At 37.0% G+C, this 69,014-nt stretch overlaps 11 protein-coding genes across 16 annotated transcripts; 6 read left to right on the top strand and 5 right to left on the bottom strand.

The window, feature by feature from the left end:
* Window positions 1-21,882: 21,882 nt before the first annotated feature.
* LOC105224237 (very-long-chain 3-oxoacyl-CoA reductase-B) lies at window positions 21,883-33,083 on the top strand. Its single transcript, XM_011202259.4, has 5 exons — window positions 21,883-22,464; window positions 22,839-22,885; window positions 30,770-30,845; window positions 32,224-32,564; window positions 32,618-33,083. Exons 1-5 carry the CDS (start codon window positions 22,299-22,301, stop codon window positions 32,948-32,950), a joined length of 963 nt encoding a protein of 320 aa, XP_011200561.2. The 5' UTR covers window positions 21,883-22,298; the 3' UTR covers window positions 32,951-33,083.
* A 1,552-nt stretch (window positions 33,084-34,635) lies between these two features.
* On the top strand, window positions 34,636-34,788 carry LOC105224240 (uncharacterized). The gene has a single exon (XM_049456843.1). It carries the CDS (start codon window positions 34,636-34,638, stop codon window positions 34,786-34,788), a length of 153 nt encoding a protein of 50 aa, XP_049312800.1.
* Window positions 34,789-34,815: 27 nt separating this feature from the next.
* LOC105224238 (NADH dehydrogenase [ubiquinone] 1 beta subcomplex subunit 1) lies at window positions 34,816-35,096 on the top strand. The gene has a single exon (XM_011202260.3). It carries the CDS (start codon window positions 34,816-34,818, stop codon window positions 34,981-34,983), a length of 168 nt encoding a protein of 55 aa, XP_011200562.1. The 3' UTR covers window positions 34,984-35,096.
* A 4,007-nt stretch (window positions 35,097-39,103) lies between these two features.
* On the bottom strand, window positions 39,104-42,727 carry LOC105224241 (rho-associated protein kinase 1). Its single transcript, XM_011202262.4, has one exon. It carries the CDS (start codon window positions 41,957-41,959, stop codon window positions 39,482-39,484), a length of 2,478 nt encoding a protein of 825 aa, XP_011200564.2. The 5' UTR covers window positions 41,960-42,727; the 3' UTR covers window positions 39,104-39,481.
* A 2,866-nt stretch (window positions 42,728-45,593) lies between these two features.
* On the bottom strand, window positions 45,594-46,715 carry LOC105224242 (INO80 complex subunit C). 2 transcript variants are annotated; one of them, XR_007422772.1, is made up of 3 exons: window positions 46,359-46,715; window positions 45,878-46,266; window positions 45,594-45,739 (listed from the first exon to the last, which is right to left on the bottom strand). XR_007422772.1 is itself a non-coding variant. In XM_011202263.4 (2 exons), exons 1-2 carry the CDS (start codon window positions 46,501-46,503, stop codon window positions 46,067-46,069), a joined length of 345 nt encoding a protein of 114 aa, XP_011200565.1. In that variant the 5' UTR covers window positions 46,504-46,715; the 3' UTR covers window positions 45,594-46,066. The 2 variants fall into 2 exon arrangements, 1 of the variants encoding a protein (XP_011200565.1); XM_011202263.4 differs by having other exon boundaries at window positions 45,594-46,266.
* Window positions 46,354-47,947, top strand: LOC105224243 (rhythmically expressed gene 2 protein). 2 transcript variants are annotated; one of them, XM_011202267.4, is made up of 3 exons: window positions 46,354-46,490; window positions 46,793-46,845; window positions 46,903-47,947. In XM_011202267.4, the coding sequence occupies exon 3, from the start codon at window positions 47,025-47,027 to the stop codon at window positions 47,787-47,789; it is 765 nt and encodes a 254-aa protein (XP_011200569.2). In that variant the 5' UTR covers window positions 46,354-46,490; window positions 46,793-46,845; window positions 46,903-47,024; the 3' UTR covers window positions 47,790-47,947. The 2 variants fall into 2 exon arrangements, with proteins under 2 accessions (XP_011200569.2, XP_049312797.1); XM_049456840.1 differs by lacking the exon at window positions 46,793-46,845 and having other exon boundaries at window positions 46,360-46,490.
* LOC105224247 (uncharacterized) lies at window positions 47,885-49,514 on the bottom strand. Of its 3 annotated transcripts, none has more exons than XM_049456838.1 (5): window positions 49,429-49,514; window positions 49,120-49,336; window positions 48,642-49,060; window positions 48,490-48,580; window positions 47,885-48,429 (listed from the first exon to the last, which is right to left on the bottom strand). In XM_049456838.1, exons 3-5 carry the CDS (start codon window positions 49,034-49,036, stop codon window positions 48,052-48,054), a joined length of 864 nt encoding a protein of 287 aa, XP_049312795.1. In that variant the 5' UTR covers window positions 49,037-49,060; window positions 49,120-49,336; window positions 49,429-49,514; the 3' UTR covers window positions 47,885-48,051. The 3 variants fall into 3 exon arrangements, with proteins under 3 accessions (XP_049312795.1, XP_049312796.1, XP_049312794.1); XM_049456839.1 differs by lacking the exon at window positions 49,429-49,514 and adding an exon at window positions 49,400-49,417; XM_049456837.1 differs by having other exon boundaries at window positions 49,120-49,461.
* A 111-nt stretch (window positions 49,515-49,625) lies between these two features.
* LOC105224236 (LSM12 homolog A) lies at window positions 49,626-51,868 on the top strand. The gene is made up of 5 exons (XM_011202258.4): window positions 49,626-50,393; window positions 51,071-51,204; window positions 51,274-51,390; window positions 51,447-51,578; window positions 51,645-51,868. Exons 1-5 carry the CDS (start codon window positions 50,273-50,275, stop codon window positions 51,810-51,812), a joined length of 672 nt encoding a protein of 223 aa, XP_011200560.1. The 5' UTR covers window positions 49,626-50,272; the 3' UTR covers window positions 51,813-51,868.
* Window positions 51,869-52,312: 444 nt separating this feature from the next.
* LOC105224235 (pleiotropic regulator 1) lies at window positions 52,313-54,172 on the top strand. Its single transcript, XM_011202257.4, has 3 exons — window positions 52,313-52,574; window positions 52,627-52,994; window positions 53,065-54,172. The coding sequence occupies exons 1-3, from the start codon at window positions 52,462-52,464 to the stop codon at window positions 54,003-54,005; spliced, it is 1,422 nt and encodes a 473-aa protein (XP_011200559.1). The 5' UTR covers window positions 52,313-52,461; the 3' UTR covers window positions 54,006-54,172.
* A 943-nt stretch (window positions 54,173-55,115) lies between these two features.
* LOC105224234 (ubiquitin carboxyl-terminal hydrolase 7) lies at window positions 55,116-63,017 on the bottom strand. Of its 2 annotated transcripts, XM_011202256.4 has the most exons (4): window positions 62,297-63,017; window positions 60,800-62,119; window positions 59,014-60,414; window positions 55,116-58,330 (listed from the first exon to the last, which is right to left on the bottom strand). In XM_011202256.4, the coding sequence occupies exons 2-4, from the start codon at window positions 61,982-61,984 to the stop codon at window positions 57,584-57,586; spliced, it is 3,333 nt and encodes a 1,110-aa protein (XP_011200558.2). In that variant the 5' UTR covers window positions 61,985-62,119; window positions 62,297-63,017; the 3' UTR covers window positions 55,116-57,583. The 2 variants fall into 2 exon arrangements, with proteins under 2 accessions (XP_011200558.2, XP_049312754.1); XM_049456797.1 differs by lacking the exon at window positions 62,297-63,017 and having other exon boundaries at window positions 60,800-62,267.
* Window positions 63,018-63,430: 413 nt separating this feature from the next.
* LOC105224233 (plasminogen receptor (KT)) lies at window positions 63,431-65,359 on the bottom strand. Its single transcript, XM_011202255.4, has 3 exons — window positions 64,723-65,359; window positions 64,407-64,647; window positions 63,431-64,316 (listed from the first exon to the last, which is right to left on the bottom strand). The coding sequence occupies exons 1-3, from the start codon at window positions 64,804-64,806 to the stop codon at window positions 64,183-64,185; spliced, it is 459 nt and encodes a 152-aa protein (XP_011200557.2). The 5' UTR covers window positions 64,807-65,359; the 3' UTR covers window positions 63,431-64,182.
* Between the last annotated feature and the right edge of the window lie 3,655 nt (window positions 65,360-69,014).

Here is a 69,014-nt window from a genome sequence, read left to right as displayed (position 1 = left end):
CTTTTGAGGCTCATCTAACCCGATTGGCGCTTGCTATGGCGGCCCGATGCGTGTGGCATTCCGCTGACTCCGTGTTTCATTTCGATTATCTGGAAAGAGATGAGCAAACGGACGCTTCGATTAGTGTTGGCAACGTCTATTGTTGCGTTACATTAGTAATAAGTAGCTCGGAGCTGGAGTTTAGTATTCGGTTGGCAACTGCTTTAGATCTTGCAGATGCACATGGATGGTACGCCCGCCTGGTGCGATAGGATTCACGAGTTCGACTGTGTTAGTCAACTTGAATTTTCTGACGATATATGGGCCAGAATATTTCGAAGCAAGCTTCTGTGCATAGTTGTTTACTGCGGAAGAGAGCGGATGATCTCTTTTGAGTACTTTCTCGCCGATAAGTGGCTTCCATGGTCGTCTGCGCAAATTGTAGTATTTCTTCTGGCGTTTTGCTGCAGTAGACAAGTTGCGAGAAATTTCTTGCCAAAGCTCGGTGAGTGTTGGCAGGGTGGTGGCTTCTTCGTCAGGCACATTCCCTTCTTTACGGTTTTGTTTCGGTGTGCCGGTGTGTACCCGAAGTTTATCTCAGCTGCTGATGTTTTTGTCGAGTCGTGTTGTGATGTATTTATTGCGAAAGCTATTTCGGCTAGTTGGTGGTCCCAGGTTCGATGATCAGCCTTTGCTTGTCGTGCAATCATAGTTTTTACGATTCTGTTTGTGTGTTCGGTTGAATTGATTACTTCTTGCATCGCTGGGTTGCGTGGATAATATCTCTGCTTTAGTGGACGGCCGTGTTTAAGGCGAATTATGTGTTCGGTGGCTGTGCTGGGGCCGGTGATCGTCGAGAATACTGCCGCGTTTTCAGTGAGGAGAGTATTCAATTGGTAATTTTCCTTTTCTGTAAGATGTTGCCTTTCGGTTAGCAGAGCAAGGTGATCGGTAAGTGCCTGTGTGCTTAGGCGTGTAGCAGTTAGGGGTTGACCATCGATGATGATAGTCAGGTCTCGCTTCCTTAAGAAATCCATGCCTAAGATGATATGTTCCGAAAGCGTCGGTAGAGCTGATACAAGTAGGTGCGTAGACTTGTTACCCAGCTCTATAGTAACAGGATACATTTTCGTGCTAGGTATATACGTTTGGTTAGCTATCTGAATGCGACTGGTCTAGCGTCTGGCTTTAATTTGGTGTTTATCTAGATGACGTTGAAGTTCTTTACCGATATATGTGAGCGTGGCTCCGGTGTCCACCAGAGCTTCTATCTGCATGCCTGAGACAGTAATGGACAAATAATATCGGCCTTCTTGTTTCCCTTCTGGGTACGGAATCGTTGCTTTGAGTGCTATTGTACTGGGTCTGAACGGAGTAGCTCGCACTGTCGCATGTGTAGGACAATTGCAGTCTCGCGACATGATTCCGTCGCGTCCACAGCGAGAGTAAAATATTCGCTGCTGGTTGCGACATTGGTGTCTTCGGTGTCCCGGCTGCTTACAGCGCCAACAAACTTTCTCGCGGCAATACTTAGTACTTACCGCCGTCAAAGAGTGATTGGTGTTTCTTGCTTGCCTGGTCTCCTCGCCTTTTAACAAGAGTTGTCGGCCCATAATTCTGGCCTCTTTTCCAAATAGCTTCATGTAAATAACGCATAACACTGATCCTTGTTGACAATTTGCCTAGTCGGAAGAAATTTGGAGCGCACCATACCTCGATAATCGAAGAAAACTGTCAACATAACCCTGATTTTTGACCTCGTTTGACGTGGTTTTCACGGCTTCAGTTCACCTTAGCCACGATATTCCACCGACTGATCGTCTATTTCTGGGTCGTAAGCATAATCTGCAGGAATAATACATTTCATGACAATCTGGTAGCCGGAAAGCATTGTTTCAAAAACCTTTCAAGTCTCTATAAAATCACCCTCTATACCTTGAAGCAATTCCTTAACCGGTAACCACTTTTCATTTGCATAGCAGACAGTTAACTCCTTTAAAGGAGACTATAAGCAACCGAGACTGCAGTACATCAAGAGCGCCAAGTACAGCAGAACCCATTTAACGGTTATAAACTACAAGGAACATCAAAGCGTCCACACAATACGACAATTGGCAAGCCAATTTCGAGTATTACACAAAATTAATGAGTGACGCCTTTGCGGCATTTTAGGCGCCAGAGCTGCTAATGGCCTCTATGCTCATATGATCAGCATCTGCTTTTCGCTTGCCAACTGTGATGAATAGCAAAACCAGCAGAAGGGCAGATGCGGGGAGTGGGGGTGCTTGAAATGTGAGTGGCAGTGAAAATTGGAAACTAACACGCGTTGAGCCTGAGACAAAACGCAAACGCAATGAAAGACAGATAAACAACTCTGTGAATCACAACAACTGTTGCGAGAGCACAACCACAACAAGAGCAACAACAACAGTGGCAGTAAATAGCGCTAGCAGCAGAGCTCACAAACGGACACAGTGAGGAAAGTGCGAAATTTATGATCCCTCTGGTGCGTTCAGCACATTCCCACTTTGAAACGCACGCAGATTTCAAACAGTCAGCCGCCGCCGCAGCCGCTGCCGCTGTCACCACCAGCGATGCGGCTGCCATTGCCGATGGGCTCAGCCTCACTTCCTGTCACTCCATTTCCGGCCATAGTGTCGTTTCCGCATGCCAAGCAATCGTGCTGTCGTGGTACGCTCACAATTGCCTGCTTTTAGGCACTATCTTTCGCAATGTCCTTTAGCGGTTTTTGCCTCACCCTGGCATTCATCCACCATGCGTCGCTATACAGATTTTGGTTTGCGTGCCAGTGAATTCGGAGCCAGACACGTGTGTGATTTCCACATATGTACTACTTATGTTGCATGTATGCGAATATGTGGGTGTGTGTGAATATGTCCAAAAATACAAGCCTCGCTAATGTAGCTGTCATGTCGACGCTGTTGTTATATGTGCTTTTGATATTCTGTACATATGTGTGTATGAATATATAAATTTCACATATTATTTTATATTTTTGCTGGCATTTTTGTTTGCTTCGTCGTTTGTGGCATCATAATAAGCCTCTAATCAAAATTGTCAACTAAGCCGCCGGGGAGTCGCAGCTTATATCTCTGCCGGCAGAGCACTTTTGAAAGCGGAAAGTGTGCCACTACCGCCATATTTGTCACATAAATATCAAATGCACGTACATTTGTTGGCAATGAAAGCGAGAATTCCCCACTGAGCTCGGTATTTTTGCGCTTAGAACAAAATACATTGGAAATCATTGATTCTACTGAAATATAAATAAGCGCGGGATTTAAATTTTAAATAAAATTTCATGAGGGACAAGCATTTTTTGTTTTTTGAAAAAAAAAAAAACAAAAGCAAGAGAATATGTGGAAATTCTGCACGCGCGGAAATAACACTGGAGAGATATTATTAACTAAGCTATTGCTGTCATGCTTAGAAGAACGCCTAACACGTCGCAATCAGGGATAGTTAAGCTACACTAAAAGCGATCTCAGCTTCTGAAATCGCTATTAATGGAGGAATGTATGGGGAAGCTGGACTGCTTATTAGTTTGTAACCGTGTACACCTCATCTGGGTTCCGGGGCCTAAAGGGGCAACCGGCAATGAGTTGGACAACGAACTAGCCCGCTCTAGGACAGTCTCCAGGATGATAAGGCCAGAACTAGGCAAGTAGTAGGGTCCCACGCTACAATGGAGTTGCTCGGCACGGAGAAGAGAGTGGGAAGATAACGGCAACAGGAATGCGCCACGCCACGTTAATATGAGGAGGTTACAACCTAGCAAGATTTAGATATATGATCAACATCCCCCGCAACAAATTCCGTCTGCTTGTCTCGTTTTATACTGGCCACTGCAGACTCCAGAAACACTTGTCCAACATGGGCATAGTCTCTTGTGCAAACTGCCGGTTTTGCGACATGGAACTGGAAACTCCAGAACACCAGATTCTAGATTTCCCAACAATTTTTAGGAGCAGAATTAAGACCCTTGGATCCATCTACGTGGACAGGGATTTTCAGAGTGCTGGAGTTTTGTAACCATGTGTTATATAAGCGAGGGAACAACAGATCATAGGTCGCAGTGCAAAACCTCAATTATGGTATTTGCTATCTATATATGCTATAGTGATCCGATTAAAACCATATCTTCCGAAATTGCATTATTGCCTTAGATGATAACTTCTACTGCTTTCCTACTACTCTAACTGGTTGGTTCTGATCTCCTTCTCTTCCATCTGCTGAAACCGATAGCGTTCAAAATCGGTCACAGAATAACCGAGCCGTATTCCACGTATCTTAAACGTACTAAGCCATTCAGAATGTTCAAAATCAGTCACAGCCAACCGTTTCTATATATAAAAATAATATAAGCTGTCCGACTTAATCGAAAAAGGAGAACAGACTCTAAGACTTCCATAAAACCTTCACCATCGAAAGATGCAACTAGATACTGGTAAGCTCAAGACCCACAAATCACCTGGCGCGGGCGGGAACCCAGCAGAAACCCTGAAAATAATCACTGCATAGCGATCGGCATTATTGAATGTGTAAAACGCCTGCCTCGAAGCCGGAATATTCCCTGAACCTTCGAAAAACCAACGGCTAGTGCTAATCAGTTCGCGAAAAGGAGGTCCATGCTTGATACAGCGGGAAATCTCTATGATAGCCCGAACTCTAATTGGCTATGAACGAAGCTGGAGGACTCTCACCTAGACAACAAGGTTTTAGACCTGGCAGATCAACTCTAGGAGTTATAAAATGCGTCATTGAAAGTGTAAAAGCCGCACAGCGTACATAGAGTAAATACAAAAGAATAGTGTTGCTGGCAACTTTACATGTCCGAAATACCTTCATCAGCGCTAGATGGTTGGATATGATCTCGATCTCTATAAAAGCTTTAAAATCCCTGACTACCTCAAAGCTGTGTTGTGGGCTAACATAATAACAATAACTGCTGTACCAAACTAGAAAGGGATCACGAGAGATAGCGGTCACGTCAGGAGCAGCACAAGGATCCATTCTAGGCCCACATTTGTGGAACATCTGCTACGATGCTATGCTAAAACTCGAAATGATCGACAAATCGTACTTAATTGGCTACGGGAGCAACACTGCGGCAGTAATTACAACAGGAGACACAGAAGTTGCGCGAAGAATACATAATCAGAAATACGGACGTAAGCATGGCTCGACTCACATAACCTCCAGCTCGCTCCGGAAAAAAACAGAGCTACTACTGATAACAAATAAGCACATACCTCTCGAAATAAGTATGCAGACGACTACGAATATTATTAGGACACAACCCAGACCCAGACTAACCTTCTGGGTAAAAATCCAGCGCGCAGCAGGAATTGCAGCATAGTACTCCTTTCTGCGTTGGGAGCTGAGATCTGGACAGATGTGCTTAAAAAGGAAAACCGGCGTAAGATAATGGACAGAATGCACCGCACCGCAGCCCTCAGAATTACTGCAGCCTACCGAACACTGTCAGGTGATACAATATTAGTTCTAAGCGCTAATGGTCCAATTGACCTTCTGGCATACGAAAAGAAAAAGCTGTGGGAGCTAAGGAAAACAACCGAAAATAATAAGAGCGCAATGAAAGAAATAAAGAAAGATACAATAACAAACTGACAACGAAGATTAAGAATGAGAACCGCGTCCAGACTAATAAAAGACCTAAACAAGCCGTAAATTCGGAGAAGTCGACTTTTACACAACTCAGCTGTAATCCACTTACGGATACTTCAGAAATTACCTCCATAGAATGGGAACGTCGTGCATCGTTCGATAATTTCATAATTCCAGCCACATGTAAATCCTATATTATTGATAAAATCGATTTCAACAAGCTTCTCTTGAAGCGAATCCAATTGGTGACTTATTTAAAATAAAAGAACTAAAATGTCCTTTATAGTAAAGGTATAGTGCTATTATTTTGTCCAGCAGTGTATACGCATATGTAAATGCGGACATACATATACATATGTAAGAGAAGATTTAACGCGCGTGAGTGCACAGCATGGCCTAATCCGCGCGCCATGTCTTGCAAATAACGGATTACATGGATATTACGCGCACACATGTGTGTATGTGTTATGTAAGTTTCTATGCATATGCAACAAACACGTCGTCCTTGATGTTTCCTCTGATTTTTTAGTTGCGCGTGGGGCTGCAGATTTGGGTTTAGTGGTCGTAAAGTGTTTACCAACGCAATAAATAAAATTAACAAAATAAAAGGCAATGAAGGCGCCGCTTTCCACTTCTCACTCCCCCTTACTCTGTTTTTGTTTCGCTTTTCACTAATACGCCCTATTCAACACCTCTGCTGACGACTATCCTTCGCACTTGTAATATCATCCGCTAACTTTTGTGCGACGCTAATTCTTGTTGAGCCCAAATTTTCCATGCTGAATGTGTATTTTAACACACTTGCAACATGAAGCACAGAGTATAAGAGTTTTCTTTGATCACCTAAAACTAATCGAGATAAATATATGTACATATATTTACTATATAACAAAATGGTCAGGGTGATCAAATCAAATGGTTTTCGGATATGTATGTGTTATATTCCTGGACTTAGTTTTAACTGGTCAGTTAGTACGGTAGGATTTTATAATAGGGGCTACAAAAGTAGACCGATAGGGACAGCAAGCGACGCCTCCCGCTCTTTTGACATTTCTCTTTAGTAAGGTTTGCTATTTTATGATGGATATATGATCGAACAATGAGTCGAAATTATTAATACTTCCCCTAAGAACAATAGGAGGATGGAGCCATGTCTAGAAGTTCACACAAGTGAGAAAAGTTCTCTGAGCGCCATTCGCTAGGCAGTGGCCAGAAATTATTCATTTACGTATGGCTGAAGCATCTCAAGACTTCTGGCTTTGGACCAAGTATCCTCTGGTTTTAATCATCCGTTTGTAAGCGAGCTAAAGTGAGAAGGAGAACGATTTCTCACCAGGATTGCGCGCTGGGTTAGGGACCCGTCACGTAAAAAACACTACCCATGAAAAGAAGAAAAAAACCTCGGATAAGAGAGATAAGGATTATTAAAACTTACTACCAAAATTCAAAGTCAGTGGCCTCTACTTTAAAAGCGCTTCGTTCAATTTATGGTCGTCATAATCGTCCTGTCAGATCAACAATTGAGCGTGTCGTGGAAAAATGTGAATCCATAGGCACTGTACAAAATGTTCCCGTGCCAGTGAAACAAAGAAGTGCCCGTAGTGTCGAGAATATTGTTGTAGCTGGTGCATCAATGGAGGAAGACCCAAATCAGTCTCTCACACGTCGTTCTCAAGCGTTGGGCATCTCTGTGTCGCTGTCACGAATTTTACGAAAAGATCTTGGCCTACATCTTTACAAGGTCAAATTGACAAAAGAACTAAAGAACTGAAGAGTTCGAATGTTCGTGAATTGAGCTGAACAACAATTCGAAAATGATCCGGATTTGAGACTGATTTCTGGCTGAATGGCTTCGTCAATAAGCAAAATATGCGTTATTGGTCAGTCAGCAATCCACACGTACTCCATGAGTCACCATTGCATCCCGAAAAAATTACAGTTTAGTGCGGTTTATGGGGCGGCGTAGTCATTAAACCGTTCTTCTTCCGTCATGATCAAGACCGACACGTTACTACGAGTATGAATGGAAAGCGTTATCGCTCAATGATAACCGATTATTTTTTGCCCGAATTGGATAATATGGACTTGGACAATATGTGGTTCCAACAGGAACCATGTTTGGTGAACTAGACTATTTCCTGTGGACAAAAAATTTTAAAAAGTGGGCGCGGCCCCGACATAACAAGTATGAGGCAACATTTTATTCAGAAAAGAAAAAGTTCTTAGCTTATGCCGTGCGCTTCAAACATTTCCGTTAACCTAAAATATTGCCAAATGCTGAACTCATATTCTGAAAGCTGGCAATATTTCGGGAGCCTTAAATTCTTTAAACTGATTCCTACCTTACTTCGTTTTTATTTTTTGTCTGCTTCGCTTCGCTGTTGATTTTGCTTTCATATCGGCGCTAGCAGCCAATTTGATGATTTTTTTGTTTTTGTTGTGTTTGCTTTTGTTTTTCATTTACTTTGGTCTTTGGATTTCGTAGTAGTTGTTGTGGCATGGTTCATATTTCACCGCCAAAATGTCAATATTTCAACTGTGGTTTTGTGTTTTTGTTCTTTGTTTGGTTATCGCGCGAAATTCACCGTTTGTGGCATTGCCTACGCAACTGATAATACCAATTTGTGGCAGATTGAAATAATTTTACAAATATTAATATAGCACATAAAAATGAAGACAAATGAGTTTATTGAGTGTGAAAATTACTTAATTAAAATGTAATGTTTTCATTTAACCGCGTGCAATATAACAGTAAATTTATGATATTGCATTGAAAATTACAATTGACGCCTGAAGTTGATTAAAACAATACGAATTTTTGAAATATCACTTTAGTTCAGTTAAAGGCATGCCAAAGGAGTATTTGGATATGGAATGGTATACAACCAAAATCTGCGTGCAAGTATCTAAGTTTAGCTCTTTCGTCTGCCTTATCGTATCACCAGGAAATGTATCCCAGAAAAAATTTTTTTTCCTGGCTCCCTAATGGCTCTATATACATCATTTTAAATAATAACATAAATCTGAGCAGCTATAGTCCCTTAGCACACAAGATTAGATAAGGTTAGAACAATTTGAAGCAACCTGTGATATTTGCAACCATTGCCTGAAATATCATTAATTTGGAAGCCGACTTCTGTTATCTTGTCTACTAATTAAATTGGCCTCAAAGGAGATTGAGAGCCAAGTTTTTCTTAAGAAAAAGCCTCGTAGAAACTCATTTGAAAAATAAGTAATCCTTAATGAAACAGAGGTTTAAAGAAGTTACTGAAAAGAAATCGGAATGGACTTACCTCACATTCCTATTTCACATAGGAAAGTAGAAATATCATAAATATTGGGTTGTCAAAAAAGTCTTGCGGTATTTTTATTGAATTTTTTTTTGAAATTGAAATGAATTTCTCATGCCCAGCTCTTGACCGATGCTACGGCTGCTACTATGCCGGTCTCTTTCGACCAATTCAGCGATTTTATCGCAATTTTCGACGACAGGCCTTCCGGAGCGTGGCGCATCTTCGACCACCTCTACACCAGAACGAAAACGTTGATGTTTGCGACGCTATAACTCACGAAACGACAATCAATCAAAGCGCGCCGCAAGACTTTTTTGACAACTCATATTTCTGGCGACACAATGTTGTTACTAGTCAGACAATGCTCTCTCTAACAAATCTAACACATCGCGATCAAACTACGCTACGATGGTTTATTACATGAGAGAGTAACTTCCCCAGTACCATAAATTCAACCGAATCTTCAAAACGACAATTCTAAGAAATATACTCAAAAGAAAGATAGTGATATGTTTCAATGTAACCATCACCTCGACAGAACAAATACACTACAAGAATTTGACCTACGAACACATTAGTGTCGTTTTCTCAGCACTCCGTGAAGTACGGCTCTCTAAGAGCAGTCCGCAATAAGACTGGATAGCTCTATGATGAATGGGAAGGGAAGTAGATTGAGACCCGAAGGCAGTGGAACAGTTTATTTAGCGTTATCCAGGATGCACCGCACGGAGGATACTCTAAAAAACCTGTGATCACAGTCTATAGTTCGGAAATAAATCAGATTGCTGTGATTGGTAGATCCGGAAGTCCTAGAAACAATAAACTATCCGTCCCTCCATATAACTAATGTTATAAGCCTCTCAGAATCGATAATGTAATCCGAACCCTCTGATAAGAAAACAACTAAGGAAGAACTAAGTTCAGGCATGGTCGAACATTTCATAATCTTGCTTCTTAGGGTCTAGGCCAAGTATTCACTCGATTTTATTCATTCTAAGCACAAATATGCACCGTTTTAAGAAAAGCATTCTCTCTCAATTTTAATAACATATCTCCCCGAAGTTCAAAATTCTTTATATTAGATATATAGAACTAAGGGGAGTATTGACCCGATTCAATCGATTTGTAACACACAGACATAACACTATCAGGAACGGCTTCTCTTCAAATTTATATTTTAGCAATTTTTTCATAACAAGTCAACTATAAGCACCGGGTTCAACATATTCGGCACCTTGAGACTTGAGCAGTTTTTGGTTCGATTAGGACGATTTTTGGTCATAAGGTACTTCAAAGTCTGGTGCCAAATTACAGGTTTATATCTTAATTTAGTGCTTAGTGATGGCACTTTATAAGTTTCCGTTTAATAGCGTTTTGTGGACGTGATAATAGTTCGATCACGCCCATCTACGAACTCGTCCTCACTTTTTTGCTAAGAAACTCTAGTACCAAGTTGCATCAAAATATCTTCATTTTTACTCAAATTATCTCTTGCACAGACGGACGGACAGACAGTCATTCAACTCGTCTCATCACTCTAATCTTTTATGTATATAACCCTACATCTAATCCGATATTTTGCGGTAGTACAAACAACCGTTTGATGAACAAAAGTATTATACTCTGTAGCAACATGGTACAAGAGTGGACAGGATGGCTTTACTAAACCATCTCGCAAAAACAAGCACTAATATTAACCGTTCTATCTAACCTTATCGTTCGGTCTGTGTTCTCTACGAATGTTAAAAATAACAATTAAACACATAAAAAAGGAAAAAATACTTTTCCAGCCTGAAACTAAGGGAAATTTAAAATTTTTTGGGCAGCAAGCATTATTTTACACTTAAAAGTCAATCGAGGAAAATAATTACAGCTTTATATAAATGTCATTACGCCCTCCTCTCAGCAATGTGTTTCCATCGCTCCTACTGACCATTCGAGTATATTTCAATGAAGTTAATTAATTATGCGCCTTCCTTTGAGTGAAACACTTTAATGGTGTGATTAATTGAAATTCTTGAAATAAGCATTAAAAGGCAAATTATGGCAAATGTGTACATACACATGTATATAGTACAGTATTTTTATATGTTTATGCATTTCTGTGGTCTGAGTGACTTATCACAGTGAGAAAAATCCCTTAATGTAAACGACATACAAACATATGTATACGTATATCTATCTATCTGCATACCCATGGACTTAAATAACTCCTCACCCACCTGCCGACATATTTACGAATGTTCACATGCACACCCACCCATATGCGATGGTTGCCAGTAATCGCCCACTATGTCGCCACTTTCTACAATTCGCCAAGGACCTTTTTGACACTTAAACGCGCTTTTGACGTGTAAATTGATTTCCGATCCTTTATACGGAAACACACACCGGCTTAAAGCAGATATGGAAATGTACATTTGTAAGTTTGCATGTTTATAAATACATATGGGCGTGTTCCCTGAGAGGGTAACCCCTTAATTGCACTTTAAACGGTGGCTTGAAAATGTATGGCACCCTCACGTAAATTGCCTGCTTTCCCTACGTAAATCAACTGTATATCCATACATGAAACCACTGGAAAAAGAATGAATTAGGGACATACATTTGACTGGTTGCAAACTAATCTTATTCTGGTAGGTTGAAACTAGACCTAATTCACCAAAGGTGCCTTATAATCAGAGTAAGCTTTCAACCAAGTCCTTTGAAAATAAAGTTATTTACTATCGTACTATTTATGAAAAAGGAGGCCGGAACATCGACAGTGACTCCGCAAAACTAAGTTGTTAATAAAAGTAAGAGGATATTCTAGTCTGGAGATATGTGTTTCAGGTAAAAAAAAAGTGAAAAACGTCAATACTTACCAGTTGATGAAATGTCAGGTGACCATACCCACAATTTCAACCTTAGGAATCTGGAACCACAAAAAATATTAATTTAGAATAGTGTCGCAAAGTCTGATTACACGGAAAAGTTGGAAAAATAATTATTTACTAAATTTAGACTGTCTGAAAACCAAACAGTTTTAGTACCGTTTTTTGTTTTTGACTGTTACGCATTAAATAAAGACAAAAAATAGTACAAATAGAGATATGTGGATATGGATAGTTTCAGATATAGACAAGTCTATAGAGAATAGTATCCAAAAGTTAAAAGTGAAAAGTAATATCTGAAATATTTCGCCTAAGAACAATACCAATTTCTGCTGTGGTGAATCCTTGTACCGAAAAGTCCCACGGATTCAAGAGACACACTTTTAAAATCAAGAAAGTTTGCAGGGAACCTCACTTTAGCAATGAAGGCCAAGCAGCCATAGATGTGTATTTCTAGTAAGTTATTTTACCTGGATGATATAAAGTGTCTTTACGTATTAGGTTTTTGTCAAGAGTTTTTTACATCAGATGTAATCCTTGGGTTTGTAAATTACAACCGCGGGTTGACAACTACGGGACATTTTGTCATACTGCTATGAGCAAAAAATTGTAAGACTTTGTTCATAATTTTAAAATTTTTTATTCAAATTCTTTAAATTTATGTCGTCCCTCTCAAAGTAATCCACCATGGCCCGAACACACTTGTGACAACGTTTTTTCCAATCCTCGCTGTTAAAGTTGTTAAAGTAAATTTCCGAAATAGCCTTCAATGCGCATAGTGATTCAAGTTTAATATCTTTAATTGACTCAAAACGGTTTCCCCGGAGCAGTCGTTTTGTTTGCTGAATAGCCAGAAGTCACACGGACCTAATTCATTTTTCGAAAAAGTTTAGTGATTTGGAACCAATCGTGCTTTCACTTTTCTTAGGGCTAAATGATCTTTCAAAATGGTTTTTATTCCTGATTCTTCCGATATTCCACGATGAAATCTTGCTGGATCTCTGACTGTTAATCGTCGATTCTCAAGCACCAATTCCTTTTTCTTATTGACGTGTTGATAATTAGTTGAAAAATGTGTACAAATCAAAAACACTTGCTCGCGACAAAAAAAACTACCCTAGACGCCTTTTCCTACATTCTGAACATTTCGGCACCAGAATTTTATACTCTGTTGAGCTGGTAATAAAGACCCGGCATATGATAAACTCAACCAAACAAACCTCATAGCCTCTGGATTTGAGTGAGAAATTCGCTATATTTTGAAATTTGTCTATAAAAAAAAGGAAGATTGCCACGCAAGCCACCAAGTTTACGGAGACGATGCTCGCTCGCTTCCGTTCTGGATATTTCGATGTGAAAGATGCACCTCGCTCCGGTAGACCTATCGTTGAAAAAGTCGATGAAATTATGAAAAAGATTGACCAGAACCGTCACATAAGCAGCCATGATGTTGCTAAGAAACTTAACATTCATCAGCAAATGGTTTTGAAGCATTTAAAAAAGGCTACAAAAAGAAGCTTGATGTTTGGGTACCACACGAATTGTCTGTGAAAAATTTTATGAACCGAATTAACATCGTGGAATTTTTGCTGAAACGAAATTAAAGCGAACCATTTCTGAAGCGAATGGTAAGAGTAGAAGAAAAGTGGATCAAATACGGTACTAATGAAAAACATAAGTAGTCGCAAAGCCAGGATTGACACCTCGAAAGGTTATGCTGAATGTTTGGTGGGATTGGAAAGAGATCATCCAGTTTGAACCGCTCCAGCCTGGTCGAACGTTTGATTCTACAATTTACTGTCAATAATTGATGCGATTGAAGCAATCAATCGAAAAAACGGCCAGAACTGATCAACAGAAAGGACTTCGTCTTTCATCAGGACAACGCTAGACCACACACATCTTTGATGACTCGACAAAAACTGGGAGAGCTTGGCTGGGAAGTTTTGAAGCATAAACCAAATTTGTTTCCGTCAATGCAGAACTCCCTTAATGGAGTGAAGTTGGCTTCAAGAGAAGCCTGTGAAAATTATTTGTCGCAGTTTCTCGCAAAGCAAAAAGACAAGTTTTACACTGATGGAATAATGTCTCTAGCGGAAAAATGGCAACTAGTGGTCGACCAAAATGGTACATATTCCGTTCATTAAAGTTCATTACAAATAAAAAAAAAAAAAATAAGTTAAAATTTGATTAGGAATACGAAAAGACTTTTTCGACTACCCAATATTTTCATTTTTCAGAGCTTTTCTTAATACTGCTGTTAAGATGGCAGTCTGGGTGTATTCCGGTTAGGTAGACCCGTTGTCAAGCTAGAAAAAATCAAGAAGACTGTGATGGTCATTGAAGCCAATATCCGAGCCATTCTAACATACAGACTATTTATACCTCGAAACTCATGACAATGGTACCAGTTCGAGGGCTGCCTATATGACTTCAAATTATTTTACAGGTTTTTTGTGTGATTTAAGTGTAACAGCTGCATTTCCCATTCAAACTAAAAAATATATAGGGGAAGAAATGTCAAGGCGCTAAGAAATGAACTGAAGTGGAATAAGTGAAAACGGCGGCGCGATTTATGTGCGTATGTGTGAGTGTTGTCAGAGGTGTATAGAATTATTTACTTAGCTAAATGCGCGCCTATGCAAGCCGTCAAAATAGTCCTCGACTCCAACGCCGACCCCCACTTGACAACGTCGACTTTGACAAGCGCCCATAGTGACATTTCCAACAATAACAAAAACACATAAACAACAAAAAGTCTAGTATAGGCACTAACAACCACAACACGGTAATAAATTTTGCAGAAAACATTTTCAAGGATGCTGAAAGCCAATGTTATCACACAGCCGACCAACAACAATTCAAGTGCTGAGGCAACAACAAAAAAATTTAGCGCAGAATATACATTTCAAAGGCAGGAAACTGTGGTCCAACAACCATGGTCCATGGCCTGAGGCCTGAGTTCATCTGCGGATTAGCCGCACCAACACACGTAACTTGTAAGCAGTCATACAGATACACATACATACGTATGAGCATATGTGAGCCGTGGTCCATATCATACCATATAGGCGCACATGCCAAAACAACAACTCGTCGAGTGCGTAGGTTTTGGATTGTGGAATTTCGTCTATGCAAAACGGCTAATCTGCATGCGTCCATTTGTTTGTGTGTGTGGGCGCGCGTGTCGGTATCTGTCCCGCTGTCAGCACAGCACAGCTGCCGATGGCATTTAGCTCATGTTAACAATTTTATAGGTGCACTTTATGTCGCTGTAGTCGTAATTTGATGTTAATGTTTTTTGAAATTATGATCTCGCATGTGAGTGGGATTGGTTGGTTGGACCCCACTTAGCTTTTTGTTATTTGCATTTTTAAAAATGCTCTGATAGAGGAAAAGCACTAATGCAGGAATAGAGGTTATATTCATGAAAATAAATAAAACATGTAAGGAAGGTTTGAGTTCGTGCAAAACTGAAAGCTAGAGGCACTAACTTGTTAAGTTGGCTATGTTTTCACTTGTGGGCCAAGCAAGCTCACTTAAACTTCCAACACGTCCAAAGATTAAAACAGTTTTCCATAAACTCGGAAATATTTGAGTTTTGCCAACAAGAAAGAGTCACAGTCATATATTTAAAGTTTAGACCCTTAAGAACATATCCTCCAAAGGATTTTTAAAAATTAAAATTATTTTAAGTGCTACAGTTACTTTAGTGACGCAGTACCTAGCCCCTACCTACCGGATAGGCTCACTTTTTTAAAAACGCGTTTTTCTCGAAACTACTTTTTCCACACCGTACCGGCATTATCTCAAGTTCTATACAACCGATTTACTTGAAATTTTGTGTGAACCTTCTTTATGTAATCCTTTATTTTTATATAATCCTTAATCTTTTGTTTTTAATATTTAAAAAAAATGCAGGAATTTCAAAAAAAAAGCGTAAAAATTATTTTTATTTTCAGACAGTCGCCATTTTTCAAAAAAAAAAAAATTCGTGTTCCCTGAGGTAGGGACTATTCCTGATTAAGAATTTCTTCTAATTTTTTTTTCAGACCATCAGGAGAGTCAGGATCAATGTCACCAGAATGCGCCATTTTTTTACACCTGTCTCCCCACTTCCCCTCTAATTATTTTAATTTTTATAATTTTTTTGGTAATTTTTTTTCTGTATTCTTAAGCTATCAATAAAAGCACCATAAAAAAATGGTAAAAATATTTTTTTTTTTTTTTAATAAAAATCAAAAAACTGCCCAAAATTTGATTTCTAGAGTAGAATACCTCCTTAATAAGATAACTGAACATTAGTATTTTGTTTCTTTTTTGCAGACTAAGCATCTCTTTTGAGCCATTCATTCCTCGTACAGTTATCATTAATAGAACAAAAGCTGAGAAACTAAAATCCCTCTCACAAAAACATAAAGATTCTCGGAAGCAATTTATCCACTTTTTCGGGAACAATACCGAAAGGAAATTATTTCCATTGTCAGGTGGTTCAATTGTTGACAGTACAGGCCCCAATTAAGACTTTGGCCGCAGAAAAGCAGCTCATAAGATTATTCCTCTCAATTTTGGCTCGGCCCACTTCAGTGCGACCACGACGGTTTTTACTTGACATTGTCATAATTCAGCCACTTCTCGTTACCAGTAACCATCCGTTTCTGAAATGAATCGATTTTTTTGTGACTCAGCAGCCATTCGTTCTGTTAAATATGGCGTTTTACTCTTTGCCGGTGCCGATTTATGACGCTTGCTAAAATTACAAGTATACTGCGTCGAACAATCACATAACTACCTAAAAAGTTTTTAGTACCAAATCTTATATTTATATTTATACAACATATTATTATAATGTTAAAATAATGGATTTCCTTTTGATAGAACTTATACTACCGTGGACAAAAAAATAGTAAGGCTTTTTAATTAAAATTTCGCGATGTAGTTAAGCCGTTATTCTACCGAAAATTTGCCTGGAAGTTAAAGAAGGATCCGCCTCACTAACTCATGACATAATCGTCCCCTTAAGAGGTTTTTCTCGGTCGTTCCTTTCTTATTTTATACCCAGTACTTCCGGTACTCCCTTAATGAATCAAAGCAATGTAATCCATTGATTTTGAATTTAAAAGACCCATCGCTATGGCTTTAAAGGACTATTTTGCCTTCAAATATTTTTTACTAATTATTTTCCGCACTTTTGGAGTCTTTTCAATACCCCTGTCTAGAAGTTTTGTTATTTTAAATTGAAGATTTAATTGATACACAAAAGGTTTACAAAATTTATTGCAAGTTTTTGTGTTAAAATATCAAGAAGTGAATCCCTAGACTAAAATGTTTATTCTTCTTTATTTAACTCTTTATTTCGTTCTTAATTGTGGTCACAGTATATAAACGTATTTCTATTATATACATACATACTACGGGTATTCGCTTGCTCTTGCAAAACCCTTGCACGGTGCAAGAATTGCATATGTATATAGGGTGGGCCATATAAAATTTTAAATTTTGAAGATAGGGCATAAAAGATTTAGTGTAGCGTTTGCTGTATGGCACGTAGCGCCGTCTTGCTGGAACCAAATGTTGTCCAAGTCTTCCTTTCTTCGGTTAACATTGCGCGATATCGCTCACCGTTGATGGTTACGGTTCCTTCTTCATTTTCGAAGAAAAATGGGCCGATGATTCACCAGACCAAAATCCGCACCATACAGTGATTCGTACTGGGTGTATTGACTTGTCAACGATTACCTGGTTTTTTCTGTGCCCCAAATGCGACAATTCTGTTTGTTAACGTAATCATCGAGTTGGAAATGAGCCTCGTCCGAAAAGATGATTTTTCGGTCAAAATTTACCATCCTCGGTCAAACGATCTTTTGCCCAATCTGCGAACTGTAGAATAGTGAACCATTTCGTAAATTTTAGACTTTTTACTGAATATCTGTCACTTTCCGAATGATATTTTCAATGTCGAAACACGTATAGATAATTCAAATTTAGATGGCCCATCCGTTATTTCCTCTTGATGCACCGGCACAACAACAAACACACGCAGAAAATTATTTGCAATGGCTGTAAAATATGTCAAACCAAAACCCATGAATATTTGGGTGCAATGTCACGCAAAAATATAATTGCAACCCTGTTTTAGCCGCCATTTTACATAAAGACATATTACATTGTAAAATTGTTGAGGAAGGTAAGTTTTAAATAGATTTTATAATTTCTATTTAAATTATAAAGATTTATTACAGTTTTTTTGTTAAAGGTGTATGCAGAAGGTGCGCCAATTCACAATAGCCATGCATAATAGTCATTCACAATAAATTGACCGAATCAGTCGTTCATATATCACTAGATTCTGCAATGGGTGCTCTCGTGCCCTTGTATATTTCGGTATAGTATTTTTGCAATCTGCAATCTTACAAGCGCAAGCGAATACCCCTACTATATATTCATAAATATGCCATCACTGTATGACTTATGGTATGAAAATGAGCTAAGCCAAGTTTCAAACCAATTTCTTTTCACGGCAGCGTCACTGAGCGGCTACAGCGCACGTCAAACTGCCTTATGTTATTTAAGCAGAGAACGTTTAACAGCAAACGTTTGTTGGATTTAATTTAAAAAAAATCAGCTTAATAACGGGTGATTTTTTTGAGGTTAGGATTTTCATGCATTAGTATTTGACAGATCACGTGGGATTTCAGACATGGTGTCAAAGAGAAAGATGCTCAGTATGCTTTGACATTTCATCATGAATAGACTTACTAACGAGCAACGCTTGCAAATCATTGAATTTTATTACCAAAATCAGTTGGCAGAAAATCCGCTTTTTTATCGACAAATTTTGTTCAGCGATGAGGCTCATTTCTGGTTGAATGGCTACGTAAATAAGCAAAATTGCCGCATTTGGGTGAAGAGCAACCAGAAGCCGTTCAAGAACTGCCCATGCATCCCGAAAAATGCACTGTTTGGTGTGGTTTGTACGCTGGTGGAATCATTGGACCGTATTTTTTCAAAGATGCTGTTGGACGCAACGTTACGGTGAATGGCGATCGCTATCGTTCGATGCTAACAAACTTTTTGTTGCCAAAAATGGAAGAACTGAACTTGGTTGACATGTGGTTTCAACAAGATGGCGCTACATGCCACACAGCTCGCGATTCTATGGCCATTTTGAGGGAAAACTTCGGACAACAATTCATCTCAAGAAATGGACCCGTAAGTTGGCCACCAAGATCATGCGATTTAACGCCTTTAGACTATTTTTTGTGGGGCTACGTCAAGTCTAAAGTCTACAGAAATAAGCCAGCAACTATTCCAGCTTTGGAAGACAACATTTCCGAAGAAATTCGGGCTATTCCGGCCGAAATGCTCGAAAAAGTTGCCCAAAATTGGACTTTCCGAATGGACCACCTAAGACGCAGCCGCGGTCAACATTTAAATGAAATTATCTTCAAAAAGTAAATGTCATGAACCAATCTAACGTTTCAAATAAAGAACCGATGAGATTTTGCAAATTTTATGCGTTTTTTTTTTTTAAAAAGTTATCAGCTCTTAAAAAATTACCCTATATAATATTTAATCTTTGGATGAATAAATCGTTCTTTACACTAAAATTATCTCAATTGTACCTATTTTTAAACCACTTATAGCAATATAAATAAATGTATACAATTTTATTTTAAACTCCATGAGTTTGAAGCATATAATCGTCATATTTCTCCGATGTTAATTTAATTAGAAATATGCAAGTATGTGTGTTTAAAAACGTGTTTAGAATTTAGTTTGTGATATTATTAAACAATATAAAATAATTAAAAAAAATAGAATAAATAAACAAATTCATAAAAAAAATTATGTTGATGCCACTTACCGTACTCCACGAAAATCCTCGAAACTGTATATGAAGTATTTTAACCTAAATGATGAAAAAGCAAAAATTTTATAGAAGATTTATAGGTTTAATTTCATCAATTAGCGAATATAAAAAGTATTAATAATTTGAAAGCACTTAAGTACTCCTCTTCTATTCATTTTTTGGCAATAAAAAAAGCGATTCAATTCAAAAGGATCAAAAGGAATTTCATGTGTTTATGAAGCATTGCTTTTTGGGGAAAATAAAATGGTGAAGCCAAGGTTTGTTTGAGTTGTGAATGAATATTTGGGTATGCGAAAGCTCTGTGCAAAATGAGTGAAGTACGAGCTCACAATCCATTAAAAACAAACACTGATGACTCCGAGTAGTGTTTGAAGCTGTTCAATCGTAATTAAACCGAATTGTTTCGTCGACATGTGACAATTGATGAAATCTGGCTCCAAACTTTCACACAGGAATGCAATCGAATATCAACCGATTGGAATTTTGGGCTCTTCTTGAGGCTTATGACAAAGTTTCTCTGTTTCGACCCATTTTGTCGTTAATTTTACGTCACTAACCTGACAGTTGTGCATGTAAGTGAAATATGGTGTGAAAAAGTGCGAAAGTTCTTGTTAAAGTTAAAGCATTTAACGCGTTTTCTCGAAACCGATCTTAATGAAATTTTGCACAGGTCTTCAAGATATAATATACAAGGTCTTGTTCAATTACAAACATTAAAAAAAAATTTCGAGAAATTTTCACCAAGAATTGAATTTTTACGACAATTAACGAGACCATACTGGCATCGTTGGAGTGTAGGAAGGATCAGGGAAAACCATTTTGAAAGATCATTTAGGCCTAAGAAAAGTGAAAGCACGATTGGTTCCAAAATCACTTAATATTTTCGAAACAATGCTTTCCGACTATCAGGATGTCATAAAATGTATAATTACTGGCGAGGAGTTATGGATCTATGCATATGATCCGGAAACAGACGATCAATCGGCCAAATATCGCGGCAAAAGTGAACCGAAGACGGAAAAAGCATGTCAAAGCAGGTCAAAAAATAAAGGTTATGTTGACAGTTTTCTTCGATTCTCGAGGTGTGGTACACTCCGAACTCCTTTCGACCAGCCCAACTGTCAACAAGGAATATTATTTGTGTTATTCGTCGTTTGCGCGAAGCTATTCGTAATCCTGGGCCTGCAACACTTGGTTTTCGCACCACGATAAAGCACCGTCGCATACTGCATTGGTTTTTCGCCAAATCTTTAACCAATATCGTGCCGCATCCATCGTATTCACCTGATTTAGGCCCGTGTGACTTCTGGCTATTCAGCAAACTCAAACGACCGCACCGGGAAAACCGTTTTCAGTCAGTTGAAGACATTAAATGGAGAGTAGTTACGCGCATTGAAGGCGATTCCGGAAAATGACTTCTAAAACTGTTTCGAGGATTGGAAAGAACGTTGGCATAAGTTGAGGCGGACGACATAGATTTTGAAGGATAAATTAAGAATTTAAAATTATGAACAAAGTATTACTATGTTTTGGAATATATGTATATCATAGTATTATTGAAATAATAAAAAGTTTGAACAACTATTTCATTTTTTATATGAAACAAAAAATTATTGAAAATAGGCCGTTTTTTACTGGAGCAAAGCCGGGGAACACCTTAAATCCCCTAAATTCAATGAATCTAATGAATCATCAAATTAAAACCAAAAAAGTTACAATAAAATTGCGTGAATATTCTTGTAACACACTGTACATGCATACATATGTAGATTAGTGCCAACGTGCGCGCCATATACATAAATATGTACGAATGAACTTATGCACGGCGACACACCATCCATGGGGTGGACTGAAAATATAAATCCATGCGCACACATGTACCTGCTTCTGCGTGTATATTAGTGTGATAGTGGTGCGATATGGATTTGCTGGCGAGCGCAGAGAATTTCCGCGACTCGCAAACGCCACATGAATGAAAGCGATTATGCACACACCCGGCGAAGGGACGACCAAATAGAGAGAACCAACGACGAAAAGCAGCTGAGGAGTACTCGCACAAAATAGTGCGCCAGCGATTTTCATACTAAACTCACATACAAATGTGGATATGTGTGTATGTACATAAGCATTTTGTACCTATGCTCCCGGCGAATCGCTAAGTTCAGCACTTTAGTTCAATTAAACAATATTAGCGACGAATGTTTACTATGGGTATTGAGTACGGCGGCAGAGCGCGCATGTGGTATATGCATAGAATTCTCAATTAGACTGCCTACAAAAGAACTTATTTTCGAAAAAAGTTGCGACAAATACGCGTTGCGTGCTTTTGACTTTTCGACGTCGCTCAATATCATCGATTTTTCAATATTTTCCCGAGCTACACAACCCATGCACGGCATTACGGAAACGCACATTGACGAAGGCGCACGTAGAATAGTGATTGCAGGAAAAGATTGAAAAAGTGAAAAGTGTCATTGCTTCATAGTGTTGAAAGAAAATCCTCTTTATTGCTGATCTGAGTACTACCGGAGCAATTGTGTAGAAATAAGTTTTAAATAAATAGCGCAAATTCATTGCTGAAGCACATCGCCTACCCGCTTAGCACAAAAAATAATTACTTCCGCAGCAAAAATGGTGTTGAATAATATTACTGCGTTCCAGTTTTTCGGCAGTGTAGCTCTTGGGCTTTTGTGCTTTAAAATCGTCAACAAATTCCTACCCTGGATTTACGTAAATATTATTGGACCCAAGTTTTTGGGGCCGAAATTGAACATACGCAGCATAGGCGGTTGGGCTGGTTAGTTTTGAGTCATATACACCATTCTGCCTTGCCTGATAAAGCATATACTGCAGATAAAGGCAAAGATACGCGCTAATACCATAAACTTTCGACAAGAAAGTCTTTGCTTAATTTCGAAAATTAGTTTCGTGAAATATTTTATCTAACCATATGCATGACTATCATACTGTTGAACGAAGAAATGATTACAGAATTTCTTTATCTACTTAACATCGTTTAATGATATCATTAAATAGTAAAAAAAGAAATTTCGATAAAGACTTATTTGTCAAAAGTACGCGTAACTACATTTTACTTAACTCTACTGCATGCTTCTTATCAGCTTTGGACTTTATATTAATCAGCTGTTTGTTTTTTGTTTCCCTTTACAGTGATCACCGGTTCAACTGACGGTATTGGAAGATCTTATGCGAAAGCGGTATGTCATACCTATTTACAAAAATCAAAAAACCAACAAAAAAATATTATACTCCGTAGCAACATGTGGCAAGACTGTAAAAAAACAGAAAACTTTTGCTGCAGCGAAGCTAGAATATCCTTTGCCTATATGCAGTTCGTAGGGCAGCTAGCTGACATATAACTTTATATCAAATAAAAAAGTGTTACACTAATTTAAGTGCACTTTGTATGGCACTATATGATCCATATCGTTCATGTTTCTTGATAGTAGATAAGGAAGTGTTATTCATGATTTCATAGTAATTTTAATATTTTGTACATCATATAAAATCTATAAAGCCTATACTTAACAGCCGAATCTATCGAAAAGTAGGGTATAATAAATGGTAGCGATTTTGCAACCTCCAAAATATTTATAAAATATATACATTATTTCCTATCAATTTGTTTTTTTAAAAATTTTTATTTATTCATGAATATCTATAGCTCCTATCATTTACGAGATATATACAAAAAATGCGAAATTCTTGGATAAATCGGGTCATTTATACGCCCTCCGATTACCGTCGAGAGGCGTAACGTCGTCGTTTCATGGGCTCTTCGAACTTTTGAACACAAGAAAAAAGTCCTGCCAGATCTGAAAAACGAATTTATCTATATTTTGTTTTTTCTATGGAAAACGATTAGCCTATCTGTAAGAATTTAAAGATAAAATTGTAGTGTATTTTCTATGGAAATTTTTACAGGCTTTGGTCCAGTTCTTAATGTTAATATTTTCAGGGAATTTTTTTAGGGTATTTCCAAGAAAATTCGTGACGACGGACTCAATAACATTAATAGTTCATAAAAAAACATCCTAATGTACATATGTATATAAAAAATCAGAGTTACTAGCTAAGTCGATTTAGGCATGTATCGATCTGAAAGTTCTTTTCTTACCAAGAATCTGCTCATTTGGCTAAACGGCAGATACAACGACCTGTCATATAAACTGAACGATGGGATTAGGTGCTTGTAAGAAAGCTTATTCATCTTACGAGATATCTTCACGAAGTTTGGTCTGGGTTATTGCCTAAGACAATCATTCAATCTCCAAAGAAATTACTGAGATCGGATCACTGTCATACAAACTGACCGATCAAAGTTCTTGTAAGGAGTATTTTGTAGTATTTGTGAAGGCTATTATAGCTTCGGAGCAACCGAAGTTAACGTTGTCTTCTTGCCTACAGATTTTTCAGAATAATTTTACTCTTTTTTTATTTATCAGAATTTTTACTTTTATTTACTAGAATTGCTTGATTTTTCATTACGAATAATGTGCTATATTTACTTTGACCAAAACTAAACGCTCAGATATATTACTATGGCCAAGTAATAGTAAGGCTTCGTTCTTAATTTTAAAATTCTTAAATAATCATAATTCCGGCCTCTTTATACGAATTCGCGCAAACGACGCATAACACTCAAATAGTATTTCTTGTTGGCTGTTTGGCCGATCGGAAAGAATTCAGAGCACACCACACCTCAATAATCGAAGAAAACTGTCAAAATAATCTTGATTTTTGACCTACTTTGACGAGGTTGTTTCGGCTTCGGCTCACCTTTGCCACGACATTCGACCGACTGATCGTCTCTTTCCGGATAGTAAGCATAAATACTTGTCATCATCGCCAGTAATAATACGTTTGATTACATTTTGGTAGTCGGAAGGAATTGTTTCACAGACGTTAACGCGACGCTGTTTCTCGAAAAAATTGAGTGTTTTTGGAATTTTTCGTGCTTTTACTCCTTTTTGCCTAATTGACATTTCAAAATGGTTTTCACTGATCCCTCCGATGTTCAAACGATGCCAGTAAGATCTCTGACTGTTAATAGTTGATTCTCAAACTCCAATTTAAGATTAAGATTAATAAATGAGGAATGCGCCGCGACCTTAGGTCTATTGTGCTCGATCGATCATTAGTTGATATTGAAGGACGTCATGGACGTGGTTCGTCGTCAACGCGTTCTCGACTCTCTTTGAATAATTTGTTCCTATCAAAAACATTTGTCCGGGACAAACAATTACCTTTTCCAACATGCTAAACGTTTCGACACCAGAAAATTTAATGGAAGTTGTTTGTTTAATAATTTCACTCATCATAAAGTTCGCCGAATGCACTTTACGTACTTCAAAAATGCAAGCGTATACTAATTTATAGATTATTTTGATGTGAAATTTGGTACTGACAGTCATACCAACGTAGAAAGAAAATATTTCGACGATGGCGTCTTACTGTTTTGTCCACAGTAATATGAATAGGTACATGTAGGGATATTTTTATAAGCCATAATTTTTCACTGTATCTAAACTATGACTGGAAATCCAATGCTAAAAATAAAAAAAAATTTAAAAAATACCCCTTCCGTTGTATTTCTTGTGCCACCAGTGCTTGTATATGCTTATACGGATGATTTGCATTAATTATTCTAAAACCACTGCGACACAGCTAACTGTGGATCAAGCAAATGCAGGCAAAAATTAAATTGGAGAATTACTTTCCCCACAGTATATTCAAGCGCTTGCAGTATATGCAAATTTAAAAGCAAATAAGCGAAGTTCAACTACTTTGGCTGTAGTTCTCGCCGACTAGAGTCTACTCGCCACTGCAAATATTTGTCAATAATGTTTTCAATTAATGAATGCCTATTGAGTATTTTTTCCCTCTATTTCGAAGTATTCGTTGAACTTGGAGACCTAAATTGTAATTTTATGCACGTCGCATAGGTGACAATCGTTCTTTGTTGCTCTAGCTGTATTGTCACAATAGCTGTGCATCGACAGGTCTCCTACGTGCCGACGCATTTTAAAAACACGAAAAATTCAAAAATGATATTTTAATAAATAAGAAATAAATAAATAAGTAAAGTTGCGTGACATTGTGACATTAAAAGAGGGTGCTCTAGAAGCTGATCTGAAATTTTTGTAACCAGAAAATATCCAGAATTCGAAATTAAATATAAAACTGATCAATATATCATTATTATATATTCAGTCTCACCTCCCGATGGCGCCTCTGAGAAAGAGAATTCTATTTTCGACTAATATAACTTCTTGTAAAATGAAATCCCTTATTGTCCAATAGACGGCTTTAGTAACCTGTATCTCGCGTTGGCCAAGTATCATAGCGTTACGCTAGAAAGATAAGATTTCATGCTAAAAAATCGTTTCGAAAAGTATTATTTGAGCACGCGACAAAAATGAGCACCCGCAATGAGAAAATACGCCATATTTGAAAATATTATCTATAAAATAACGGAAGTTATCAAATCCGATCGTCATGTAAGCACATCGTTGCTGTTTCGCAACAAAGTCGATCCATTTCTGAAACAGATGGTTACTGCTGATGAGTCCGACCGTGATCAAGCACTTTTTCGATTGCTCAGGATCTAAACATTGCACAAAAAACCATTCAAAACCATTTAAATAAGGCTAGACTCAAAAAGAATATTAATATCTTGATGTATTAGTACCATAAGAGTTAACGGAAAAAATTTCACGAACCAAATTTCGATCTGCGAGTCATTGCTGTTTCGCAAGAATGACTTTCAAGAAGTCTTTGGTATGTCTTTGATGAGATTGACAGGGAATTATCTACTATGCGCTACTCCCATACAGCCAAATTCTGTCTGTCAACTATTGAGACGTCTGAATGAAAAATGTTAAACTCTTAATTTGAACCTGTACTGTCATATGTCTAAAGAAAGAAATTTCCCAGTAGCGTCCAGTTTTGGTCAATAGGAAAGAAATTATGTTTCATCAGGACAAACACATCGCCAGAAACTCCTGAAGCTTAGTTAAGATGTTCTGAACCTTCCACATTTTAGTCTGGAGCTAGCATTAAGTGTTTGAGACCTAGATTAAGCGAATGATTTCGCTGGTGGAAATTGCTATCAAAAGAACAACAAGTTATCAAACAAAACGGTGCATATTTGATCTTAATCGGATACAACTTTAAAATTGATGCAAAAATAATGGACTTTGCTAGACCTTATATTTGTCACTTAGCGTCAGTTTGTTCCAAGAACTAGACTAACTAACTTGAACTGTTATTAGAAAGATTTTATAATAAATAACCCAAAAAAACGAAGATGTCCAGGCTTAATAACCATGTACCCTAAAAGCAGTATTATAGGGTGGGCCATATAAAATTTCAAATTTCGAAGATAGGGCGTAAAAGATTGAGTGTAGTGTTTGCTGTATGGCACGTAGCGCCGTCCTGCTGGAACCAAATGTTGTCCAAGTCTTCCTCTTCAATTTGCTTGAAGAAAAATTCGGTTAACATTGCGCGATATCGCTCACCATTGATGGATACGGTTCCTTCTTCATTTTCGAAGAAAAATGGGCCGATGATTCCAGCAAACCAAAATCCGCACCATACAGTGATTCGTGCTGGGTGCATTGGCTTCTTGACGATTACGTGCGGGTTTTCTGTGGCCCAAATGCGACAATTCTGCTTGTTAACGAAACCATCGAGGTGGAAATGAGCCTCGTCCGAAAAGACACTTCGAATGGTATTTGACGTTTCCAATGTCGAAACATAGATAATTCAAATATAAAACGTTAGATGGCCCACCCGTTATAACAAACGCATTCAAAAAATATGCGAACGAAGAAGCGACAAATCGAATATGGTCGATATTGCAATTTTACTCTCAAATTCAATTATGCAATTTATCGAAGTGTGAGCAAATCTCTCGAATAGCCGTTTTCAATGTCAAGTGCAAAGGTATTTGATGTGAGCACACATCACTGCATTACGAGAAATTTTTTAGGTAAACAGTAAAAAAGCAGTTTCTTTGGCAAATATTAACATATCTAGCATTAACTGTTCAAATGTAAATGCGCTGACTATGCAAAAAATTATACGTAATTACTTTAAACAAAAAAAAAAACAAGTAATAAAAACCATTATAATATCTAGCAACATGTTGCAAGAGTATAAAAAAGGGCGAAGTTCGGGTGTAATTCAATATTTTATACTCCCGTAATTTGAAAACATTAAAGGTGGCGAGATAGTTTCCGGTGTTACAAAACTTCACATTAAAAAATGCATTATGTGAGGAAACTGCGTGGATTGCAATCAAATTTGGTACTAATTAGTTTGCATATAATATAGTACAAGTTATAAGTCGTAGACTTACTTAGTTTCCGTTCTACATTTTGCATGTTCGGAATATTAATATTAAGATCAATCTAATTAACATGCTTGTATGTATGTGTTATAAGCACCTGAAAGGGGCTAAGTTTAATACATATATAGGACATATGAGGAAAACATCAACCAATCGATGCGAAATCCAAATCTCATTCCGGACTAATGAAAATCATTAAATATATTATATAGTTGGTGCCGAGGTAATTCGTAAATAGATATCTGACATTATCAAAATTAAACTATACCGTATCTAATATTATATTTTCACTTAATTTTGCTAACATATATAATATAATAAAAAATTCTTATATAATTCTTAATGATATTAAATATTTTGAACCGATTTTATCCAGTTTTAATATTACAATATATTATTACCAGAAATAGAGAAGAAAAAGAAAGTTATAGCCCGATTTCGACAGTGAAATACTTCGAGGGCACTATTTGTACAAAGTTTTGTTCTGACAACTTAACTGATTTGTTTATTTGTACGAGGGCTGCTATACGAGTCGTATATATTTCTGGCCTAATAATGAAAATAGGAATATTTATCAACGAAAATGGTTTTATTGTTTTTCAAACTATTCTCCTTGAAGATTTATATACTTTTGCATGCGCTTAAACCAATTTTCGAAGCACTTTTTCCACTCCGATTGAGACACCTCCAAAACATGGTTTTTGAATGCTTCAACAGCATCTTCTGGCGACGAAAATCGTTGACCACGCATTATTTTCTTGATGTGTGGGAATAAAAAGAAGTCATTGGGTGCCAAGTCAGGGCTGTACGGCGGATGACCCATCAATTCGACGTTTTGGCTGGTCAAAAAGGCGCTGGTTTGAGCCGATGTGTGAGAGCTCGCATTGTCATGGTGCACAATGATTCGTCTTCTCTTGTTCGTTTTTCGAATTTCTCCGAAGACTTCAGGCAAACAAATGGTGGTGTACCACTCAGAATTGACCGTCCTACGTTGCTCAATCGGAACAGTCGCCACATGACCAGTTTTGCCGAAGAAACAGGCGACCATTTGCTTCGAAGTGCTTCTTCCACGAACAACTTTCGTTGGATTTGGCTCGTCTTGGAAGACCCACACGGTCGATTGCTGTTTTGTTTCGGGCTCATACGCATAGATCCATGATTACTTTTTTACGGCCAGGTGTTCATGCAATATCGAATGTATGCTGGTGGGAGAAATGCATAGGCATGCCTCTATCTGAAGGTATGTTACATGACGGTCTTGCATTATCAGTTCACGTACGGCATCGATGTTTTCTGGCACAACGGCTGTTTTTGGACGACCTTCACGGAATTCGTCTTTGAGCGAGCGTCGGCCACGATTGAATTCGTTGTACCAGTTTTTCACAGTGCTATAGGATGGTGCTTCATAGCCATACAAAGATTTTAGTTCATCGATGCACTCTTGTCGTGATAATCCACGTCGAAAGTTGTGAAAAATGATCGCACGAAAATGTTCACGAGTTAATTCCATTTTTTGGCCGAGATGAATTTTTTAATTCCCTGTAAATAAAACAATTCACGATTAAATGACAAAACGTTCTGAGTGATGTTATGCTAAAAAATGTCAAACTTTCCAATGGAAAGGTCAGATTGCACCTGGCAATACTTAATGTTGACTAGGCCAGAAATATATATAGCAGCCCTTTTAAAAATTTGCTTTTAAGGAAATACCCATTTTCGCGGTGTATTGTAAGAATGTTTGGCTCTTTAAGAATGGGAACAGTATGAGGGAAATACCCAATATCAAAGACTACTCTTCTACTATCACTTTTTCGGATAAGATGATGATCTCTTCAGACGAAGAGAAAATCTCAATTGCTTCGTCAACAAACAAAATTCTAGACGTTGGGGTGAGTCAAATACGCTTGTGGTTCAGGGGACGAAATTGCATCCCCAGAAATTTACCATTTGATGCGGATTGTGGTATGGCGGCATCATCGGCACTTATTTCTTTCGAAATGCGGCAGGAAATGCCGTTACCAGCAATAGCGAGCGTGCGACTTTTTCTCGGAATTTGATGAAATCGACGCGGACGATCTCTACTTCCAAACAGACGATGCACCGGGTCAAGTTTAACGTCTAAAACTGAAGCCATTTTGTGCAAAATTGTTCGTCAATTTCGAGTCATGGTTCAGTGAATTGGTCACCAAGGTCATGCGATTTAATGTCTCTAGGTTATTTTCCCTGGGGCTGTATTAACTCAAAGCTTTACGCCAAAAACACAAGCAACGCTCGAAGATGCAACGCACTAAAGCCGAAATGCATCAAGTCTTCAAAACTAAGGTGGAGTTATGCAGATGGAGCCGAGGTGACCATTTGAACGACATTTTCTTCAAAATCATAAATGGCTTAAAATTATCTGCATAAAAACAACCAGAACCAATTTTGATCCAATTTTATTTTGTTTTAATATCACGTCTTGCATGTTGCTAGACGCTACATACTTATATACATTTAAATGTGCATACATAAGAAAATGCAATTAAACGTAGATAGTATTTGCTCACACGTGAACATACATACATATGTATGTAAGTCATTACGGTTTTTTGAGAAGCCAGAGTACAGTCTTAATTACATTGTTTTTTGCATATTAGCAATTCTCATTACCATTATTGTGCAATATCACATTTATTTCTTTTTTTTTATTTAACCATTAACAGCTGATTTATGTCTCCATATTTTTCAGCTTGCGAAGCGAGGATTCAGTTTGGTGCTAATCAGTCGTTCTTTGAGCAAGTTGGAGGATCTCGCAAAGGAAATCGGTATGTGCATATGAACAGTTATTCTAATGACAATTAGAAAATAATGTTATTTTACAATCTCTAGCAAGAAAATATAACCTAATAAATGTTTAAAATACTAGCTGTTGCATACATTCCGTATTAAAAGTATGTTGCACTCTGGAGAACTTTGTAGAAAACAACGTTAGCATTGAAGTTCACCTTTAACCTAAGGAATAGATATATTGGGGTTTTCAGTAAGAGCGCTACACAAGTAGTTAAGATATCAATGAAATTATTTATTCCTGTGAAAGTAGATTCGAAGCCATTCTCTATGGAACTCGATTTGTTTTGCATGGCCACCACTGAACCCAGTTTTTGACGGTTTTCAAGCATAAATCGGTCGATACTGCTGCAATTTCACGCTCGATATTCGTACGAAGTTGATGGCTTGTTGGCATAAACCATAGACTTGACGTAGTCCCGAAGGAAATAGACCGGAAAACGACCGAGGCGGCCAATTAACTGGGCCATTTCGTGAGATAACACGTTCACCAAACTTAGTTTTCAATAAATCGATTGTGAGATTCGCTGTGTGGCTTGTGGCGCCGTCTTGTTGGAATCACATATTGTCTTAGTCCATATCATGCAATTCGGGCCAAAAATATGCGGTTATCATTGAGCGGTAGCGCTTTCCATTCACAGTATCGTGCCAGTACTGATCATCACGGACCGTACCAAACCGTCATTTTTTCGGGATACAATGGTGGCTCATGAAATACGTGTGTATAACGCATATTTTGCTTATTGACGAAACCATTCAGCCAGAAATGAGCCTCATCGCTGAAAAAGATTTTTCGATAAAAATCCGGGTCATTTTCAAGTTGTTGCTCGGCCCAATTCTTCAGTCAATTTGATCTTGTAAGGATGTGAGCTAATATCTTTTCTCAAAATACGCCACAACGACGTTACAGGGATGTCCAACGCCGTGTGAGAGACTGATTTGAATCTTCTACAATTGATGCGCTAGCGGCAGCAATACTCTCGACACTACGGGCTCTTCTTTGCCTCACTGGCACGGGAACATTTTATAGTGTACCTGTCGATTCTAATTTTTTCCCCTGACGTTCAATTGTTGATCTGACAGGACGATTACAACGACCATAAATTGAACGTAGCACTCTTAAAGTTGAGGCCACTGACTCCGAATTTCGGTAGTAAATTTTACTAATTTCGGCTCGTTGTTGAATCGTATATCTTTCCGGGATGAAATGGCAAACCTTACTGAAGAGAAATGTCAAAAGAGCGGGGAAAATATGGCCTATCGGTCTGCTTTTGTAGACCCGTATTGAAAAATTCATTAATATAAAATGGTTAATATTGAAATAGATTTTGATCATACAACTTTTGTGAATTTCAGAAAATGAGTACAAGGTAGAAACCAAAATCATCGATGTTGACTTCCAAGATAGCGTTGGAATTTATGATAAGATCAAAGCAGGCCTTGAAGGCCTCGACATTGGTGTGCTCATTAATAATGTTGGCGTTTCATATTCGTACCCAGAGTACTTCCTTACGTATTACCAACAGAACCCTAAATTCTTGCTAGACATGGTTTCGGTGAACATACACTCTGTGACACACATGTGTGCCTTGGTTTTGCCAGTCATGCTGAGCAGGAAGAAGGGCTTAATCATAAATGTGTCGTCATCAAGCGCATCTATACCCGCTGCACTGTTATCTCTCTATAGCGGAACCAAGGTATGTATTACTATAAATAAAAAGTTTTAAATAATTTAAGACATTTTTTGCAGGCTTTCGTCACTAAATTTAGTGAAGATTTACAGACGGAATATCGAGATAGTGGAATCACAGTACAATGCATTAAACCGGGTTTTGTTGCAACCAAGATGAGTAAAATTAGAGCGAGTCTGTCGTGTCCTACGCCCGATACCTATGTGGCTTCAGCACTCAATATGTTGGGATATACCACGACAACACCTGGTTATTTACCACATAATTTCTTACAAATATCATGTGATTTCATGAGGTACCTAACGTGCGAACCCTTCGTTTCGAGTTTGTTTTTAAATTATTTATTGAAAATAAGAAAAAACGCTTTGAAACGTTTGAACCAAAAGAAATAGAGGACCGGCAAATGTGAAAGCTAGTATAATTGTGTGTATTTTTTTCTATGTAACCTAAGTTAAATGTGTTTTATATTAAAAAGATTTAAATTAATTTTTTTCAATGGTCATAAATAAAAATTACACAAAGTTATGTTAAATAGATTTTAAATGAAATGCGAATAATGACAGTCTACAGTGTCAGTTACAGTTAAGGGCTTTGGCCAAAGAAATCGATTTATCTACTGGTGGAAATTAGTCATATAAATGCTGTGTCCAGTTAAAAACCACAGAAGATCATTTGTAGAGGTAAGAAAAGAGATTTGTTACTGACATGATTGATCCAGGAAATAGCAAATGATAGATATGTAAGTCAATAGGAAGAAATGTGTACATAGGTATATACACTAAGGGAGAGCTCTGGAAGATCTTTGATGTAACAATCTCATACGGAGATTTGGGATTTATTTTGGACGAATTTGGTTATTTCAGCTTGTATTGTTTGGGAGATACATTTTTTATAGCTCTTGTCATTTACGAGATATATACAAAAAATGGGAGTTTCGTGGAAAATCAAGTTTAGAGTCCCGTACTACCTCGCCGGTGTGAGTTTCGACTTTGTCGCAATGGGCACTTTTGTAGTGTTCAATTCTGAGGAATATGTGTCTAAAATCAAAGCGATGCCATAAAATACCTCTGAGCTATAGAAATTTAAAGATAAAAAATCACGATTGTAGTGTATTTTCTATGGAAAATTTTTACATGCCTGTCCTTAATGTTAATATTAAGGGCTAAAATTTTCAGGGAATTTTTTTTAGGGTATTTTCAAGGAAAATTCATGATGGGATCGAAAAAATTAATTCTTAAAAAAACACCCTAATGTACATTAAGTCTATTGAAGGTCGAGACCACAACCACCTTTTCAAAATTTTTAGCCTACGGTTGCTCTTTACTACTGCAATCCTTTATGCCAAATTACAGTTCTATATCTTAATTTAGTGCTTAGTTATGGTATTTGATAGGTTTTCGTTTAACGGCGTGGGCGCCCATCTACTCGTTGTCTATTTTTTGGAAAGGAACACGTCTACCATAGGATATCTCAGTTTTTGCTCACTTGACAGCTTGCACAGACAGACAGACGGACAAAAAGACACCGGATTTCTAGGCCTTAGGGACTTGTTCTCGTATATACTGACGGACGGACATGGCTAAATAGACTCAGCTCGTCATATTGACTATATATGTATGTACATGTATATGATATCATTTATATAGGGTGTTAATATGCCCTATTTATGGTATAATAATAAAAAAAATCCATACAAAATAGTGTAAATAATATTGTTAATAATTAATATTCAAAAGCTACACCCTGTGGAAACAAAGTACGAAAATTGGTCGCATCCACTGTGCATGCACAGCTGATTGCACTGACAGCGAGCTAAAGATTGACATTTCATTTCTCTGTTTTTCTGTTCGTGTGTAAAGCAAGTGGCAACTAAATAAAGTGTGAGCAATTGTGTATAATTTTGTGAAAATATATTAAACTTTAATTTGATTACCCTCAATATATTTACAATTAAATATAATAATAACAATATTTCCTGCGAACTCAATATGTGTTGTTGAGGAATAACAAGAAATGCTAAATAGCGCCCTTACGTAATTTCGTTTCATTGCTGACAATTTCATTCTTTTCAGGTGTTATGACTTTAGCCCGCTTGGCAAGGAAGTACGGTGCTGTTATATTCTTCCCTACATTTACAGTAACAACGATTTTAGTCGACTGGACTCATACAAGAGCCTGGAAAGAACAACAACGTCAGCTTGCTCGAAATAAAGAATTGTTAACTGATTAACAAACTCTGTGAACAAAATATAGCAGTATGATTGGGTTGGACAAACGCTATGTTTGGGCTGTGTTGCCCTTTATTGGTTTCGCTATTGGCCATTTTTTAGACAAGAAGGAAACCGAACGTATGACACTATTCCGTGATAAGAGCGCACTCTATGCTCGGCCGGCTGGTTCTGAAGGCAAACCACCATCTTGGTAAAGGGTTACTACCATGGCGTTTATAAGTAAAAAAATTGTCTACTTTAAGTACCATTTATGTGAAATGAGAAAGCTGGTGTTTCAATAAAACAAATGTTTTAAACGAAAAAATAAGCGTGTTGCTATGTGCTTGAAACAAATAGATTGCTAAAGTGAGTGTTAAATGAAATAATATAATTCAAATGCAAATAGAAATAGAAATCCGGGAAAATCTTTCGAACAGGTTTTACGTTCCAACGGTAGTCGGTTCTAAGTAACTGGAACAGACCCGGATTATTATTCGGCTAAGGGATATCAAGTCGACACCACTTCTCAAACTTAGATCATTGTTCAATTGTTTTCTGCCGCTACAACAACATCAGCAGATTTTACGACAGCCTAAGTATCCAGAACGGGGCCGAATAAGACGTGCCATTGAAGTATGCCATCATATGACTAAACATTGCCCAAATCAACCAAAACTGTTCAATCCTCTACGTACAATATACGCGGTCCCCAGTAACTACAGTTGACTTTAGACAAAAAATATTGGTGTAACATACATATATATTTGAAATTTGGAGAGAATAGGAATCCGGGTGTCTTTATACTGCATATATCGACCAATATGTTAGTTATTTTAACAATCGTAATAGACAGAGCGTGTTTTACTCATAACAGTATATCTTTGTGCCTAAAATAAAATCGGGCGAAAACTTTTCATTATTCTAACAGGTTTTGTGCTAAATATATTCGTCAGTAAGTATATATTATTTATATTGAAAATATGTCCTCAAATATACCTAACCAATGTAAAAATTAATGCAATCAGCCTGTCCCTTTCTCTGCCCCCAATGTACCACCATATTAATTAATATCACACGTATCTCACTTGAACAGATTTTTAATATAATTTTAGCTGACGCCAACTAAAATATATCAATAAAACTAATATTAAGATTATTTTATTCAATATCAAGTCAAGAAGATAACAAATTTGATTATAATTTATTCACAATTTCATCGAACAGTGGATGTTTAACTCTTTCACAAGATTTTTTAATATAAAGTAGAAAAGATTCGCTTACACCCGAACTTAGCCCTTCCTTACTTTTTTTTACTATTACACATATAATATTTTATTAGCCAATCCAATTTAATGAAGCAAAGATATACATAACTTGCGACTCAGACGGAAAATTAAAAAATTATAATGCAAGTTGTTGATACTGACGGTCTTTCGCCTTTATCGTAAAAATACTATACGAGTATAACGGTATAAAACAGACGAACAGTTACCTACATCATTAGCCGAAAAAAAGTACCAGCTATCCTCACACCTATTATTTTGTCCATTAGTGTTGTATGCGCTAGTAAATTTGTAGAGAACCGAAAAAAATGGAAAAATCATGGATAAGAAATGTTCTACGAATCATCCTGAACAACTTTGCCTAAGAAACTATGGGTCTAAACCCGTTTCGAGCTAGCGATTTTCAAGGTGAAGCCTTTGGCTATTATAAATATTTGTTCGTCATTATTTAAGATATTCGAATGAATTATTTGTCGAACTCAAGGAAGGACCTCTCCGAGCCGTTCGATTCCAACCGAGGTTTCAGATAAGGCGACTCCCTATCGTGCAACTTCTTCAATCCACTGCTGGAGAAAATAATTCGAGCTGTAGCACTTAATCGAGCAGGTACAATCTTTTATAAGAGTGTTCAACTGCTGGTGTACCCTGATGATATCAATATCATTGGGCTTACCAACCGCGTCGTTAATCGTCTTTCTCCAGAATGGATAAGGCAGCGAAACAAAAGGGTCTGGTGGTGGACGAGGGCAAGACGAATTATCTCCTGTCATCAAACAAACAGTCGTCACACTCGCGACTTGGCTCCCACATCACTGGTGACAGTCATAACTTTGAAGTCGTAGATAACTTCCTCTATTATGGAACCAGCATCAACACCAACAACGTCAGCCTCGAAATCCAACGCAGAATATCTCTTGCCAACAGGTGCCACTTTTTAATTAAAAGTAAAATTCTCGGCATACAAAAACCAAACTCTATGAGCCCCTCATTATTTCGGTTCTGCTATATGGTGCAGAGCCATGGACAATCACATCATTTGATGAGTCGGCCTAAGGGGTTTTCGTGAGAAAGGTTTTGCGAAAGACTTATGATCCTATGCACATTGGCAACGGCGATTGCTACAGTCGATGGAAAGGTATATGACGACATTGACTTCGCTTGGAATCTCCAATTGGCGGCAAACAGCGAAAAAGAAGAAACATCTGGAGCGCTGTTGCTAGCTCGGCCATAGCCGCGCAAGCGGTTTCTACGCCAGTAAAGAAGAAGAAGCGGTATCGAAATGTCGGCGCTACAACAACTACAACACTCTAGAGGATATTAACTAGAAGGCTGTATTGTCCATATTTTCATTCTAAAAAGTATTCTTTCAACCAAAGACTTCAGTCTATAGTGATTAGTAAATATTTAAACGCGATCGCCCTTAAGCTTTCCACAACTTGTTTACTCTTATATAAACCTACAACTGATAGAAAGTTGGATAAGTAGATACGCCGAAAAAAGTAAACAAATAAACATTGACTATCGTTTCGAAAATGGCTGTATGGACGCACATAACATGCAAGAGATACACATCCACGTGCTTATATATAGGTATATGTATGTATATGTATGTATGTACATATGAACATATGAATGTAAGTACAAGAATATACATACATATATGTACGTATACCCGTATGTAACTAGACTAAATGGACTGTATACAAATTACTTATTTGTGGTCAAAGTCACGAACAGAAAAAAAAAATAAAAACAAATAAACTTGTATGGAAAATCATAAACCAATCAACAACGTTTTTGTGTCCGCTTAGGAATATCTAAGATAGAATGTAGGTATGCGCGCACAAAAACCCAAACAATTTTCGAACGTTTGGCGCAGACAAAACCGATAAATACTGTCTGTTGGCCACAAACAACCACAATACAATTCTGACCAATGCACCAAGTCGCTTACAAGCAACTGTAATGAAGCTGCATCATGCTGCATGCTGACTTTACATACTTTCTTGTCTCCAGATTCCACAAGTGCCTTCTGATTTATGACCTATAGCCAGTTAACAAGCCGTTGGTGCCGAAAATAAAACTTGTTTGTTTGGTTGTGTGTGTGTGGAGGCTACGAGCTGAACTCTTAACGATCCTCGTCCTCTACCGTAAGTAACGAATGCTTCCCTTGTGGTGAAGCGTCAATTTACGCAGGTAGTTTTAAAGGAATCAGCGCACGAAAACTGCAACAACAATAACAATGCAGAAGAATTGCAAAGAGTTGTTTAGAATTCGTGACAACACAGCGCAGATGAGAAAGATAGGCACACAGCATACTATACATGTAAACAAACGGGTACATATGAAAGCAGGCAAGTCATTGGTTTTTTGAACTGCTTAAACTCTTTTAAGAGGTGCTGAAGTCATGCGGATGCTTTGTGGAGCAGAAAGAATAATACAAAAAGATGTGCCAAATGAGTATTTTATAGAGAAGAAAGCAGTTATATACACTCGTCTTTATATAGCAATATTTTATACCCTGAAGAGGGTATATTAAATTTGCCACGAAGTTTAAAACACACAATAGGAATCGTCGGAAACTCAGTTTTTGCCAAGAAGCTACTCATTTGTTGGAGCCGCGAATATCTGACCACTATACCAGACTGAACGATCAATATCGAGAGTGACCCTGGCGCAGCTTCGTTCTGGATACCGTAGCAGGTTAAACTCCTACTTATCCAGAATCGACTCTGCCATATCAAACATACATATGTCCAACGTGCAAAGAGTCCCCGCATGACGCTAGCCACCTCTTATGTCCTGCTAAGCGCATACATCTGCCACCCCTCTAGCTATGTTCCGACCCCGTCGGAACAGAACGTTTCCTGGGCCTACCGTTGGATGACCTCGATGACAACTTATCTAATGCTTAACATCCTAACGGGGATTAGGTACCCGTTGCAACAACAACAACATCAAAATTATGTCCTTGTATGGAAAACTTGTTGGCACAGACTAACTCAAAAAACATAAATAACTTAAAAAAAATATGTAAATATATGTATGTATGTACTAAATATCATATAGAAGCTGATAGTCTGTATTTATTAACAATTAAATATTACATAAATTATAGGTTATACAGAATAGAATATAAACATAAAAACATTTTTTTTTAATCTCAAAGACAAAGGTCACAGCTACATAATTACTACTAAAATCAGCGCCAACGGGCTAAACTAACAAGTTAAATAATCATTTAAATATATAGGAAACTATTTTTATGGCATATGGTATAGGGCTTAGACATACATACATATATATGTATGTAAGTAGTCAAGCAATGGCAGTACTTCGAAGCAGTATTTTTTATCTTAAAGGTAAGCGGTGAAGCCTTAATTATTTAAAAATTTCCAAAACATTTATATAATACTGCTATAACTACACTCTAAACCAGCATTTTCTCCCTGCTACCCACACCGCTGCGTGTACTGCTCACCACAGCACCGGCGCTGGCCGCTGTAACATGTGCGAGTGACTGAGACGGCATCATTAACGAACGCCGCATGTGGTTGTGGCGCCGCAAAGTGGCGCTGTGGCGTTCACGTGTCGATTGTCGCAACTTCTGACGTCCAATTGTCATATTATTGGTGGCAGTATGCGCTGAGGAACCATTATATTGCAGCATGTTTGATTGGGTTGCATCGATTGTGCCACACTGACCCGCATTCATGGCGGCCAAGAGGTCAAAAGCGGCGCGTTTATGCTCCTTAGTCCATATATTGCTCAGTTCTGATGTTTCGCATTTGGCTATCACTTGATCGGGGCGCGGCGCAAATGGCATACGCACTTTGGGTGTTGGTGAGCCGGCTATGGGCTGTTGGTTGGCTTTATTATTCTCAACATTATTTTTTATATGATTGCTGCCTGACTTTGTAGTGTCTTTGCTGCTGCGATGTATACCGAAAAGTGCCGATAATATCGAACGACGTCGTGTGGGCACAGTTGTTGTTGTTAACGTTGTGGTTGTCGAGTTAGCCGCGATGCCGCTATCAATTGATTCACGACTATCTTTACTTGAGACACTGGCTTGAAGTTCCGTGGGTTGCCGTTTAGCGTTCACTTTGCCGGCTGCAAGTTTCTGCGCTTGCGCGCCGTCGTTGGCGTTAGCATCGATGCTGTAGTTTGTAAACTTTTGTGGCGACTGAAATGTAACACGACGCAGTGCTGGATACGACTTGGTCAATGGCAAATTGAGTTTCGCAATTGTCGGCGATTCCAGTTGGGTGTCTTCTATGCTGCAATAGGTCTCATCATGTTTGCTAACGCTGGATTTACGTGGCGGTATCGGAGGAGGTGATGGTGAACGTGCGTTATCATTTCGGCGCTCGGCTGCTCGCAAAGCGTCAGCGGCCAAAGTCTTCTCTTTCGCCACCAATTCAAGCTCACGTTTATGCAATGCGCTTTCCAACTGCTGAAGCCGTTTCTCTCGTTCGTTTAATTCTTGGGTGCGCATATTTAAGCAATGTTCTTTATGTTCCAACAGCGACTCGTGTGCGCGTATGGCATGCAGACGTGCTTGCAATGCCTCATTAAAGACATCCTCCGTAATCAGCGCGGGGCTCTTGAGCTCGTCCACAGAAATGTTAGCCGACGTGCGCGCATGTGGGGCTGGTTTGGGCGGTGGGACTGGCGGTCGCAGTGGTGTCAGATTATGTACGCTCGTATAGAGTTCGTGTTGTATGCTTTCATAGAGTTCAGGATCTGATCGTTGAAAGATAGATTTAGGTTTCACATGCCGTGTCGCGGATGAGAATAGTTCGGCGCGTAAATCAGGCGTAAATGCGACACTTAACCGACGTTGCCCATATTCCTCATTGAAACTATTGCGCTCCGTATACATAGTGCTGGAAAGGTCTATGGAAGGACTGTATTGCAGTTTGCAACGTGCTGTGGCGATTTCATCGACCTCAAATAAATCTGACTCCGCTTTTATTAGTGTTGGAAATTCATTACCCAATTCGGTTATGTTGCGCACAACGGTCGGATGACGCGTTATCACTTCAATGCTGGGGCGTTGTTCACTATCCACAGACAGCATATACGCGATGATTTCCTGCAAATCGGTGGAGTACACGGCGGGTATGTGGTTGAACTTGCCGTTGGAAATATTCAAGGTAAGCTCATCGAACTTCGCCGCCTGAAAGGGAGTGCGTAGAGCACACATTTCGTATGCGAGACAACCCACAGCCCAAACATCCGATTTGCGATCATACCGCGATCCTCTCACAATCTCCGGACTCATGTAGTAGGGTGTGCCAACAAAAGTGGCAGCGAAATCCTGATTTTTACGCAACATACGCGCCAAACCGAAGTCACCCAGTTTGGCATTGCCTTGTGCGTCCAGAAATATATTTGCCGGTTTGATATCACGATGTAGTATCGTGCCCTTCCTTATCTTGTTGTGGCACACCTGCAACGCTTTACAGACCTGAAACAGCACACGCCATATATAACGCTCTTCGAAACGTTTACGTTCATCACGCGCACGCTTTATAAGCTGCGCCAGATCGCCACCTTCACAACACTCCATGACAATAAATATCGACTTGGCCTCATGATTAACCAAATGATGATAGTATTCGACAATATTCGGATGTTGCAGTTGACGCAACACACGTATCTCGGACACCAAAGATGCCTTCTTAGACTCACTCAACTCATCATAGTCAATACCCTTCCATGCGTATAGCTCGCCCGTCTGCTTATCGCGCACTTTGAAGCATGTACCAAAGGTACCATTGCCAATCACCGATATAACTTCATAGTCTTGCAATGTTTTATTGGCAAATTTAAAACTCGTATCACCATCCGTTACAGAACTATCACTCGCACTGCTTGCGCCACTGCTCGTCGTTGCAGACATATTACTACAAGAACTAGCCAACTATTTTATATTGCCGGCGTTTAGAAGCCGCAAGTTTTATTTAATTTTGTTGATTTTTATGATTTTTGATTTTATCGCACAACACTACCGCGCGCACCGAAGCGTTCCCGTGTGAGACTGACTGTGGACTGCTAGCATCAACTGATCTGCATTGCTTAGCGACCTGTGTGCATGTTGGTTGGCAGGTTCGTCGATACACAACACGGGCTTGAAATCTCAGCTTAAACGCCTCTCTCACAAAATGTGTATGCATTTGTCTGACTGAGCGCACAAAACTTACCACGATCCTGTTACATGCGCGTACACCTTCCCGGAAGGTTTGCCTCATTCGTAATGCAAGCGTGTGTGACCTGCCCACACACTTGTGAGTGCTTATATACATAACTTTGTGGTTGTATTTGGTACTTTCATGTGCTCAGTCAGCAGGTACTCATATTTCCTGTTTACAATTTACTGAGCGTCAAAACTGCTCACTCAATCTCGTGAGGTTCAATGTGCGCACCGAAATCAGAGATTTCATTTATGCAGCATACATTCGTACCTATGTTCTGACGTATGTGTGTGAATAGTTTTGTGTACAAAACATAAACCGTTGGATGTAATCTTTTAGCACTTGGACCCAGCACGCCTGCAGTTTCAATTATCATTGCTTGTGCTGACAATAAATAGTTTTTGTAACATTGGTATATCAATTTTACACATTTTTGTATTTGCCCGCTTACTGAATGTCCGTGCCCTTTCATAATTACTGTTTACATTCTTTGTTGTTTTATTATTGTATGGAAAGTAAGCAAGGTTTTACACAAATCCAAAAGATCCTAATGGGGAGAGCAGAGCAGCGCAGAGCAAAATATATCCTTTCTTTAGTTATACTTCATTTGTATTAAAGTAATTTCCGCTTGATATATGTATGTAGGTACATAAATTGTGACAAAAAAGTACCGGGAAATTGTAAATGAACCGAAAAATATTTAATTATTCATCAATATTTATTTTGTTGTCTTTAAAGTGATCCCCACTAGATGTAATACACCTATGCAAACGATTTTTCCAGTTTTCATAAGCACTTTTTGGGATGGCCTTCAGCGAATTTTGTTTTATCTCTTCGATCGGTTGAAAACGGGGTTACACGGAGCGGCAATTTCAGTTTAGGGAACAAGAAAAAACCAGACGGAGCCAAATCTGGTCAATACGGTGGTTGGCTTGAAAATCGGTAACAATCTTGGCACGATGCGATGGTGCATTATCATCGTGTAAAGTCCATGAATTGTTCTTCCACAATTCCGACCGTTTTCATTGGATGTTCTCATGCAAACGCCTCAATGTGGCCAAATAAAACTCTTTATTGACCGTTTGTCCCTCCGTAACAAATGCATGATGGATGCACCAAGCCACCAATATTGAAAAAAGCAATTAGGATTACCTTGATTTTTGAGCGGCATTGGCGTGGTTTTTCGGGTTTCGGGTAATTTTTTCCCTCCATTCCCTTGATTGTAGACTTGTTTGCATGTCAAACTCATGAATTCATGTCGGCACTTATAATTCTTTCCATGAATGAGGGATCGAACTCGCAAGATCAAGCATGTCCAAAGAGACCTGTTGACCGTACTCCTTTTGAAAAAAAATCAGCTTTATCGGGACGAGTCGAGCAAGAACGTGTTTCATACTCAAAATATCCACCAAAATCATTCGAGCGGACTTGCTTTCTTCCCTTTTTTAACATTTTCATCAGTTGAAGAGGTCGAAGATCGTTCAGAGCAAGGCATGTCTTGAACGACCTCTCGACCGTCTTTGAAGACTTTTTATCATTCGTAGGCTTGTGTATTTGAATCACCGTAAGTCTTTTCCAACATAAATAACAACATAGAAATACAAATTCTTTCTTCGATATTTTTATCCATTGTAAAAATCGCAACGCACTACAAAGGTGTACCGACTATTATACCGACAATCGATATTAGGCATAGTAATTAAGGACAGTCCTACCAACTCGGGGAGTTTAATTACAATTTCCGGGTGCTTTTTTGTTCCAATGTACATACATACATATATATTTTTTTAATTTGTATAAACACCACCAGGATTTAATTTATATCTGAGACTGTATATTAATATTTTCCATAGTTTTTTATGCATTAATTGAAAATAATTTAAATACAAGATTAAAAAAAATTATAAAATCACGGCAAGTTCAAAGAGCGAACAATAAAGCGGGTCCCGCGAGAGTCGCCTTGATGTAGGCGATACGGAGCCGAATTTTTATACGAAGAGGACTGCAGTACTTTAAACATTTTTTGAGGACATTTTGAACCACTAAAACAACAACAATAATAAACCAATGAAAAAATAATTATTATACGTGTTGCATTAAAAAGAAACTCGTGCGATTAGAATCCTTAGATATGAACGGAATACGGGCCGGAAGACATTTAAAATTCAAAAGGAATGACATAAGAACTCTAGTAGTATGGCTTAAGAAGGGACTGAATGGCATCTTCTATGCGAATGCAAAGCTTTGTATAGGAAATGAATGTTGGTGGTGTTGTTGTAGCGACAGAAAACATTTCTGAAGTATTTTAGAGGAATGCTGCCGGTTTGACAGTCCTTGGCGTAGACCCGACTGTTGCGGGGACGGTATGAGAAAAGAATGTTGTTGTTGTTACGGGCACCTAATCCCCGTTAGGATGGTCAGGATTGGATAAGACGACATCCAGCGGTAATTCCAGGAAACATGCTATTTCGACGAGGTCGGACCAAAGGTTGAAAGGTGTCAGATGAGTAGGGTTGGTAGGGCATGCAAAGAAGCGATCAGTTACATGCAGGGACTCATTGCACCCTGGACATATTTTTGATATGCCAGGGCCTATTCTGGATAAGTAGGAATTTAACCAAGTACAGTATTCAGAACGAAGCTGCGATAGGGCCACTCTCGTTTCTCGACTTTAAGTACGCCATTCACTGAGAGGGAGTCAATGAAGGTATAAGACGATAATCGCGGTCGTATGAGGGCTGAAAACTTTTTTAATTTCAAGACTGATGGTTTCGTCAGACTTTCACCTTACCAACCCATTAACTGAGCTACGAAATTTGGCACAAGAAGTAGCAGAAAAAAGTATATAAGGTTTTAATTATTAGTATATGGGCGTAGCACTAGAATAAGTTGAATGTTCGCACTTTTTGTACTACTAGAGGCGGAAATAATGAAGTAGTTAGATAGTACACTAATATTGTATTTGGAACAAATAACATTTGAACCTGGCTTCGCCCCCAATAACAGCAACAGATGACAATTACGCCCAAAAATTTCCAAAATCAGCTATATTTTATGTTATCCCTCTTACACCAAATAAATGTCTTCCACTATTTTTATCTAGGGAATATATGAGATATGTATATGAGATATATTTATTCATTCAGTTTGGTAGGAATGATGAAATTGACATAATGCGACTTACCCCCCTTTCACTAGAGTTATTATACCTTTTTTCAAGTTGAAAACTTTTTCATTTTTTTGTTTTTGCAGGCTTATCGAAAAAAATATAATTATTTTCATAAACATAGTAAATTTAGGGATAAGATAGTGATGACAGTATAAATAATGCAAGGGAATTAATAAGAGTTTAAGTGTTTCAGTTGTTAATAAATATAAATATATATGTACATGTATGATATGTACATAAATGTACTTATATCAATATTATGCAGTAATTTTCTTGCCACTTGTTGTTCAAGAAGAAGAGTTTTACAAGCAAAATGTGTCTATAATAAATAAAATATATCACAATAACAATAAAACATATATATAAATTGTGATAAGTAGTTCTATAAAACTATTTACTGATATAATGTTCGAGTAGCCACTATTATCTTATATATTAAAAATCAAGAAGTGCTTACTTGGTTTTCAATTCACCCACAATTTTGAATTTGCTTGAATGTATCCGAAATTAAATTAACGTATTCAAAATTCTAAATATTTTTCGAGAACCTGCAGCATTTATGGTCTTGGATTTCTGCTAATTAACTTTGTATTTCGTTTTTAATTATTAAGCTTATTATCTTTATTTAGTCTAAATTGGTTAATTATTAGCCAACAATACTACTAGCACCACGTAATGCCAAATAACCTGCGACAATATCGGAAGGCAAAGTCTTCACCACCGTATATTCTTCAGAATTGGCATAACGCAACTTAGAGTGAGGATCAGTGTACGGCGCAATCAGACCTGATATGTCAGAATATTTTTTGGGTGGTCGCAAAGAGGGTGGCGCATTAAAGGAGGTGTCTGGAAGAGATAAAATATAAGCAAATATCTATATTATATACATAGTATGTAAACAAATATTAGTGATAACAATTTAAAACAAGTGCACTCACACGACATTGTGCCTTCTGGCCACTGTTGCGTTTTCTCTACCGCCAGTATTTGTTTCAGTGATTTAAAGACGTGCTTTTTGCCACCAGGTTCAATATAGCTGTACTGTGGATTTTTAAAACGAATTTTTGGAGGTTCTTCAGACATTTTTTTTATTATTAACTGATTTAATCACTTAACTAATAAAATTGTAGTAAATTTTTCTGTTGTTTGAGCGGTTAAATTTAGCAGCAGGGTTGCAAGCAAACCTATTCGAGACATCTGTTTGTTCCTTTACTGAATTATTAATAATATTCAAAAAATATTATTGTAACTTTGAGTTAAAGAATATAATCAAATTAAGAAATTTACATAAACACTTGAAAATATCCTCTAGTTTAAATATCGAAAAAACGGCGATTTATGAAAATTTCACCATTATTTTTAATATTTTTAGGCAACAACTTCAATACACATAATATCCATATAGTACACGAACAGAACGTGCTTGTACGTTTTACATCTGTGTTATCTCAAAACAGCTGTTTACTATTTTTTATTCATTAGATAACAGTTTGGGTTGTCTATAAACAAACTATCTACCGGCTAACAATAACAACAAACTAATTACCTCAATAATAACAAAAGGTGCTGACATACAAAAATATTTTAATTCGAGGCTTATCAGAATGAATCGTCATGTTCAGTTTGTTAAGAACTTGAATCGTTTTCGCCTAGTAACATTTGACATCACTGATACATTGTTGAGGTTTCGCAAACCTCCAGGTGTGCAATATGCGAATACTGCGGCATCAATGGGCGTAAAAAACCTTGATCCAAACAAAATACAAAATTTATTTCGCGAAGAATTTAAAAACATGACCAAGAGATATCCCATTTACGGCCGAAATTCGAATGAAATAACTTGGCAGAACTGGTGGATGCTACTGGTGGACAACATCTTTAAGCGTGTAGACGACAAATTATCGCAAACACAAATACGCAGTATTAGCGAACGCCTTTTCGAACAGTATCGCTCCAATGAGTGCTATGTGCATATTGAGGGCAATGTAGAATTATTAAAAATGATACGTGATGTTACTAAATATGTTGGTGTCATCTCTAATAGTGATCCCGGCTTGGAACGTGTGCTCTCAAGTATGAATATAAGGCATAAATTTGACTTCGTGTACACCTCATATGATCTGGGTGTTGAGAAACCGCATTGTGGTGCATTTCTGAAACCTTTAGAGAAGTATAATGTGCATGCTTCTGAGGCATTGCATATTGGAAATCTTTACGAAAAGGATTATATAGGTGCCCGCAATGCTGGCTGGAGCAGTTTACTCATTACAAAGTCGGTTGATGAGACTCAGAAGGCTAATCCCACACACGTGTATTCTAGTTTAAGAGAAATGCATAATGCTTTGCAAACGATTGATATCGAGTGGTAAACATAACGGACCCTAAAATACTCGTTTTAAGTTTAAAATTTTGCGATGGAACTTTGTGATTATTCTTAACTCCTTGTTAAACAAATGACTAAATATTTTATATTGTGCGATATTTTAAGAAAGATAATAAAATTTTATTGATACTTATTTAATAAAAATTGTTATTTTATACGTGGCGTATAAAAATGTCAGTTGAAAGCAACTAAACTTAATTAATGTGTTGTCTTTAAAGCTATTAGTATTGCGATTACTATTTTCTTACTTATGTATCATTACTTTTAGCATCGGGAATATCGCCTGTTGCTGACGAAACCGGCGTCACTTTCTTACTTTTGGCACTAGCCACGGCAGCCGCTTTCTTAGCTCGCATAGCTTTTATTTGTTCCAAATTCATGCGTTGTTGCACATTTAAATTAGTCACTTGATTTAACACAGATTCACTTGTCAGCTGCCAATCACGCTCTAATGTTTCAGGGTCTACATCCTTTCCATCTAAACGCATTTGCATATCGGAGTAAAAATCACAAAATAAAACTGGATCTTCTGTTTTCGACAAAGTTCGAGTACTACAGTATTGGCCTCGTTTTAGTAGATCCTCATTATTCACCTTTTCATCTAATTGACGTGAGGCAAGAGGCACCTATGAGTAATGAGTTCGTTAATTTTTTTTATGTATAAGAGTTACAAAATTTTTGTTAACCTGCTGTTGTATCAATTTTTCATGATGTTGGGTAATTTGTGTTTTCAGCTTCCTAAACTCTTTCAATTCATCTTTGACGAACTCCAAGTAGCTATATAAATTGTAAATAAATAAAGAGGGTCTAAATACCTTTTCATATATACACATCCTACCTGTACATTTTCGCCGTTTGCTTAGTAAGCGCTTCTAATGAGTTGATCAAATTTTGCATTGGTTGTGTTTGTGCGCCTAAATGCGGCTGCAAGCGTTCCGCCTGCAAAACCAAGTCCTCACTGAATTGTTTGGAATAGCGTAAATGCTCTGCAATTAATTCGCGTTGTCGTCTCAATTTTAGATAAGACTGCTCCACGTAGTCATTATGTTGTATTTGATCCAGAAATGTTACAAGATTATGTGGTTCACGCAGCAAAAATGGAGAGTCTACTTTTTGTGTAATGCGTCCATCATCTTGGAGGATCCAATGGTTAATAGCTCGTACCGATCCGTATGAATTTTGTAATAGCAAAAGTAACACCATGGAAAGAACCGTTCTTATCAATGAAGGCATAGTGCATAAAAATAATAAGAACCGCTGGAGATGAACAAATTGTTAGGGCGTGGTATTAAATTGTTATAAATTTATACTTATACCAAGGGCTAACTGAAAGTAATGGAATGGTGATATAAACTACTGCGACACATCTAAATATAACTGCTTTACTTATATCCTTAAAACTTGTGATTTTCTGAACAATTACCGATAACAAAACTAATTATTTGATAACGCATATAAGCTTTGTTTCGCGCAGCCAACCGGCGGAACTTTTGTTTACATTTTTAGATGGTGGTAGGGTTGCAACACGATTTCCTATTGTAAAAGATAGGAAAGAATTTATGGTTATATTTGCAATAATATTAATTATCATTTTACGTTATCTTAAAATGCTAATCATATTTTACAATATTTTATTTAGAATACTCAGATAAATGTAAACATTAGTAATATTATTTTTTTAAAACACAAAACTGCTGTCATTTGGCATTTGTCTTTCTTCTCATTCGCCACGCGCCAACATGCGGGTGTGTGCGTGTGGAAGAATGTCGTGTACGTAGAGAAACTTGGATTGTGTTTTTTCAACTTGCCATCTCCTTCCTTTCGCTCCGCTCGTTTTTTAGAGCTTTAACCAAAAAATTTTTGGATAACGTCTGCATACGCCGTTTATTATTATTTTTCACTGTGTGAAAAAACGTAATTACTTTCGCATATATTACTGCAAATTGCATTTAACTTGCAAATAGCAAAGTTGCGCATAGTACATATGTGAGCAATAAAAATAAATGATAGGCAAAGGAAGAACACAGAAAATTACTTCATAAGTAAATAGGGGAAAAGTGATCGAACAGCGGCAACAGCAGTGGTGTCAGTAAAAGTATATAATAATTGTTATAAAAAGAATCGTGAAGAGTTACGGACACAGTTAACACCATCTACCCAATTGTTGTGAATTGATGCTTAATTGTTATTGAAAGCAAGTGACCAAAAATCTTAAACCCGAAGCGAAAACAACAATATAAATACTTCCACAAGTCAACGTATGCACGGAGCTCTAGCAAAGAGCGATAAAAGAGACACGACCGCATTTTGCTGCATTGGTAAACGCTTTTACTGATTGTTTATAATTGTGGCCGACTTACAATTCGAAAGTAAACGATAAACATCAGCACCGTTAATTTGATTAGCGATATCATAATTCACCTAAATTCGCGCTATCATCGCTGAGTTGTGTGGCGGCTTTCATTAAAAATGGCTGCGGTAAATGATTGCTTCACGATTGGATCATCTGTGCTGTGCACGACCTGTTTCAACGAGGAAGTGGAAGGCGAAGTACTAGCATTTGATCACAACACAAAAATGCTAATTTTAAGTATCCTTTTCAAAAACAAAACATACAAAGCAGAAATATCATAAAACTAATGAGAGAGTAACAATTTTTGCATATTTGAGTTAGCAAACATATGTTTGGTATAATTTTGAAATTAAACTACGGTGACCTTAGGAAATATGTGATTATTGTTGAAAAGTAGATATACTAAGTTCTGTTAGGTAAGGTGCAGTGTAGATTTTGAAAAATGGCTCCATTGGTTCATGTTTATGTATAATATAAGCGAATTTGCGATAAGTTGGAGAAAGCTGCAATACAAGTAACAATACTGAGGTCAATCATCCGTATTGACTTTTGAGCCAATGAACACCAATTTAGTATTATGGTAGTAGTGGTACATACATATGTTAATAGTTGACAATATAAACAGGTGTTCAATTCTATGCCTGAGCGCGAAAGGTAAATAAAACTAATATTAATTAATTATTCAATATTTGAATAGTGATGAATCCAAAAACAATTGCATTACATCATATTATTGTATACGGCATTAGTAGATTAAGTAATAGGATGGAGTAAATGAATAGCGAGTGAAGAATCAAAAGTTTCAAGTACTTGTTGATGTTGGTAAAAATTTTAAAATTGTTTGTAGATTGTTTATTTTCAAGGTTTTGTAAATAGAGGTAAGGTTTTCCTTAATTTCAATATTATTTATATAGAATGTCGTTCGAAAAACTCAGAGCAACTAAATGATGTTTACGTGCTGAATTTGTCGCTATGCAGCAATGTAAAAGTGATCAAGGAGTGCAATGGCAACTTTGTTGAAGATCCACAAAAGCTGAACTTGGAACAGGTACATTCTAAAAAACTAACAATAAGTAAAAAAGAATAACGTTCAAATTATTTCTTTTTTCCTTTGTAGATAAAAATTCGACTTCGCAATACAGTGCAGCAACGACAAACTTATCTTAAGTCAAGAAATGCGGATGTTAGTTTAGAAGCACAGGAATTGTACAGAACAATTGCAAAGCAGTTTAAGGTAAATAACATAACCTTACTATATTTTATTCAATTTAAATGAATTTTTTCTTATAGTCCAATGAAGTATCCTGGCAAGGTACCAACATACAAATATTTAACGAAGTCACTGTTTCTCCACCGTATAGAGTGGAAAATGTCATTTCAACTTCAAACAACAAGTCTTTATGCAATTACATAAAGAAAATGGTGAGTGTTATGCAACTAGCTTAAGAAAATTCAACTAATTTATTTTCTTCTTTTGCTCCATTTAAGATTGAGAAATTTTTCGAGGGTTCCTCCCAAGATAATAGCTCAGCTGCTGCGGGTACATCTTCAGCTTCTTCGTCCACATCGTCGTCGTTGTCATCATCAGCACCTTCGGCCTCAGTAGGTACATCGTCGAGTAATGCGGCATCAGCTTCACCTGTGCCAGCCAATTAATAGAAAAGACCACAAAAATCGTTTAAAAAAATATATATATTTAAAAAATCACAGAATGTTGTTTATCTTGTAGCAAGTTAGCAAGTTTTCTAAATAGATTTGTGGTAAATAGCTAAGTTGACAAAACTGGATCTAATATGAATCCTCATAGGTTCGGTCCAATCAGAATCAATTGTCATGGGAATAATAAATGCGTATTTAATTTATTTTATTTTATTTGTATTTAAAAAAAAAAAACTTATATAATTTTTCATGAAAAATTAAAACTAATTTGGATCAATTTTGATGAATATGATGGTTACTAAGTAAAAAAATTTAAATCAGAAATAAAAAATTATGAATAATTTTTATAAAACGTATTTTTTACAGTTTAGATAATTCTATAATATTAATACATTTATTTTAATTTATTTAATGCGTTATTTTTCATGTCAATTATTTTATTAAGTTATTTATTCAATGTACCACACTGGGGTTAAAGTATCGAGATATAAAAATACAACCCTGTGTGTGGAATTATTTCTATATATTTTGTTTCTGTTTATTATTTTATTCATGCGATGCATTGGTTGAAACAGGCGAATTTTTAATTTAACTAAAATTATTAATTGTAAACTCATTTCACATATAAGTACATAATAATTATAAAATGGAAGAAGTGCAGCGACACAGCGTACATACGCTAATATTTCGTTCATTAAAGCGCACACACGACATGTTTGTATCAAATCAGAGCGCATTGCCTGAAATCGACGAAAAACTGTGAGTAAAGTAAACTCAGCTTAAGCAGATATTAATAAATTAAAATTTTCAGATTAAATATTCGGAAATCCATTAAAGCAAAGGATACGTATGGTCTAGTTTTTGATCGTGTATCTAAAGTTGCAGAAGCAAAAAAATTAGCTGCTTCTGCACCTGGTGGCGCATTAGAGGGACCAGAACGTCCACTTGCCATCACAGATGGCAGCTTGGCTGGCGAACACAATAACGCCTTGGTAGCAACAACAGATAAAACTGCAACTGGTGGAATGGAACATGTAAATGGCAATACATCACTTGTGGCCGCATCAGGCGCGCGTACCGGTACAACGGGCAGTAATGTACAATTAATACCCAAAAAGGCACCTACTATTCCGAAACCTACATGGCATGCGCCATGGAAATTGTCACGAGTTATTTCTGGTAAATATCCTTAATTTGCAAATATCAACAACTATTTTCTATAATTGTATATTGTATTCCTTTTGCATAGGTCACTTGGGCTGGGTGCGCTGCATAGCTGTAGAACCTGGTAATGAGTGGTTTGCAACGGGTGCTGGTGATCGTGTTATAAAAATTTGGGATTTAGCCAGTGGTAAATTGAAACTCTCACTCACCGGCCATGTGAGTACCGTTCGCGGCTTAGCAGTAAGCGCTAAACATCCCTACCTCTTCAGTTGTGGTGAAGATCGTCAAGTAAAATGTTGGGATCTCGAATATAATAAGGTCATTCGACATTACCATGGTCACTTATCCGCTGTGTATTCCATGGCGCTGCATCCAACAATCGATGTTCTAGCCACTTGTGGTCGTGACTCCACAGCACGCATTTGGGATATGCGTACTAAAGCCAACATACACACACTAACCGGGCACACGAATACAGTCGCCAGTGTGGTTGCGCAAGCAACTAATCCGCAAATTATAACCGGCTCACATGATTCTACAGTACGTTTATGGGATTTGGCTGCTGGCAAAAGTGTTTGCACATTAACGAACCACAAGAAATCTGTGCGTAGTATCGTCTTACATCCAACGCTTTATATGTTTGCCTCGGCATCGCCAGACAATATCAAGCAATGGCGCTGCCCTGAGGGTAATTTTGTGCAAAATATATCTGGTCACAATGCCATTGTTAATTGCATGGCTGTAAATGCGGATGGTGTGTTGGTTTCGGGTGGTGACAATGGTACAATGTTTTTCTGGGACTGGCGTACTGGCTACAATTTTCAACGTTTTCAGGCGCCTGTTCAGCCGGGCTCAATGGACAGTGAAGCCGGTATTTTTGCAATGTGCTTCGATCAGTCTGGTTCACGTTTAATCACGGCTGAGGCAGACAAAACGATAAAAATTTATAAGGAAGACAATGAGGCGAGCGAAGAGACACATCCGGTCAATTGGCGTCCGGAGATATTAAAACGTAGAAAATTTTAAATAAACTGTGTTCAATACCATATTGTGTATTTGTAGTTTTGAAATAAAAATTCACTTTTATACTAAGCGTAATGACCACAATTAGACATGTGTAAATTTGTATGTTTTTGAACCCTTTGAATATGCGGATTGGTATGTAAATGTCAAAATAAACGCCATGGAATTTATATTCTTCGAAAGCGTTTTTATTGTACTGCTGGAATTCTCGAAATGATCCGTTATCGGGTTATAGGTTAAGACCAATGGGAAGTCATACTGGCGATAGCGGCAGCGCAAAATCCAAACAATTCAATTTTTCTTTTCAATCGCTATAAAATCAATATTCTTGTTGTTTTTTGATAGTTTAATGTTTTTAAAAATATTTAATTGGGATATTCCGTTGTTTTCGCTTTTAATAGTGTTTATTTATTTTTATGGTTTTCTATTTGTTTTGATTGCAATAACTTTTACATACACATATATGATGTATAATAAATTTAAATCATACTTAGTTATGTATATCTCAATTTCCTTTGTCTCTTCTTTTAAAAATTATTTTTAATTTGGTTGTAGTATGTTTCACATTGGGAAACATAAACTCAGTATAAATAAAACGTATATCATTTTTATTTGTTTACTTCCTTAAAATCGTCTTCTCTCATTCGTTTATACATAATAAAAAACAGCATCATGTAAACACTATTTATTATTATTTAATTGAAATTGCAACATTCATGCACATATTTGACCGCTTGAGGAAATCTGCCATCCAACCGGTTATCAGAAAAAATAAAAAAAAAATTTTAATCAATTAACTTTTAACAGATTAGATAATCGACTTTAATTCATTTAACAACTTGCAGCATTATAACACATTCGATAATAAATATCTCTAAAATTAAATTTTTGAGCTAACCTGAAATTGCACGAAATGTTATCTCGAGAGCACGTCTAGAATTTGTATTATAACATGGAAATGCGATGTAATTAAATTATCTTAAATTTTTTGGTTAAAAGGCAGTATACATTTGTGAATTTCAAAACCAATTTATTCTCCGGAACTTAATTTAAAGTTGATCCAGAAAATAATTGCGAAGATATGAACGCGTTTGTAAGAATTTTTCAACTTAGTATAATCGGCTCAAAAACTATAAACTCGTTTTTCACTGAAAGCTTTTTTCAGAATCGGTGAGAAAAATATCTCCGGACTGGACTCCAGCTGGACCTATCGGCTTGAAATTTTCACATATTTCTTATATTTGTCAAGTAAAGATTGAAGAAAGAAGTTTGTCGTAATAATATCGACTTTTTAAGCTTCTAAAACTCAAAATTGTCCTAAGTTTTTCACAAAAAAAAAAAGCATTTTGCCAAAAATCAAAATTTTACTAAGCTTTCGGATCATAACCTTTATTAATCTATAGAAATTATTTTTTTTAATATTTGGGTCTGACATCATTTTGAGCAGAAAAATCTTCCTAACCGCTGGGCACGTTTCTCGGATGTTCTTCTGCAGATAGGCTATGAAAACAAAGGAATCCAAAATTTTTAAACAGAATCGCCGATTACTAGGGTGCATGAAATTCTGTAATATTTAATGTTTTTACATTTATTGACTAAAAAATGCTTTCTCCGAAATCCGAAACGCGTTTTTCTGGTAAAACAAGCCCGTATTTGTACTAAAAGTTAAAATACCTACCTCCGCTTAGGTTCACATTAGCTATTTTAACATACTAAATTCAAGATATGTATAAAAAGCTAGCTGCTTTGAGATAAAGTCGAGTGTATTCTATTTCTTTAGAAAAAAATGCATGGATTAAAACAAATTAATTTTGATTATACATATGTATTAATAAAAAAAATTAACAATAATCAACGGAATACTCGGTGCATACAAATAGCTTTGCTTACAATTATATACACAACCGCCCCAGAACTTAAAAAAAACGGTTTTAGCTCACAATATCAAATAGAAGTACTCCCCCACCACTCACAATCAATCATACGCATAATCAATGTGCAGCATTCTCTTATGGATGTGTGTGGAATAAAGAACTCTGTTATCAGTATGCATGAGCAGAATCTTTCAGATTGTGTGTGATATGGAAGTAGTTAAAGTCCTTTTGACGCAAAGTAATATGTGCGTGTGTGAATTTTTTTTTACGTATGTATGCGTTGGCGTTTTTACTGATGTACTAAATGGGTTATCTAAAAATCATTATCGCATCATTTTGTTTTGTTAGATTCAATTTATGTATATCTCTATTCTTTCTCTTTAATATAATATATATATAAGTGTGTGTTTATGTATATGTATGTATATTTCAAATTATTCTACTTGCATTCAATGCGTTTCCATGTTGATGTTGTTTTTGCTGTGGTTGCTGCTGCTGCCTACATTCATATAGCGACTTCGCATGCGTTACGATGCTCAAGAATAATGTTGCGGTAGTGTAAATTGCTTTGATTCGCTAAATGAAATCAGGTAGAGGTATACAGAGACAGTTGTGGCTCCTGAAATGCACCTAACTAACATCTGCAATTTATATGCGCGCATAGAGCGCCCGAATACCCGTCAAACAAAATGCAAACTATAACGCACTCCACCAATATCGTACTTGCTACGTCGATTCCAATCAGCCAGTAAACGTCGCAGCCAACGTCACCAGCACCGTCGTCGATTGTTTGGATGCTACTTGCATAACAAAATTTTGCGTAAATTTTAGTTTTTTCTTTTACATTTGTACGCCTAAGTTAATTTTTAAATATACATATACATATTTATATATATATATATTAAAGTAGTACATTTTTAATTTAATATTTTTTATTTTAGTTTAATTTTAAAGTTCGGTTTATTTGTTTTGTTAAAGTGTGTTCTGTATTTCCATTTATTGTTTGTGTGTGTGTGAGAGAGTGTGTGTGTGTGTGATTGTGAGTTTTGTGAAAATTTTGCAGGCGAAGCTCTTTTGAAACACATTCGAAACTATAAAAGCAAACAACAATTCACAAACACTCTACGCTTCTTGTTGTTACCATATCTGGTTCGTTTTTAATGTTTTTGCTTTTGTTTTTGCTTGCTTGTTTGCGCTTAAAATTGTTGTTGGTTGGTTAGTTGGCTGATTGACAAATCGGTTGTTTGGTAGTCGGTCGGTCAGTCGGATGGTTACTTGTTTGCTTCACTTTGTTGTTGGCTGCACACATATTTTGTTTTGTTGCCATTGCGGTTGCAGCTATTTGAAGTATGTTCGTGTTGTTGTTGTTACGGCGTATATGCAGCATGTGTAAACATAAGAACAAGACATACATTAGCAACTTTTTTGTTATGGTTTCCAATTTGTTTTTATCGTTTATCGTGCTATAATTTAAACTCGTCTCTCGTCTTTTAGCCATAAAGCCCCATTTTAAAATTATTCTGCTACAATACTACCCGCTGTTTTCTTGCTTCTCTCCGCATATTTTCCTCCAATTCGGCAGTTCTCATTTTCTCGGTTATTACATATTTTTGTTTTTTGTTGTTATTTGCACGCACACATTATCGATCCCACAATGAGTTCATCTTTTGTTATGTTTTTGTTGTTTTTCGCCAATTATATTCTAATTTAATTGTAAATCTTAATCGCTTTCTCGGAGAAATTTAAGGATGTTCGCTTTCTGGATTTATTTATGTGATCTAGTCCAAAGTAAGGCAAATGTGCATTAGACCAAGTGCGATAGATCTCCATATCGACCGGTGTATTGTCGTTAACCTCGTTCGGATGCCCCATTGAGATGACGGCAAACTTGAAATTCTCCCACTCTTTATCGGGGACATTCAGACGCTTTTGTATGCGTTGTTTTAGCGCACCATATGGTTCGTTATGTTTCGCTTTGATCAAGAATGGCACACCAAAGGAATTGTATATCTCTTTGCTGTAATGTGCCACGGGTACGAGTATCTCATTCTCGGCCAATTGCATATCTTCGGCAGGCACTTCCTCAATGCGGAAAGTCTTCTGCGCACTTTGTGCCGTCAGCGTTTCGTTGGTCTTTTGTAGCGCTTCCAGCGGCATATCTTCTTTGTATATGGTGGCGATTTTGTGATTGGCCACTTTAAGTAATCGCAATTTCTTGCGACTATTTTCAGCGAATTGTATCTTTTTGGCAGCCTCGTCCAATAGACCTTTGACATTCTCATTCTTATTGGGATACAGTACTAGCTCTTTTTCCTCCTTAAGATCATTTGAGACCCAAATGCATTTGAATTGTTTCTTATTGTCGAGTTCGTGGATGCTGAGAGACAGTCTTTGATAGAAGAGCTTTTTGGTTGCGCTCTGCTTGCAGTATGCGACTAGATCCTTAACAGTTCCCTGGAATTACATTTTTTATTTAATTAAATATAGCATTTTTATTTAAAAAAAATTAAATAGGAAACAGAAACAAATTTCTATGTTCTGTATAACAGACTTTTTTTTGTTTTCCCCCTGTTGTTTTTTGATAAGTAGTCCCCGTTTGGATGGTAAGAATATGCTAAGTTGTCGTCGACAGGGAGGCCCCAGAAACGTACTGTTTCGACGGTGTTGGACCAAAGGAAGAGGGGTGTCAGATGAGTGGGGTTGGTGCGGCATGCGAAGAGGTGGCCAGTGTCATGCGGAGACTCACTGCTCGTGAGTACTAATTTCTCCCCTGTAAATGGTATATGGCAATGCCCGGCCGATTAATCGACATCAGCATCAGCCATTATCGGGCAAAAAAATGGAAATTTGCACTTTCTTCGGATGCCATTCCATGTTAGAAAAAGAAATCATATTTGGATACTTTTTTTAATGAATTGGCAACGGCATCTGCCGCTTCATTGTCAACTGGTCGATTTATCGACATCAGCCACAAATTGGGCATCGAACTGATACTAGTATATAGTCTTAGACCATAGAAACTACCAAACAAAGTCGCATCAGGGAATATAATCACAACTAAGGAGTTGAAATAATTTCCATAACTTCTACAAACTATATTTTACATAAAACAAATATTCTTGCTGGTTTGCACTCACCTTGAAGGTGTATGGAACGGCATTGCCGGGTGTCTCTTTGTAACTACTGACACACATAAAGAACTGCAATTTGTTTGGATCGGTATTGAGTCGCTCTGCGACCGCTTTTGCCATTTGATCGTAATTGTAACGGTTGGAAAGCTCAAGCACGATTTCCGGTTCATTGGGATTGCATTTATCACAGAACGTGATTTCCACTCTGTACACCAAATCCAAGAAATAATCTTCGACGGTAGGCAAATCTAGTTTGATGTCAATATGTTCCTTTTCGAATATTAATATATTGCCCTGCAGATTGTCCGGATGCAGGTAAAGCACATTCTCTAGTGGTTCATTGATATTGGTAATTTTTTTGTCGTGACATTCATCGAATACCGTTAATTCGGTGTCTGGCTCAAAGCCCAAGTGCGCGTTCACCTCCGTGATAATTTCGCTCAAACGTCGACTACGTGGCTGTTGTGAGCAGCCAATATAATTTAAACGCTTATTACATGCATCATAATACTTAAAGAAAAGCAGCACTTCTTGTTTGGGATTGAACGGTGGCAACGGGCGGCCAGGTACAAGCGGTGACGCCAACTCTATGAAGATCACCCATGGTTTCTGTGCAGAAGCGACTTGCTCAATTGGACTCAATCCCTCTCGTTGGAAATCAAAGTACAGAAACTTTTGCGATTGTGTCGCAAACAAAATCCAGAGGCGCATACGATCTTTGGGCACGCCAAATGACTTCACAAATGCGTCCATCATCTCTTCGACAGTTTGTGTTTGTTTTAACTTGAATAGACGTTGATGCACTTTATCCAAATCAAAGAGTCGCCGCTTTTGTTGCGCCTCAAAGTATTCTTCTAGGATAACATGTATGGATACATATAAGTTTGCCTCGCTGCGCTCCTTACGACGTGCCATTTCAATACGTTTCTCCAATTCCAAACGTTCCACTAATTCACTGGGTATTTCATTTTCGGGTATATCGCTGAGAACGCGTTCCAATTCGGATTTACGTATGTAGACTAACATATAAGCGTTGCTGCATTTTGCATGGAACGAGATTTCATCATCGTTTCCACCGTAATTCTGTTCAATGGCTTCGACCCGACGACAACTGGAGACGACATCATCATCGAATTTGAACCATTTTCCGTCCGCTTTCGGATTGATGAATACCACATAGTGGCCGCCATGGTTGTCACCCGAATGTACAAGCACTGCATGCAAAACATACTCGGCAGGTGTCTTCTCTTTCTCAGCTAAATATTCGTCTAAGTTTATGCGATCGTAAAACTCGAAACGATCGTTATATTTGATGGAACTATCTGTTATGGGATCATATTGGAATCGCATTAAATGCAAATGCAACACGGGCGGAAAAGCCGTGAAGATAACTCCCTTGCTTGCCTCCTATATCGAACAAAAGAAATACAAAGGAGATAAGTTGGTATGATTTTCACCAAAGAAAGTCATATATCTACTTCCATATACATATAATAATAATCATAAATTTAATATTTGCAATAACAATGATAATAAAATGACAAGAATAATAAACAAAAAATAATAATATATGGGATAATATTGGAAACGCATAAATGCCTCCCATGCTCACAAATGAAAAACGAATTAGATAATTCTCAACAATAAAAAAATCAAATTAAACCTTTACTAAAGCGACCTAAATAATAAAATATTTCATCAAACTGAAACTCACTTAAAATCTTTTCTTACATTTTCATCATTTATCAGCTTTTTACAAAATTTTATATAACATTTAGCAAATGTAACTCACCTGGAGGCCATGCACACCCGCATCGTACTTATTATCACCCTCAAGTGTCTCAGATGCTATATAATCCTTGAAAGAATCGTAGATATTGTTTTTATCCTTTATGTTCAACTGTATATCGTAGAAGGTTTCGTAACGTGTACTGTTATAATCAACATTCTTGCATTTTATATACGAAGACATTTTACCCTCAAACAAACCCGGTATGGTGCCTTCTAAACATGTACCCTTCATTTTTGATTCTAATTTATCGAGTAGAACTCGTAAAAATTCCTGTACATCATGTTGCATAAACGAGTCAAGTGTTTCCCAACCGAATGACTTGGTAAGCTTTTTTGTTCCTACTGGGCGGTCGCCGAATTGTAAATCATGAAAAACGCGTTGTAATGATAATCCGACCGACTTGGTACTATCATCGGCCTCTGTCGGTATTTTGTAAACAGCACGTCGCAATTGATTAGTAAAATAGAGTGTTTGCAGCAATGAATTCATATAACATGTTGCTCCTTGATTTTTAAGTCCCACATAACCAGTATGTTTTTTCGAATCCCAAAGCACACCGTGCGGTGCATCTGCCACAACGTGCACCTCCAATGTGATAGCGCCATTGTGTATGTAACACTTTTCGGGCTCCTGTAATTCTGACCACGTAATAAAATTTGAATAACCGTAGTCGTTCTCTTTGGAGTAAAAAAGATGCTTTATACGCGCACGAGTAAATGGTGGTGCATCTGGTTTGTGACATTTCAGTCGTAATTCAGCGATGGCGTTACACGACCATGTAGGTGATTCGTTTTCGCCATTACATTGAAGGAAGAAACCTAACGCTCGATCATTTGGAATTACCATAATTTTCCATGGCAACATGCGTACATATACGGGTGGTGAGAGATGTTGTTGCTTAATTTGCGTTATATTGTCCACCGTATATGAAAATGTAGCTTCAGAACGAAACTGATCGTCCTTGGGATCGTCGACGGACGTCATCTCCTGTTCGTTGGCGTATGGCGAAGTGTTGTCGGCTAGTAATTGCTGCGGCGGACCGTTGCCGTTCTCGTTGGGCAGCTGTTCTGCTGGCAAATGCAGCTTATTTAATTGTTGCTGTTGCTGATGTTGCAGGTCGCTTGTGATTATTTCGACCTCTTGTGTGTCCATTGCCTCTATCGATTGGTCGGGCTCGATTTCCATTTTCTCGTCACAATTACGCTTTAAATTCAATTTTACAGCGCCCCGCAACCGCACTTTTTCTTTTACACACTTCGTCGTCGCTGTGCTATGATGATGAGTCTTTGGCTACAACGCGACCTTATACAAAATCTTTCACTAAGAATCGGAAATGAACAAATAAAAAAATCACTAGTCAATACGTCAGACATGAAAGTGAACGTGAAAAAAATATTATTTATTTTTCAATTTTCCAATCATTCTCACACTGAGCAGATGATGAAGGGAAATGAAAATTCGTAAAATGTGACTCTCTTATGTTCCTTACATTCTTACCTGTCAAAATTATGTCTTATTTTGCACCCTTTCAGTTCTGCTCTTCTTCTTTCGTTTTTGCTTTCCTTCCACTTTGGCACTCGAGCAGGCGGTCTATAACACCCCGCACAAACTGTTCTTTTTCTATTGTCTTTACCTTTACCTATCCTCTTTACTTCTTTGGAATCAACTTCTGTTCCAGATGCTTTCACGATTCACTATCTTTTCGAGGCTTTTATTTACGCCAGCCGTTCTTCCGCTCGCTTTTTTGGTATTTTGTTTCTTTATTGTTTTCAATTGTGGACACTTTTAAAATCTTATGAGGAAATGATTTTTTTCACCTCCTATATCTTTACAACTACTAATGCTGTGCTGCTTTGATGAAGACGATAAAATTCCGAACCAAAGGCAAAAGCAAATAGGGGAACACACAATACAATTAAACGAAGACAACGGTGGACAAGGTATCGTTGAGGTTGTGTGGTAAAATCAGAATGAGTGTACAATGCAAATTTGCCAAATTCCTCTTGTGGACTTTGTCGATTACTTTCACACAAGCTATCCTTTGTTTTTGTGCAACAAAATTTATGATTTTCCTTTCGAAAGATGATAACCAAAGTGCGAGGCACACTTTTCACTTGTTTTCACACTTATTTGCAGGTATTTTCCTCAAATTATCGCCTTAAGAAAATTTACATCTTTTTCCAAGTCGCACTGCCGCTACTGTTACTACTTTTCAATTGTCAAAATGGACACAGTGTTGCATTCCAATTGTACTGTGAAAAAATTGGAGCACTTTGGGTTGCACTATGTTGCGTTAACTTTTTGAGCTCCAGAATCAGTTTTTTTTATTAACATAAAGAAGTGGAAGCATAATTCTAATAGGCACTTGAATTTGTTTGGCTTCTCTAGATAATTTAATCGTCTTATTTGCCAACTTGGTACAATTTAGAGTTCTATATACAATTATATATATGAATTTTCATATAAGCGTTTTGTCAGTGCTGCCAATTTACTTAACAAAAGGTTGTGGGAAAAGGAAGAGGCGCCATTCTATTGAAAGTTCTCCTAGTTTTCGTGATTGAATTTTATATACTTTTGCTAATATATTTATTTTTAAATAGATGTGAAATATAAAAAAATGCTTCCGTGATCTTAAGGACTTTAAAGAAATAAATATTTATTAGCAAATTGCTGTATCGACCTTTCTAACAAGAATTATGCGTACAACTTTTTATTATTTATTCGTAATTTTTGAATGCACACTATTATAATTAATTAAATGTATTTAAGAGTATATTTGTAAGTAAGTACTATGATCAATCACATGAATTAAGGTTGAATGATAGTTTTGAAACCCCTCGAATACGAAGTTCTGCTATTAATTTGTATATGTAGAGGAATGCGTACATATTTTTCCGGCATATACAAATTTATAATAGTATATTCTGACAATTATTTTTTATAATATATTATACGATAACATTTCGATACTATTATTTTCATATATAATAATTGTGTGTGCGTTAAATGTGTGTAGTTAGAACTCGAGTTTCTTAAAATACCTTTTTAACATTTCCAAAATTACTTTAATATTATGGACAATATAAATATATTGAATAGTAAAAAATCGTGTACACACATCAATAACTGCGAAATATTTGTATGTATGTATGTATATATAAGTACATGCACGTTTAGAAAATGGCTAATCTTATAAGTAATTTGAATATTGTCACAAACTTTCAATTGCATAAATATATGTTTAAATTTCAAAAAGTGAATATAAAATGGTTAAATACATACAATTGTAGTTAATTGGAAAAATAATTATTTCATTGAGCAATATATGAAGTGTAAAAATTTCAATAGCATGGAAAGCATAGGTAAACGGTCAATGGATACGCCTATGAAGGATGTGGATGTAATTTCTTTTCGATTTCATTTTCGACACGTGCCTCATCCAGCGATGATACAGTTGGCAAGCCGCCAGGCCAGTGCAGCAGCTCGTTCTCGTGCTCTAATATCATATTGGCTTCAGCTACAATAAAAAAGAATACCAACAAAAATTAGCAGTTAATAAAAGGCGGCATTTCAATCGATTTTGATTCAGGTATTCGTCTAAACACACCTTGAATGCGATGTACTTTGCTGCCGTAAGCTAAATCGGCATAATAAGCCATAACAAAGGTCAAGGGAACCATTGGTAGCAACGCGGCTTTTCGACGAATGTGCTGATAATATTGCCAGCAACCAATGCTCGAGGTCATATAGAAGGCGCTTAACCAATAGAAGAGCTCACGTTTGCCAGCAATATAAGTTGCCATTTCGCGCTCTTTTATCTGATAATGCAATTGTATCCAACGTTCCATCTAAAAGATCGATTTTTACAGAAATTATATAATTATAATAAAATTTGTGTGTATCGTGTACATTGATGCACTTACTTTCAACTCCTGACACTTCCGGTACGCTGGATCATCGTGCGAGGGAAAGTTGGACGCAGCATTGCGCGACGACGACGAACCCATGGCTTTTTATTAACTTAATAATTATTTCGACTAAGCAAACACTGGAATAACACACGCTGTTACACAGCGAAAGCGATTACTTCACTAGCGATGAACACAGATTATGCGCTGTTTTTACGAAAAGTTAGAATTGCACATAAAAAAATACTATTTACGCATAAAACGTTTGCTCTAACTAATATTTGCTAATTTCATAGATATTTATTTGGACTCATGTAATTAGAATATTACTTTTATTAATTGCACGTAATAGTTCATCACTGCGACTGACTTTGGCTGTGTATTTGACTTTCTGGATGATTTGCAGAGTATAATGGCACGTAATGCACGGAATTTTGAATATTTTTTTGTTCTCTCCTCTTTGATTCTCTGCAGGCCTCTTTGAGATTTTGTTAGCTAACACGAGTTGGCTGGCGTACCAAAACTCAGGCGTGCGCAGTATAAATATTAATGAGATTTCTTGTTGGTTAAGTGATTATTTTGATTGTTGTTGATTGTTTTGCTGCTCGGAGAGCTTTGCGCTCTGTATATCAACAACTCAAAACTGTCACCACAAGTGAAACAAAATTTCTCAAATGCTTTGCAAATCGCGCTGGAATTGTGGGCTTGCGGTGTCACAGCAGTGATAAACAAAAATTTTTGTTTGGTTTGGAGCGCAGCGTAGATGGTTGAGCACACAATGACAAACCTTCTTATTGCCCTACACAATGCTTAGTAGAGCGTTAATAAGCTGGTTTAAAATACCTACAATTAACGGTTATTACTTGTGGTTTAACAATCAATAATATGAATGAACAACAAATAACAAATGTAAGAAGCAAATATTAAAATATTAAATGTGAAATTTATGTGTCTATTTTAGAGGTTTTTACATAATAGTATAATCATGCACTTCCTCACGTACTTCCATGTTGTCATCACCTCAAAATTGCTATTTTTGTACATGACATACATAAGTACATATTTATGTATATTACTATATTTCTAGAGCGATTGTTCGCGAAAAATGTCGTCATTTGCTTAGAATATGTGTACTTGTATTATGTGTCGAAGAGAATATATTGTGTGTTAAACAAAATTTTGCAAATATGCATATGTAAATATGTATGTATATCAGCTTTGCTGCAGAATTTTGGGAACATGTTTTGACGCCATGTCTATGTCGATCAATTGAGGAAGACACAAATCAGTCTCTCCCACGTCGTTCTCAAGCGTTGGGCATCTAATTTGACGTCGTTGTGGCGAACTTTGCGAAAAGATCTTGACCTACATCCTTACAAGATCAATTTGGAGCAAGAACTGAAGCCGCGTGACCTCCAGAATTGTCGCATGTTCGTAAATTGGGCTGAGCAACAATTTAAAAATAATCCATACTTTCATCAAAAAATCATCATCATGAAATGATCCAGCCAATTGGCCACCACGGTCGTGCGTTTTGACACCGTTAGACTATTTTCTGAGGGGTACATCAAGTCTATGGTATATGCCAACAAGCCAGCGACGATTGATGAAAATTGTACAAATATCGAACGTGAAATAGCAGCAATATCACCCAATTTATGCTTGACGTCGAAAATTGGGTTCAACGTCTGGACTCCTGCAAGCGTGCGCGTGCTGGCCATGCAAAATAAATCAATTTCCATACATCGAATGTAGTTTGTCAAAATGACACACCTCTTAGTATATTTCTGTAATTCTTTCTGTAAACTTGTGAGATTTGTAGTTAAATAATATATATGTATGTATAATTCATATGAGCCGTTGATTAGGAAATTAAGGATAAACTTAATGTAGAATATTCAATACAAAAATGTCAGTCATGATTATATTTTAAATCATAAGCATTTGTTCAAAATTTATGTAGGAATCAATTGCGCAGCAATCAACAGCATTTTCCCCAAAAAAGCAATGCTTTATTAACACACGAAATGCTTTATGATCCATTTTTTTGTAAACTAACACAGGTTGCTTCACAAAAATCCTATATCTCATTAACTAATAGTTATAATTCAACTAATAGAAATCATATAGCTGGTAGTAGTAGTATTATCTATGTGAAGCGTGGGTCCTCTAGTTTTTTATAAGTCTTGCAAAGTTTACCCTCAAATCAAGCACTGAGAGCGGGCAATACTTCTATAAATGAATCAACATCTGATTCTGAAAAAACGGACCGCGGCGAATTCAGCCAAACTCAAAACAGACCCTGGAATAGCGGACAACGCCGTTTCCTGCAAAAGTTCCTGAAAAAGTGGAATAAGGCAAAATTTATAAGTCCTAAAATAGAGGAAAGTGCTTACATCAAGATTCGCAATAGACCCTGAAACAGCGGACAACGGCGAATCCTCCAAAAGTTAACAAATCTTGAAACAATGGAAAGTTAATTCATCACCAAGAAAATATTAAAAAATTATTAAATGATGGTATAACACAGACCATAATTCTAAAAAAGGCACTGAAAACAAAGTGAGTCAAAAAGAAAAAGCGTTGTAACTTCCAGAAAATTAACACCCATATAGATTACTAAAGTAAAAGTAAAAGTAAAAATATGGTAAAAATAGTATAACAAACAAAAACTAGTTAGTATAAATAGAATTAAGAACCATGTAACAAGTTAGTCTTGAGAATATTCTTTATTAGAATATTTTCATTATTTCATTATTTTCCAATCTGTTCCCATTCAAAAACTGTGAAATTTTCTAATAGAATATTTTCATTATTTTTTGTAATTTTCTTAAAAAAATTTCATACAATATAAAAGACAAAAAAGTATTTAATTTTTCAGTAAAAAAATTAAGAAAATATTGTATACGTAACTGAAATCAGTCGGTAATCAATAGCGCAATCTCGTCATCGGTGCAATCTCGTTTAAATTTGACGTTAGAAATTAAATTACTATTTACACATGTAAAGCATTGTTCACTTAAAATCTGTACGCGAAAATATTTTTATAACTAAAAAGATAAACAACGGAAACTAAAAATTTTAATACGTTAAAGAAGAGAATTTATTAAGCTTTTAATTTTAATACAAGATATAATTATTCAACTTTGTTATGTAGGAAGTTGCGAGCATGTTTTTTAATAGAGGACATTAACTTTCGAACAGTTTTTCTTGTTACTTTAGCTGCATGTTTATTCCATAAAGACAACATTGAGTCATATTTTTTTATTACCCGACCACTTCTCCTCAAATTGTTTTTTACTATCGCCCAATATTTTTCTATTGGGCGAAGCTGTGGACAATTAGGCGGATTAAAGATTTTTGGTATTACTTCCACCTTGTTATTTTGATACCACTTCATGGCAGTGGAAGAATAATGTATGCTCGCCAAATCTGGCCAAAATTTTACAGAAGTTCTGTGATTTCGCATAAACGGCAGTAATCTTTTCTCAAGACACTCTTTTATATAAATATCCGATTTCATTGTGGTCGACGTTACGAAAGTACGACTTTTAAGGCCACAGGAGCATATTGCTTGCCAAATCATAACTTTTTGACCGTATTTATCAATTTTTTTATATTTATATTTTGCTTCCACATTCCCCCGCTTGTTTGCAACATAAAACTTTTGTCCAGGAAGTTGATTGCAATCGAGTGTGACATAAGTTTCGTCATCCATTACAAAACAGCCTTTGAACTTCGTCAAAATCTGATTGTACAGAAGTCGTACGCGTTTTTGCCAAAATATTCTGTTTGTCAGATCTGTTTGGGTACTTAATTGCACGGTATGTATTTAGCCCAGCATTTAAACGTATTCGCCTGGCGGTACTTATACTTGTCCCAAATTTTTTGGCGCGATCACTGTCAGATAGCCCGGGATTTTTTTTAATTGAGGTTAGTATATTCCTTACTAATTCTAAATCCCGCGCTCCTCTTTTTGCACACATTTTTTTAGCTCTTTCTATGCTCAAAGTATTTTTGTACCGTTTAATTACACTACAAACTGTTGTTTTGGACAATTTTAATTTTTTTCCAATTTTTGAACCTGACCATGTCGGATTTGCTATAAATTCGTTCACTATTAATTTTCGATTAGCGTACTCTATTTCACATTTAAAAGCCAACTGATAAGCAAGGGCATTGAAAATTCCTATACATAACTGTATTTTAACCATGTACTCAGATCAACTGATTTTACTCAGAGAATTTTTAAAAAAACGGAGCAGCGGTCCCTATAGTGCGTACAGATTTTAAGTGAACAATGCTTT

The sequence above is a fragment of the Bactrocera dorsalis genome, chromosome 4 (genome assembly GCF_023373825.1).
Source record: "Bactrocera dorsalis isolate Fly_Bdor chromosome 4, ASM2337382v1, whole genome shotgun sequence".
NCBI classification, from domain to species: domain Eukaryota; kingdom Metazoa; phylum Arthropoda; class Insecta; order Diptera; family Tephritidae; genus Bactrocera; species Bactrocera dorsalis.
This window is presented reverse-complemented; position numbering and strand designations above follow the sequence as displayed.

Excerpts from the sequence above, each read along its gene's own strand:
- LOC105224237 (XM_011202259.4), top strand. The coding sequence starts at position 22,299 with ATGGTGTTGAATAATATTACTGCGTTCCAGTTTTTCGGCAGTGTAGCT. Across the intron at positions 22,465-22,838 it reads CAGCATAGGCGGTTGGGCTG|TGATCACCGGTTCAACTGAC; the intron begins GTTAGTTTTGAG and ends TTCCCTTTACAG. Across the intron at positions 32,565-32,617 it reads CTCTCTATAGCGGAACCAAG|GCTTTCGTCACTAAATTTAG; the intron begins GTATGTATTACT and ends CATTTTTTGCAG.
- LOC105224240 (XM_049456843.1), top strand. The coding sequence starts at position 34,636 with ATGACTTTAGCCCGCTTGGCAAGGAAGTACGGTGCTGTTATATTCTTC.
- LOC105224238 (XM_011202260.3), top strand. The coding sequence starts at position 34,816 with ATGATTGGGTTGGACAAACGCTATGTTTGGGCTGTGTTGCCCTTTATT.
- LOC105224241 (XM_011202262.4), bottom strand. The coding sequence starts at position 41,959 with ATGTCTGCAACGACGAGCAGTGGCGCAAGCAGTGCGAGTGATAGTTCT.
- LOC105224242 (XM_011202263.4), bottom strand. The coding sequence starts at position 46,503 with ATGTCTGAAGAACCTCCAAAAATTCGTTTTAAAAATCCACAGTACAGC. Across the intron at positions 46,267-46,358 it reads GCCAGAAGGCACAATGTCGT|ACACCTCCTTTAATGCGCCA; the intron begins GTGAGTGCACTT and ends TATCTCTTCCAG.
- LOC105224243 (XM_011202267.4), top strand. The coding sequence starts at position 47,025 with ATGAATCGTCATGTTCAGTTTGTTAAGAACTTGAATCGTTTTCGCCTA.
- LOC105224247 (XM_049456838.1), bottom strand. The coding sequence starts at position 49,036 with ATGCCTTCATTGATAAGAACGGTTCTTTCCATGGTGTTACTTTTGCTA. Across the intron at positions 48,581-48,641 it reads CAAACGGCGAAAATGTACAG|CTACTTGGAGTTCGTCAAAG; the intron begins GTAGGATGTGTA and ends CAATTTATATAG. Across the intron at positions 48,430-48,489 it reads AAAAATTGATACAACAGCAG|GTGCCTCTTGCCTCACGTCA; the intron begins GTTAACAAAAAT and ends CATTACTCATAG.
- LOC105224236 (XM_011202258.4), top strand. The coding sequence starts at position 50,273 with ATGGCTGCGGTAAATGATTGCTTCACGATTGGATCATCTGTGCTGTGC. Across the intron at positions 51,205-51,273 it reads AAAAGCTGAACTTGGAACAG|ATAAAAATTCGACTTCGCAA; the intron begins GTACATTCTAAA and ends TTTCCTTTGTAG. Across the intron at positions 51,579-51,644 it reads GCAATTACATAAAGAAAATG|ATTGAGAAATTTTTCGAGGG; the intron begins GTGAGTGTTATG and ends GCTCCATTTAAG.
- LOC105224235 (XM_011202257.4), top strand. The coding sequence starts at position 52,462 with ATGGAAGAAGTGCAGCGACACAGCGTACATACGCTAATATTTCGTTCA. Across the intron at positions 52,575-52,626 it reads CCTGAAATCGACGAAAAACT|ATTAAATATTCGGAAATCCA; the intron begins GTGAGTAAAGTA and ends TAAAATTTTCAG. Across the intron at positions 52,995-53,064 it reads ATTGTCACGAGTTATTTCTG|GTCACTTGGGCTGGGTGCGC; the intron begins GTAAATATCCTT and ends CCTTTTGCATAG.
- LOC105224234 (XM_011202256.4), bottom strand. The coding sequence starts at position 61,984 with ATGGAAATCGAGCCCGACCAATCGATAGAGGCAATGGACACACAAGAG. Across the intron at positions 60,415-60,799 it reads CGGGTGTGCATGGCCTCCAG|GAGGCAAGCAAGGGAGTTAT; the intron begins GTGAGTTACATT and ends TGTTCGATATAG. Across the intron at positions 58,331-59,013 it reads CCGTTCCATACACCTTCAAG|GGAACTGTTAAGGATCTAGT; the intron begins GTGAGTGCAAAC and ends ATGTAATTCCAG.
- LOC105224233 (XM_011202255.4), bottom strand. The coding sequence starts at position 64,806 with ATGGGTTCGTCGTCGTCGCGCAATGCTGCGTCCAACTTTCCCTCGCAC. Across the intron at positions 64,648-64,722 it reads GGAAGTGTCAGGAGTTGAAA|ATGGAACGTTGGATACAATT; the intron begins GTAAGTGCATCA and ends TCGATCTTTTAG. Across the intron at positions 64,317-64,406 it reads CAAAGTACATCGCATTCAAG|CTGAAGCCAATATGATATTA; the intron begins GTGTGTTTAGAC and ends TTTTTATTGTAG.